Source organism: Scyliorhinus canicula, chromosome 1 (assembly GCF_902713615.1).
Source record: "Scyliorhinus canicula chromosome 1, sScyCan1.1, whole genome shotgun sequence".
Lineage (NCBI taxonomy): Eukaryota > Metazoa > Chordata > Chondrichthyes > Carcharhiniformes > Scyliorhinidae > Scyliorhinus > Scyliorhinus canicula.
This window is the reverse complement of record NC_052146.1, coordinates 84,645,125-84,717,213: the sequence shown is the minus strand read 5'-3', so window position 1 is coordinate 84,717,213 and position 72,089 is coordinate 84,645,125.

Here is a 72,089-nt window from a genome sequence, read left to right as displayed (position 1 = left end):
GGACTGCAGTGATTCAAGAAGACTGCTCACCACTACCTTCTCAAGGGCAACTAGGGATGAGCAATAAACGTTGACCTAGCTCACATCTTGTGAACTAATAGGTGCTGGATTCTCTGATTTTGCTGTTAAGTGCAGGCGTGGGAACTGTGGTGTTTTACGACGGCAAAATCGGTGCCGAACCCTCACCAAGCCTGGGATCGGTGAGAGGCCAGCAGTGGCACCAAGTAAAATCCCCGACTCCCGCATCAAAAACGGGCAGAGAATTGCTGGGTCCATGACCGCACAGTGGTCGGACCTTACAACATGGCGTCGGTTGTGCGTGGAACCGACCTGCCAAATACCGCACCACAGGACAACCCCTGGCCACTTCCTGGCCACCCCCCACTAGATCCCCCAGCCCTCGTGGAATCTCCCCCCGGCCAGCAGCATGGCTCCCTGACGACTGTGGTGGCGCTGGACACAGTCCGTGGCCGCCATGCTGGGTTTCCCACCGCTCAGACCACACGCCAGCAACACAGTCGGGAACTCGGTCCATCGGGTGCGGAGCATCGGGGGTGGGCCTCCCGATGACGTGCCAACACCGTTATAGACTAGAAAACCGGCGTCAAACCAGCGTCACCCCTGTTTTGGGCATCGGAAGGGATTCTCTGCCCGATCGGCGATTACAATATCAGCGTCGGGCAACGGAGAATCCTACCCTCGATGTTTTAAAAGTTTACAAGCGACATCGGCAATTTGGTATTTTGAGAAGAGGTTTTTGTGATAATTGGTATTGTTCTTATACAGTTGCATGATTTTAAAGTTGTCCGTGAGAGGTACGTTCCATCCCATGCAGGTCATTGCCGTCAAGCAGAAAGGGCTGGAACAGATCATAGTTCAGTGAAAACCAATGATTAATTTAGGTCCCAATTTTGAATTTGACCTCAACCTCACTGAAAGGAAAAATCAAATCCCTTTTAAAAACTAATCTAAATCCAAGCTACACAGCAGAGCACACCAGAATGCAGCTTATTCAGAAGTTGTACGACTAGACAAGACACAATAAGGTGAGGAGTAAGTAGACTTGCAACGAGGTACTAAAGCTCCGTTGCAGCCTGGAAGCAGACATAAAAACAATGGAGGATTAGAGATGGAAAGATAAACACGCTGATGTAATCTGCAAGCTGGCTGCGTTGCTTTGTTTTCCAGTTCATATTGAGCTGGAAAGGAAGTTCCTCAGCGATTTGGGGAATAGAATTTTCCAATGATGCAGGTGGATCCAACTGCGAGTCAATCAGCTTGGGATTTGAGCCTATGACCATCTGGATATGAAGCACATTGTTATATATCACAGGCAGCTTTATGGTTGTGCTGTTTTTATATGTAAGTAGCACCAGTGACTTTCAGCTGGTGCAGAGGACTGGGTATACCATGTGTGGGAAGGTAATTCTGTATTTTGAATGTATGATACATAATGTAGCATGAAAATTGCTTTATTCAATCAACTAAAATTCCGGTGTTTTTGAGAAATGTCAGTGCAGGCAGCACACCGTACGGCTGAGGGAAACGGAAACCCAAGGTATGGCTTTTCCATCATGTACACAAGTCCCACAATTCTACTGAATGGGTGAATTAACATTAAATATTAATTCCAAACTGCAATTGGCATGATGTCTTGTATTTTCAGAGCTGATTATTATTCAAAGTACTATTTTACAGTTTGCTTCCTTGAGATGACAAGTCTGTGGTTCATTTTAGAAATTTTCTTACAAGCCACAATCAAGCTGGCATTTTGGACAGCACTGGTTAGCTCTGCTGCCTCATGGTACCGAGGACCCGGGTTTGATCCCGGCCCCGGGTCACTGTCCGTGTGGAGCTTGCACATTCTCCCCGTGTTTGTATGGGTCCCACCCTCACAACCCAAAGATGTGCAGAGTAGGTGGATTGGCTCTGTTAAATTGCCCCTTAATTGGAAAAATGTAAAATTAATAAATTACATTAAAAAATCAATCTGTCATTTTATCCCATGAAGGGGCCAATCGAACCCAACTCTACACGGCCTGTCTGCTTCTAAGGATGGCGGGTGGGCTGATTGGACTGACGGCTTTTACATTTTAGTTGCACCCTCGGTCTAAGTCAGGATGTCTGGGCTCAAATAAAATCAAAAAGGTATCTGGGGACTGTGGTTTAAACATTCTGCCTAGACATTTTTTGCAACGTTTCTCCATCAGAATTTATTTTCTGCAGGTCCACAGCTGCCTGAGACAGCTTCACAGTGGCTGACCCCAAGGGAGCATATTAAACCTCTTCCCAGTGCCCGGAATCTTTCTCCCCTCTCTGGCAGGGTTGCGCCTTTCCCAGCGCACGTTTCATGCTGACCGCTTGTTAGTTGGCCAGCCAGTATGAAATTGCCATCTGAGGCTGAATGCGGCAGGAATCATGTTTCGTGCCCACTTCTGGTCCTATCGAGCGCGCCCGCCCAACAGGTAAAATAGTCAAGCCTTTGTTGTGGGCTGTTGCTTTTGGCATTGAGGCTTGTTGTCAAACTGCTGTAATCACTGGTTGTCATGGTGATGCAAGCAACCATTTTCCTCTTTCGTTGGCAAGTGACTCCCCGGTGCAATAGTTGATGTTTCGGGTTTTCATATTACACTTTGCAAACATGATTGAAACAGAGCTTTGAGCATCCTATTGTTAGTCTGGCTCCGACTACCACCCCATTCAGAAAGTCCTCACTATTGTGGTTGTCTTTCATCCTGCGAATGTTCCTGCACCAGTGAACTCACAATGCCAACACACTGAGCCATAACAACCAGCAGTATCCCAGGTTTTTGTGGAGTTATTTGGGGAGGCAGGATGATTATTATAATTGGTTCCAGCATCCTTTAGGCTAGAGAAAAAACAAGGTTCCCATTCCCCATCTCTATCGTCGAACCTCTGTTGTAAAGTGCACTGATGGGTATTTCCTCAGAAGTGTTCCCACTCCGACATCATCAGCTTAAACTGTCGATATGCAGGGTTTCTGCAACATTCCAGTGAATGTTGGAGGGACAGAAGCAGCTGTGAGGAATTTCCTGGACTATCTGTAAATGCTGGGTAGGTCAGTCGGGATTAGACTCCAGTGAGATGCCCCTGCTGTTGAACAGCTTGGCTCTGTGGCTTACCCATGGCTGTGGCTACTTGGCTAAAGTATCAAAGAAGAACTGGATAAAAGCAAATTACTGCGGATGCTGGAATCTGAAACCAAAAAGAAAATGCTGGAAAATCTCAGCAGGTCTGGCAGCATCTGTAGGGAGAGAAAAGAGTTAACGTTTCGAGTCTAGCTTTGACTCGAAACGTTAGCTCTTTTCTCTCCCTACAGATGCTGCCAGACCTGCTGAGATTTTCCAGCATTTTCTCTTTGGTATCAAAGAAAAACTGACGCCTACACTTCAGCATACATCAGGATTTCAAAAAATCCCAAACACTAAAATATTGGTCTTAGAAGAATCTTCATTCATAATGCACAAAAATGCTAATTTCAGGAATTGGTATTTTGATGCTTCCCTTTCAGGTGCTTTCATACTCAACTTTCCTACTGATAAAAACACTGACGTGTGCAGACATATATTGTAGCTGCCAATCATCAGTTCTAAGTGTGCATCATTGTACTTCCAACATCACCCATACAAGAAAAGCTTGAAACAAATATCTCCTCAAGAGGACCTTTCACACCCTCAGAATGTCAAAAAATGCCTCACAATCACTGAAGCACTTTTTGAAGTGCAGTCTTTGCTATGATGTAGGAAACAGAGCAGCTAATTTAACCATAACAAAGTCCTACAAACAGCAATCTGATGATGAGCAGATGTTAGTGAATGTTGATTGAGAATTAATATTGGCCCCAGGACTCACCTGCTCATAGAACATAGAACATACAGAGCAGAAGGATGCCATTCGGCCCATCGAGTCTGCACCGACCCAATTAAGCCCTCACTTCCACCCTATCCCCGTAACCCAATAACCCCTCCTAACCTTTTTGGTCACTAAGGGCAAATTATCATGACCAATCCACATAACCTGCATGTCTTTGGACTTTGGGAGGAAACCGGAGCACCCGGAGGAAACCCACACAGACATGGGGAGAACGTGCAGACTCGGTACACACAGTGACCCAGTGGGGAATCGAACCTGGGACCCTGGCATTGTGAAGCAACAGTGCTATCCACTTGTGCTACCGTGCTGCCCGTAGATGCAGTACATCCTGCAGACCTCATTTTCTAGATATGGCCATGGGATTTTTTACACCCACTTGAAAGGGCAAACAGGGTCTTTGCTTAAAATCTCATGCTAAAGATGGCACCTTTGATGGTGCAGCACTCCCTCAGTATTGCACTGAAGTGTCAGTCTTCATTATGTGCTTGCATCTCAGGTGCAGGGTTTGAACGTACAGCCATTGGACACAGACATGTGAAAGTTACCTCCCGCCACAGAAGTGTAAATGTGACACCATGAAGTAAAAGAAAATCATAAACGGATAAATAATTTGTGTGTTGTGGAATCTTTGCGAAGTCTGAGTATATGCTGAATTTGGGAACTATGATTTGATGTAAGAAAACCAGATTAAGATTGTTGTGGTTCTCAGGATTGCTATTCCAAACTGAACTCCTGGAAATGTGGACTATTAAAGGTTGAAATTTGAAAATCAGTACAGGGTAATCCCACTCTCAGCCTTAACTCTCACACATTCCTCTGTAATGTATTGCCCTAAATGCACTTTTAATCAGATCCTAGACTGTTTATAGAAGAAGGGTTCAGCAGCAATAGTAAGTGTTTCTTAGCACGATATTATCTAGTGAAAATACAAACACTGACAGACAATGAACGCAAAGCACAGGATAAGGGATTGAAGGGATGTAAAAACTCATGTGAAGGAAGCACAGCAGGACCACTTGTTGCTGTACATGCTTCATGATGTGAATAATTATGCCCAAATAGTTCTGTGCAGGAAACAGGAGGCCTATTGACACACCAGACCCAGCTTGAGCCTGTTAAAGCCATGAATTATTCTCAGAAAGAAAGTCAGCAGCATTTCCCTCTGTAACATATCCCAAAGCACATCTAATCTCAGCGATTTATACAAATTGAACTGAAGACAGTTCTCAATCTCAATGTACAACAATTAACTGTACATGAATTAATTGTAAATTGCTTTTCAGTACTCTTTATTATGAAATAACTTAAATTTGTCAATGCAGCTGATTGCTGGGGTAAAAGGAACAAAGTGGGATTTGCCTGTCTCGGCTCAGTCTCTTGATAGTCTCTCCTTCTCTCTGAGGGTCTGATTTCCACTCACTATCTTCTCCAGGTAACCTGTCTCAGATTGGGGAATCCATCATTAAAAAAATTATTGGAAACTCGTCAGCTTGTAAAAGAGAAATGATGATAATAATACAATGGAATGATGCAAAACATAGAAAGCTCTCCTTTCAGAATACACAGTGATGCACCACCAATTGGACTCGAGTCGTAGTGAAGTTCCAAACAACAGGCTTTAATACGCTAGATGTGAGCCCGGCAGTGGTCATACAGAGAAAGGCCGACTGTCAGCCAGTACGAGCTCTTATACCCTGCCTTGTAGGCGGAGCTACCAATCTCTCAGCCAATCGGCGGGGAGTCACATGACCAGCCACAACCAATTGGCAGAGAGGCACATGACTTGCGTAGTCCAATGGGCAGCGAGGCTGCTGTACCAATGGCAGCTTGGTTCTTTGGTAATATGATCTCTCTAGCCATACTACCACACACAGATTGAAAATCTGAGCATGGCCAATAAGATCACTTTAAGTTTTGAGCAATGTTATTTTCACATTTAGGCAGCTAGCCAGTACATCCTGTAGACCTCATTGCGATGCCAAAAATACTTTTCAAATGCAGAAGGGAATCCCTCATCAGCCAATTTTCCATTCCTCCCTGAATAGAAGTACCTTGGGGCTCCAGGTTGAATTTTGACATTTTGTGGGCTGACTGCTTGTTTCATTTGATCCGACACAGTTAGGATGTTGCATATAAACACACCATAATTAAACACTTCTTAACCAATTGCAAATTTATTTGCAAAGCTGGGGTTAAGCATGTGCCGCCTGCTTCACACACCCGCCCACTGAAGTAAATGTTCTGTTTGAGTGCTCCCACAGAACATCTCACAATGGAAATTCCCCAGGGTCTGCTGTGGTCAGGCATGATGGGGCCGCACCAAGAGGCTGACATTTCCCCTATCTTCCAACTCAGAATCTTTTTGCCATGCACGTTTCTGAAAGTTTGAGCTAGTAATGTCAAGGTGAGGGCAACTGGGCAACTGGCATCTCAGTGGACAATGAAACCAACCGTTTATCAGCTTATAGTCAATCAGATTTAAGCTTAGGGAAAGAAATTGAGGTGATTGAGAGGTAAATAGGAATGGATTAGACTCAAATCAGGTACAGAATGAAAAATAAAGAGGGAAAGAAAGATTGGAATAAAAGAGGAAGGAAAAAAGAGACAACTTTAAGAAAAAACTTTGAAATTTTTCGAATGGAAGATGAGGCTACCTCCAAGAATGAGACTCCCCAATTTCAATTGTTCTCCTCTGGGCAGGAGCAGTTGAGCAACATATCAGGAACATAAATCTCCTCCTTAAGAAAAAGTTATTTTGCTGTTAGGTACCAGCTCTAACTTTCTGCAGTGAGGTTATTGAGTAATTAATGTGCAAATGCAGCACATTCATACAACTCATAGACAGACTGCTGTTGTTGTGACGTTAACAGTGAAATGATGCCATCATCGGTGGATTAGCCACGCTAAATTGTCCCTTAGCATCCAACGATGCGGGAACAGGGCGGGGTGTGGGCCTAGGTAGGATGCTTTTTTGGGGGGGGGGGGCTGTGCATGCGCTAATTCATGCTGATTTGTAATTCAGGGGGCATCTCTTCCTCGCCACAAGTTGTTGAACAATGTGCTCATTACTATTGGTGATCACCATTACCTCACAATTCCTTTAGCAGTAAAACCTGGGTCATAGGCTACAGATCCACATTCTCTCAATGTACAGTCCCTGGGAACTGTGGTGGTCAGACCAAAGCTGCACATTTACTATAATACTTATAAAGGAAAATTCAAATCTATATCAAACTGCAAGTAATCAGAATTATTTCATTCAGTCAACATCCTCACCCTGACACCCATCTGGAATTCAAGCAAGTTTAGAACCAGGGCTTGTCCTGGGACTGAATAAGTGAATAGAAAAATCTTACATATTTATCAAAATTTTCTGGTCTTCAGGAATGGTACCTTTGAATTACCATTGAAGAGCAATTACTATTATTATGTCAGAAATCTCTGCTGCCAATTCTGCGCAGCGGACTCCGATATATTGAATGAATAACCAGTTATTCTGCTTTTATGCTGTTGAACGAAGGCAGGACTGGGCAAATTTGAGTTAGTGCTATGGGTTCTTTTACATCCACCTGGACAGGCAGACATGCTTCAGTTTAAAGTACGACCTGAAAGACAGAGTTAGCAGCAGTATGATAATTCCTCAGCACTGCTCCAAAGGGGTAACCTGGATTGTGTCCACAGGTCTGAGGAGTGGGTGAGCTCTTGACACAAGAGGTAAGATATATAGGTAAGTTACCACTCTACCATTAATATCAAGCCAGGGAATCAACCTTGGTTCAATGAAGGGTGCAGGAGAGCATGCCAGGAGCAGCACCAGACAATGAGGTGTCAACCTGGTGAAGCTACAACACAGGACTACTTGTGTGCCAAACTGCATAAACAACAAGTAATATCCCGAACTAAGCAATTCCATAACCAACAGGTCAGATCAAAGCTCTGCAGTCCTGCCGCATCCAGCTGTGAATGGTCGTAGGTAATTAAACAATGCGCTGGTAATTATTGTAATCCTTACAGTGCAGAAGAAGACCATTCAGGCCTTCGAGTCTTCAACAGCCTTGGAAAGAGCACCCTACTTAAGCCCAAGTCCCCACCTATCCATATAACCCAACCTAACCTTTGGATACTAAGGGACAATTTAGCATGGCCAATCCACCTAACCTGTGCATCTTTGGACTGTGGGAGGAAACCGGAGTACCCAGAAGAAACCCACGCAGTCACCCTAGACGGGAATTGAACCTGGGTACTTCGAACTGTGAGGCAGCAGTGCTAACCACGGTGCCACCATGCCGCCCACTGGAGGAGGAGGCTCCACAAATATCCCCATTTTCATGGAGGAGCCCAGCAAATCTATGCAAAAGATAAGACTGAAGCGTTTGCAACAACCTTCAGCCAAAAGTGGATGATCCATCTTGACCTCCTCCGGAGGTCTCAGCATCACAGGTGCCAGTCTTAGATCAATTTGATGCACTCCATGTGATATCAAGAAACAGCTGAAGGCATTGGATACTGCAAAGGCTATGGGCCATGATAATATTCTAGCAATTTTCCTGAAGACATGTGCTCCAGAATTTGTCATGCCTCCCATTGCCAATCCCGTTTGAGTGATTTTCTTACTTTTTATCTGTGATCATGCTTCAAAATGATTTCATTCACTGTAAAGCACTTTGGAAGGTCCTGCGATTGTGGAAGGTGCTATATAAATATCCCGGCAATAGTACTGAAGACTTGCTATACCCTTAGCCAAGCTGTTCCAGTACAGCTACAACACTGGCATCTACCCGGCAATGTGGGAAATTGCCCAGGTGTATCCTGTACATAAGAAACAGGACAAATCCAATGCCACCAATTAGCACCCTATCAGTCTACTCTCCATTATCAGCAAAGTGATGGAAGGAGTCATCAACAGTGCTATCAGGCAGCACTTACTCAGCAATAACCTGCACACGGATGCTCAGTTTGAACTCTGCCAGGGTCACTCAGCTCCTGACCTCATTACAGCATTGGCTTAAACAAAAGCAAAAGAGCTGAACTCCAGACGTGAGGTAAGAGTGACTGCCCTTGACATCAAGGCAGAATTTGACCAAATATGGCAGCAGGGAGCCGGAGCAAAACTGGGATCAATGGGAATCAGGGGGGAAACTCTCCACGGATTGGAATAATTCCTGGCACAAAGGAAGATGGTATGAAATGAAATGAAATGAAAATCGCTTATTGTCACGTGTAGGCTTCAATGAAGTTAGAACATAGAACATAGAACAGTACAGCACAGAACAGGCCCTTCGGCCCTCGATGTTGTGCCGAACAATGATCACCCCACTTAAACCCACGTAAACCGTATAACCGTAACCCAACAATCCCCCCATTAACCTTACACTACGGGCAATTTAGCATGGTCAATCCACCTAACCCGCACATCTTTGGACTGTGGGAGGAAACCGGTGCACCCGGAGGAAACCCACGCGCACACGGGGAGGACGTGCAGACTCCACACAGACAGTGACCCAGCCGGGAATCGAACCTGGGACCCTGGAGCTGTGAAGCATTGATGCTAACCACCATGCTACCGTGAGGCCCCAACCCCAAGTTACTGTGAAAAGCCCCTAGTCGCCACATTCCGGCGCCTGTCCGGGGAGGCTGGTACGGGAATGGTATGGTAGTTGGAGGTGAAACATCTCGGGCGAAATTCTCCGACCCCCACGACGGGTCGGAGAATAGCGGGAGGGCCTTCCCGACATTTTTCCCGCCCTCCCGCTATTCTCCCCCACCCCCCGCCCAACTCCCGACCCGAATCGCTGCCGCCGTTTTTTTACGGCCGGCAGCGATTCACAGCTGTTCGATGGGCCGAAGTCCCAGCCCTTTCCGCCGTTTTTACGAACGGCAAACACACCTGGTCTGGCCGTTCGTAAAAACGGCGTCACAAACTCGCTTTTTATAACCATGGCACCGATTGGCACGGCAGTACCACGGCCGTGCCAAGGGTGCCATGGGCCCGATGCCCGCGCACTCTTTCTCCTTCCGCCGCCCCGCAGTATCCATTCGCGGGGCGGCTGAGGGGCAACCCGGCCCGCGCATGCGCGGGTTTCGCGCAAATACGCGATGACGTCATCCGCGCATGCGCGGGTTGGAGTCTTCCAATCCGCGCATGCGCGGCTGACGTCATATGACGCGTCAGCCGGCGCTAACTCCGGCAAGCGGGCTTAACGATATTCATTAAGCCCGTCATGCCGGAGCCTACGGCGTCGGGCTGCTAGCCCCGACCGGGGACCAGAATCGGTTCCCGGTCGGGAAGGGGCGCGCTGGCGTCAAACCCGCCCGGGTTTGACGCCAGCCTTACGATTTCTCCCATTTTGGGAGAATCTCGCCCCTCAGCTCCAGGACATCACAGTAGGAGTTCCTCAGGGTAGTGTCGTGGGCCCAATCATCTTCAGCTGCTTCATCAATGACCTTCCTTCCATCCTAAGGTCAGGTGGGGATGTTCGCGATGATGCACAATGTTCACCATTCACAACTACTCAGATAATGAAACAGTCCATGTCCAAACGCAGCAAGACCTGGACAATATCCAGACTTTGGCTGATAGGTGGCAAGTAACGTTCATGTCACACAAGCGGCAGGCAATGACCATCTCGAACAAGAAAGGATCATACAGTTTATTATGAAAGCAAAAAACTGCAGGTTTTGGAAATCTCAAATAAAACAGGAAATACTGGATAATCTCAACTGGTCTGGCAGCATCAGTGGAAAGAAAACAGAGTTAATATATTGAGTCCATGTGACTCTGGATGAGAGCTGAAGAGTTCTTTAGTCTGAACTACAATTTATCATATTGTCACTACCTTGGTGAGCGAAAGGTGGAGGAATCAGCCAAGAACTTCACTGTTAATCACTACCCAACGATGCTTTGCTGATAAATACTTTTGTGTAGACTGATGCAAACAGGATAGCAATTGTCTGCAACATCCTGTGACCAATAGTCTGCAAGTTACCATCTGATCCCCAATGGCAAATAGCCACTGGAATATGGATATTTTCCAGATTAAAGAGTCCAGTCACAAGCATGCACCTTTTAACAGGTTTATCATGTATCATAGAACATTTTCAATCCTAGTCAAGCTAAACTTAGAGAATAAAAATTTGCCTTATTCATTAACGATTATATGTAATAATATGGTTAAACAGTGTTTCTCAAGATAATTTATGATTTCCGTATTGTGGGAGCTTTGGTGAGGAATTTTTGTGACATTAGGCTTCCAGAGCAATTCAAGTTTCTGCAACCTTTTGCTTAACTTTAAACGGTGTTGTGCTAAAAGAAAGCCGCACCCCACACAAAACTGATCACACTTCCAGCTCCAATGAATCACCTGGCAATTTTCCATTCGCGAGCCTTAAAGAAGGTTCCAAAAATGAAGGTTCTTTTGAGGCACAAACAGGAATATCCACGTTTTAAAAGCTCTAATTGTTTTCTAACTTGCTAAGAAATTGTCAACTGTATCCTAATGTCACCAATAAATTGTTCTTTTTAAAGTTGTTTTGAGTTAAACTCAGTGGCTGCTGCGATAGTAAATTCCGTAGTTTTCCAAAATTTCCTAGGTTCTGGAAAGGTCCCAGTGAATTCAAAAGTGCAAATGTAGCATCTCTATCCAAGAATGGAGGATGACAGAAAGAGGGAAACTATAGGCCTGTTAGCCAAACATCTGTCATTGAAAAAATAATAGAATGTACCATGCATAATCAAGGTAATTACTGCTTTATACAGGCTCCAAACTGCCAAGTGGGCTGACGTTTGTTGAGAGAATTGAATTTTTGCACTCTTTGGGGAAAATTAAGATTAGAAAATGAAACTGGGATGAAATAAAATAAAAAGGGGAATTGATAATTGCAGCAGTCTAAAGGGATGTTTCGATATGTGAATTAGCAAACCAGTGTACAAAGCTTACATTTTTACCTATGTGTAGGGACAACAATGGGGTGACTTCAAAGTGTAGAGATAAGGGAATTGGCACTCTCTGCTAAAAGCTGGGTCCACAGAGTGGGTAGCATTTTTTAAAATAGAAGTTTAAAGTACCCAATTCGGTTTTTTATCCAATTAAGGGGCAATTTTTTAGCGTGGCCAATCCACCTACCCCGCACATCTTTGGGTTGTGGGGGTGAGACCCATGCAGGCATGGGGAGAATGTGCAAACTCCACATGGACTGTGACCAGGGGCAGGGATCGAACCCAGGTCCGCGGCGCTGTGAGGCAACAGTGCCAACAACTGTGCCATCGTGCCAGCCCTTGGGTGGGGGGTGGGGGTTCAGTCTCCCGGAGGGGGTCTCCACAACAGCCAGGCCTGCGATCGGGGGCCACCGATCGGCAGGTGCGCGCAATCTGGGAGGGGGGGCCCTACCTTCTGCTGCGCCGGCCCGCTGTGTGGGTTCACCATGTTTCACGGGGCCAGCACCACAGGCGGCCGGCGCGCGCATTCGTGGACCCGCAGCCAGAAGTGCAGGGCCTGTATCGGCAGCAGGAACTGTGCACTGCACGCTGGGGCCCTGCAAACCCCCTTAAAAATGGAGTATCACCCTGGACTTTTTAGAAAAAAGTCCAGAGTGAAGCTCGCCCATTTTCTGACGGGGGTGGGGACATAGCCCCATTATTGGAGAATCCCGGCTATGGCCTCTTGTTCTAGAATGCTCAACAAGGGGAATCATCTTCTCTGCGTCTACTCTGTCAGTCCTCTTCAGCATTTTACATGCTTCAATTAGATCTCCTCTCATTCTTCTAAATCCAGCAAGTATAGGCCTTAACTGCTCAATCTCTGTTCATAAGACAAGTCGTTCATTCCTGGAATCAATCAATCAAGTGAACATCCTCTGAACAGCCTCTAATGCAGTTACATCCTTCCTCAAGTAAGGGGACCAAAACTGTGAGCAATACTCCAGATGCGGACTCAGCATTGCCTTATACAGTTCCAACAGCTCTTCCCTACTTTAATAATCTATTCCAGGAGCAATGCATGCCAAAATTCTATTTGCCTTCCTTATTACCTGCTGCATCTGCATACTAACTTTCTGCAATTCATGCACCCAAATCCGCCTGTACCATAGCATTTTGAGGTTTCTCCCCATTGAGGTAATAAATTGCCTCTTTATTCCTCTGACCTCACACTTATCCACATTAAATTCTATGTCAGATTTTGGCGCACTCACTTAACCTGTCTATAGCCATTTGTAAATTTATTTCTTCATTGCAACTTACGATCCCACCTATTTTAGCGTTGTCTGTCTTCCATCCCTGCATCCTGTGATGAATGTCAGAATTTCAGATGTATTATACTATGGGTATTTAGTGCAGTAAGGGTTAAAAGCCTTGGGTTAATGTTTGCGTGACTGCTACAGTCATGTTTAAAAAGAATCTTGATTTGAAAGGTTTGGAACGAGGGGTACAATTAAAGCATTGTGAAATGCTTGGGCTAATTGAATGTTGCTTTCATTAACAGATTTGCAGAAAGCAGTTCAGTTGTAAGTTGAATGAAGCTGTGACGAGAAGTGAAGCAGTTTTCTGTCACTGAAGTTCAGTTAAAATGGATTAACAGCCTTTAAAGCAGTGCAGACTAGTGTGAGAACAAGGGGAGCTGAAACCAGCTGAAATAGCTTCTGAAGAAGTACAGCCAAAGTATCTGCTTAGTTCTGACAGGAGTCAGATTTTTTCTTTAAAGTAGTGTCAAAAGATATTTCTTTCACAAAGAACATCTCTGTAGAAACAGAGAAAATAGCAGACCATCCGGTCCTTCAAGCCTGCTCTGCGATTCCTTATAGGGAGGCAGTGGTGTAAGGGTATTGTGGCTGGACTAGTAATCCAGAGACCCAGAGTCATGTTCTGGGGACCTGGTTTCGAATCCCACCATGGCAGATTGTGAAATTTGAATTCAATTTTAAAAATCTGGATTTAGAAGTCTAAAGATGAGGTAGCACTGTTGCTTCACGGCGCCAGGGTCCCGGGTTCGATTCCCGCTTGGGTCACTGTCTGTGCAGAGTCTGCACGTTCTCCCCGTTTCTGTGTGGGTTTCCTCCGGGTGCTCCAGTTTCCTCCCGAAAGACTTTTAGCTGAATTGAACATTCTGAATTCTCCCTCTGTGTACCCGAACTGGTGCCGGAATGCGGCGACTAGGGGATTTTCACGGTAATTTAATTGCAGGGTTAATGTGAGCCTACTTGTGACAATAAAGATTATTATTATTATGATATCCTTTGATCCTCCTTCGCCCCAAGTGCAATATCTAACAGCTTTTTGAAAACATACAAAGCAAAGTTCTCCGTTTGAGAGATTAAGTGCTGACACTGGGACTGAATCCTGAGTGTTCTACATTGATAAAGGTGGGGCCGGTCCCAGCGCCATTTAAGACCCTTTAATGGGCTAGCACCAGTGCCACGTGGAACGAGTGCAATTCTAGTGCATGACAGCATCTGATTCATCAGGATTGGGAACAGCATGCCTGACAAGCTGCAGCTGCATATAAACACTCCACTCCCCACACACACACTCATTCCAGCCAACAAGATGGCACCCCAAAGAATGGCACCCCGTTTCGCCGAAGCTGAGCTTGAGATCCTGCTGGATGCCATGGAGGAGAGGTGGGGCACCTTGTTCCCGGGGTGAGAAGGCGGCTGCCACCCACAGACGTGAATCCGGTCTGGACGCAGGTGGTAGAGGCCGTCAGTGCCGTGGGCCCCACCACCAGGACCGGCCAGCAGTGTCAACCTCCTCAGGGCGGCCAGGGTGAGTAACCAGCCACCACCCTTATCCCACACCGCCACACCCGTAGTCCCCCCTCACTCCAATGCGGCCCCCACCAGGCAGACTGGTAGGCAGCACTGAGCGTGGGTGGACAACATTCCCAGGCCGGCAAGGATGGGCAGCCACCACCACCATACCCCTAGCACCAAGCCCCTTCCCACATACCCATAGCCTCCCCCGCTCCATGCACAGAGATCTCACACTGTGCATGATCTGTCCCCCAGGAAAAGGGGGCCCACAACCTCAGAGCGAGAGAGCAGACTAGATGGAGGCCCACCGGACGTGCAGCACTTCACCACCGCTGAGCGGATGGGATCGGAAATGGTCGGTGGGGTGGAAGAGAGCAGACAGTCACCAAGGCGGTAGTCGGCATAGCAAAAGCAAGAGAGCCTCCGATGGACTGTAATGTCCCTATGGCACATGTGGCACACCGTCTCACCCCCACCAACCCTCCCACCCACAATCCCCTCCACTACCCATGCAAGCAGTATGATCTGCCGCCCCCATCCTGCACCCTATGCTACTATGGGTCTGGCCCTTGTGTGGGCTGCGTGTTGCCCTGCTGGCGGGTGGCGGGCAGTTGGGGGCGGTTGGGGGGTTGATGGGATGGAGGTTGAGGGCTGGGTTGCGGAGATGGTGGGGTAGGGAACCCCATGCAGCCAGTGTCATTCTACGCAACCATGGGCCACGGAGGACGGTCAATGGGGTGCACAGCAAGACGGTTGCCTTGCAGGCTGCAGTAATGGCGGGCCCTGCCTGGGTGTCACCCCAACCCCACAGCCGATCCCCTGGTCATGCCATCACCGCTTGTTGCCCTCCCCGGGCCTGATTGACGCCCCCTATCCGTTCCCTGCCTTCAGGAACGGACCATACTGGACCTGGTCTTGGGGAATGATTCCGGCCAGGTGGTTGAAGTTTCAGTCGGTGATTACTTTGGGAATAGCGATCACAATTCCATAAGTTGTAGAATACTCATGGACAAAGACGAGAGTGGTCCTAATGGAAGAGTGCTAAATTGGGGAAAGGTCAAATATTTTTTAAAAAATTTAGTGTACCCAATTCATTTTTTTCCAATTAAGGGGCAATTTAGCATGGCGAATCCACCTACCCTGCACATCTTTGGGTTGTGGGGGCGAAACCCACGCAAACACGGGGAGAATGTGCAAACTCCACAGGGACAGTGACCCAGAGCCGGGATCGAATCTGGGACTTCGGCGCCGTGAGGCAGCAGGGCTAGCCACCATGCTGCCCTGGGAAAGAACAAATATAACAAAATTCGGCAGGAGCTAGGGAATGTGGATTGGGAGCAGCTGTTTAAGGGTAAATCCACATTTGAAATGTGGGAGTCTTTTAAGGAAAGGTTGATTAGAGTGCAGGATAGACATGTCCCTGTGAAAATGAGAGATAGAAATGGCAAGATTGGGGAACCATGGATGACGGGTGGAATTGTGAGACTAGCTAAGATGAAAAAGGAAGCATACATAAGATCTAGGCGACTTAAAACTGATGAAGCTTTGGAGGAATATCGGGAAAGTAGGACAAATCTCAAAAACCCGCAATAAACAGGGCTAAAAGGGGTCATGAAATATATTTGGCTAACAGGGTTAAGAAAAATCCCAAAGCCTTTTATTCGTATAGAAGGAGCAAGAGGGTAACTAGAGAAAGGATTGGCCCATTCAAAGACAAAAGAGGGAATTTATGCGGGGAGTCAGAGGAAATGGGTCAGATTCTTAATGAGTACTTTGCATCGGTATTCACCAAGGAGAGGGACATGACGGATGTTGAGGTTAGGGATGGATGTTTAAATACTCTAGGTCAAGTCGACATAAGGAAGGGGAATGTTTTGGGTATTCTAAAAGACATTAAGGTGGACAAGTCCCCAGGTCCGGATGGGATCTATCCCAGTTTACTGAGGGAAGCGAGGGTTGAAATAGCTGGGGCTTTAACGGATATCTTTGCAGCATCCTTGAGCACGGATGAGGTCCCGGACGACTGGAGAATTGCTAATGTTGTCCATTTGTTTAAGAAGGGTAGCAGGGATAATCCAGGGAATTATAGACCTGTGAGCTTGAAGTCAGTGGTAGGCAAACTGTTGGAGAAGATACTGAGGTAGAGGATCTATTCACATTTGGAAGAAAATAGACTTGTCAGTGATAGGCAGCATGGTTTTGTGCAGGGAAGGTCATGTCTTCCAAACCTAATATAATTATTTGAGGAAGTGACAAAGTTAATTGATGAGGGAAGGGCTGTAGATGTCATATACATGGACTTCAGTAAGGCGTTTGATAAAGTTTTCCATGGCAGTTGATGGAAAAAGTGAAGTCGCATGGAGTTCAGGGTGTACTAGCTAGATGGATAAAGAACTGGCTGGGAAACAGGAGACAGAGAGTAGTGGTGGAAGGGAGTGTCTCAAAATGGAGAAAGGTGACTAGTGGTGTTCCACAGGGATCCGTGCTCGGACCACTGTTGTTTGTGACATACATAAATGATCTGGACGAAGGTATAGGTGGTCTGATTAGCAAGTTTGCAGATGATAATAAGATTGGTGGAGTTGCAGATAGCAAGAGGGACTGTCAGAGAATACAGCAAAATATAGATAGATTGGAGAGTTGGGCAGAGAAATGGCAGATGGAGTTCAATCCAGGCAAATGCAAGGTGATACAGTTTGGAAGATCCAATTCAAGAGCGGACTATACGGTCAATGGAAGAGTCCTGGGAAAATTAATGTACAGAGAGATCTGGAAGTTCAGGTCCATTGTACCCTGAAGGTGGCAACGCAGATCGATAGAGTGGTCAAGAAGGCATACAGCATGCTTGCCTTCATCGAACGGGGTATTGAGTACAAAAGTCGGCAGGTTATGTTACAGTTGTATAGGACTTTGGTTAGGCCACATTTGGAATACTGCATGCAGTTCTGGTTGCCACATTACCAGAAGGATGTGGATGCTTTAGAGAGGGTGCAGAGGAGGTTCACCAGGATGTTGCCTGGTATGGAGGGTGCTAGCTATGAAGAAAGGTTGAGTAGATTAGGATTGTTTTCGGTGGAAAGACGAAGGTTGAGGGGGGACCTGAGTGAGGTCTACAAAATTATGAGAGGTATGGACAGGGTGGATCGCAACAAGCTTTTTCCAAGAGTGGGGGTGTCAATTACAAGGGTCACGATTTCAAGGTGAGAGGGGGAAAGTTTAAGGGAGATGTGCGTGGAAAGTTTTTTACGCAGAGGGTGGTGGGTGCCTGGAACGCTTTTCCAGTGGAGGTGGTAGAGGCGGGCACGATAGCATCATTTAAGATGCATCTAGACAGATATATGAACGGGCGGGAACAGAGGGAAGTAGATCCTTGGAAAATAAGTGACAGGTTTAGATAAAGGATCTGGATCGGCGCAGGCTGGGAGGGCCGAAGGGCCTGTTCCTGTGCTGTAATTTTCTTTGTTTTTTTTTTGTTTCCATATCAGCGGCAGGACCAGCAGCCCATGGTCGTGCCTCTGCATGTCCTATCTTCTCTCTCTCTCCCTCATTGGCCACGGCGCCTGTTTCCCGATTTCTGAAACCACAAGTGAAACATACCATCGGCAATTTCCCCCAGTGGAGGCGGAGACTGAGGAGGCCCCGGAGAATACCAGGCCATGCCCACCAATGACATGCAAAGGGCGTTTACCGTACGTGCAGAGTAGAATACTTTGATACCGCTGTCGAGGTACTGGAGCATGGCATTCTGTGGACGCCGCCATGCTTTTGGCTTTGCAACCGATTATCTGCCCAATTGCCTTTCCCGATTTCGGTATCGGCCAATGGGGAATCGTGTTCTTGTATGTTTTCAAAAAGGAGTTAATATTGCACTTGGGGCTAAAGGGATCAAAGGATATGGGGAGGAAAGTGGAACCAGGTTATTGAGTTGGATGATCATCCATGATCATATTGAATGGTGGAGCAGGCTCAAAGGACCAAATAATCTCATTCTGCTCCTATTTTCTATGTTTCTCTTTTTGGGTCAGGCGTGTTCCTCAGGCCAGGGGCCGATTGAGTTGAAAGGACATCGACGCGGGAACATTCGGGTCAGGGATAGCGTCGGGTGTATGGATTCCCCTGGGGGGAAAGGGTCAAGGCTGTGGGGGTTACCTGTCTGGGGCTCAGTTTGGGTATTTAAAATAGTCACTCTGAAGTTAGAACTCTTTCAGAGTAACTATTGGTATAAAAGTGGCAGGACCACCCGAAGTTAGCGATTTAAATCACTTTGTCAGATGATGCCTGTTATATTACTCTTTGGTAATATAGCGTCACTCTTTGCTTCATAATCCAGAATGATCTGATGGTGTGATTGTAAAGAAACCACCAATCTCTAATTTAAAGCAAAAGTGATTTATTGAATAATGATTCAATAATATTGAGTTCACAAACTCCACAGAACTATAACTATTAATAAAGTAATCTATGTTTAAGTAATAACTAGTTACCCACACATGCTGCTTCTATCTAATCTTAACTATGTTAGGATCTATCTCTCTCTGCTGACACTCAACTAACTAGTACCCAAGATTTCCTGAGTTTTTATATTTATACTGGGAACTAGTGGTGCCCTCTAGTGTTTGTATTACACTGAGATGTAATAATTAACCCTTTACTTGTCGACATATATATATCAGTACCCAGCACAGCGTAATTGTCCAGGTGAAGCTAGTGCTTCTGTACAATTGCCATGTAAGCCCTTACCTGGGAACTTCCAGGAGGGATTCCTCAAAGGCATTTATGGAGTCTCTCCAAACGCAGCACTAAGGAGCCCGGAGGTTATGTCCCCTTGTTTAACGTGTAGTTATATCTTCCAGTTGTAGAAGTTTCTTTATCCATCAGGATTAGGAGGGCTCCTGCCAACTCTTCCAAGGGCTGTGATAACCACCTTACCCCCATGCACATTGCCGTTCCCACTTGGGAACTCGGCTAATATTTGTAGCCTGCAAGGCAAGTGGCACAAAATTGATTCTGCCCCTTGAGGCATAACAGCTCACGCAGATTATTGAGATGAGGCCCAATTTCAGGGGAGCCTTGAGTCTCCTGAGCACTCTGTCTGCTGATCATGCATCTGACAAGGAAACATTTGCTCAGCCAGCTCCTCCATTCCAGGCAGGAGAGGGAAAGGAAACCAAGGAGGCAGAATTTACCGGCTGTTCATGCCGGCGGGAAATTCCGGACGCTCCGATGGCGCACCCCCGGCGGAGAGGGGTGCAGTCAACAGGAAATCCCATTGACAACAGTGGGACCAGAAGATCCTGCTGGCGGGTGACCCCAATACCAAACCACACGCGGCAGGTTGCGTAGAAAATCACAGAGTCATTCTGAAGCTGTTTAATTAGCTTCTAATGATGCCATTTGATATCAGACAGAGCTGGTTAGATTCTGGCCTGGGGAATTGGTGAAATGAAAATGTTCAAACTCTATTACGAGTGAATTAATAAATACACACTTCACGACTCAATGTTCCCTCTCCTGCACTTTGGATTGCAGGAGATTATTTTTAAAATCTTTTCTTTGACATAATTTTCTCCTCTTTCTACTCCTGATATTTGCCAAAGGTATGTGGCAAGCAAATTTAAAGAGGTATCACCATCCTGGCTTAATTAGTTGCACTTTGCCAAGTTTGAAAATCAAAATGTAACTCTGACAGCAGCCAATTGCGGATTTTTGAAATAGTGTCTGAATTAGGCTGTTGCAGACTTCAGCTTGTGGTAAATCTCATCAAAACCATCACGCTGTCCCTGTATCTAATATAAACACAGCATGAAATTCATGAAAACTGACCCCCTTTAAACTTACGATTGTGAAAGTTTTTCACAAAAACTTATATATAACACAGCTTTATCGAATTAACTTCCATGGTAACATGATTCTTCACCTCGATCTATCTGTTAGTTTTGTCTGTCCCACTTGTGTTTAGAAAGAAATCAGTGATTTTTGCTTGAACTTAATTTTACTCAATTCAAATAAATCTCACTACAGTAAAAACAAACAGTTTCTGCATCGAGTAAAGCTCTCAGTGTTTTAGATGTCTGCACACACTCGATCTGTTTACCCTCTGCCCAAGCAAAGCTCAATATCAGAGGTCACTCGCTTGCAACATTCTTTTGTCTCACTAAAAAGTAACAAAGACTTATGTGAATAGAATTAATGCATATGAATCACTTTTCTCACCAAATGAGTGATGAAAGGACTCAACTTGGTGTCTTGTAAAGTTTAATAGTTGAATTTTGAACACAACGGGCTAAATTCACTGATCCTCAAGGGGAAGAACAAGGATTGGAAAGTTGGTGATGCAGTATTAAACTCCAACCTGTACTCTCTTCAAATGTGACTCTGCAATGAGAGTTGAGATCTGTGAATTTACCTTATGGATTTTCATTGCATTCATTAATTTCCTTTAAAATATCAAGCACTTTATATAAGGTGGCACGGTGGTTAGCGCTGCTGCCTCATAGCGCCCAGGGACCCCGGTTTAATTCCGACCTTGGGTGACTGTGTTGAGTTTTCACGTTCTTCCCATGTCCAACTTAGCAGGCAGTGGCTAGTGGGCACTGGGGGGATCAGTGCTGGGACCCCACCAATCAGAATATATTGAATAACTACAGTGCATGAGGAGTCCATTTGGCCCATTGAGTCAGCACCAACCGTCTGAAAGAGCACCCTCCCTAGGCACATGCCCCACCTTATCCCCGTAACCCAGTAACCCCAGCTAATATTTTTGGACACTCAGGGGCAATTTAGCATGGCCAATCTACCTACCCTGCACATCCTTGGACTGTGGGAGAAAACCGGAGGAAACCCACACAGACACGGGGAGATCCTACAAATTCCACACAGACAGTCACCAAGGCTGGAATTGAACCTGGATCCCTGGCGCTGTGAGTCAGCAGTACAAAGCACTGAGTCACCATGTCGATGATTTAGACAAGGGAACTAAATGTAATGGGCGGAATTCTCCGCAAGGCCCGACGCCGTTGTGAAACCCGGAGAGGTTCACGACGGCGTCGGAGGCCGCTCCTGGCCCCCTATTCTCCCCCCCCCCCGGGGGGCTAGGAGGGCCGTGCCGTAAATCTCGGCCGCCGGGTCTTGTCGCCGAGAATGACGTGGCCAGCGCGCCTAATGACATCAGCCGCGCATGCGCAGGTTGGCCGGTGCCAACCCGCGCATGCGCGGTTGCCGTCTTCCCCTCCGCTGCCCTGCAAGACGTGGCGGCTTGATCTTGCGGGGCGGCGGATGGGAAAGAGTGTGTCCCTTTGAGACGCCGGCCCGACGATCGGTGGGCACCGATCGCGGGCCAGTCCCCTGCCGAGCACGGTCGTGGTGCTCACTCCCCTCTCCGCCCCCCCCACAAGCCACAAGCCAGGTATTGGTGCCATGTTCACGCCGGCAGCGACCAGGTGTGGTTGCTGCCGGCGTGAACCGGTCGGGAACGGCAGGCCGCTCGGCCCATCCGGGGGGGTGGGAGAATCGCGGGGGGTGCCAGAGCAGCCCTCCCGCGATTTTCCCACCCGGCGTGGAAGCGGAGAATCGCGCCCAATATCTCCAAATTTTCAGATGACACAAAGTTGGGTGGAAGGGTGAACTGTGAGGAGGACGCAGAGATCCATAAGTCTGATTTGGACAAGTTGAGTGAGTGGGTAAATGAATGGCAGATGCTGTATAATTTGGATAAATGTGAGGTTATCTATTTAGCAAAACTGAGCAGGCAGGTTATTATCTGAATGGCCATAAATTAAGAGAGGGGAATGCTCAACGAGACTTGTGTGTCCTCATACATCAGCAACTGAAGGTAAGCATGCAGGTACAGCAGGCGGAAAAGAAGACAAATGGTATGTGGACCTTTATAGTGAGAAGAATCGAATACAGGAGCAGGGATGTCTTGCTGAAATTATACAGGGCCTTGGAGAGGCCACAGCTTGAATACTGTGTACAGTTTTGGCTTCCATATCTGAGGAAGGATGTTCTTGTTCCAGAGGGAGTGCAGCAAAGGTTTGCCAGGCTTACTCCTGGGATGGTGGAAGTATGAAGAGAAATTGAGTCAGTTATGATTGTATTCGCTGGAGTTCAGAAGATTGAGGGGGAATCTCATTGAAAAATTCTAACAGGACCAGACATGGCAGATGCAAGATGGATGTTCCCCGTAGTGGGGTGTCCAGAACTAGTGATCACAATCTGAGGATACAGGGAAGACCATTTACGACTGAGATAAAGAGAAATGTATTCACCCGGAGAGTGGTAAACCTGTGGTGTTCATTACCACAGGAAGTAAATGATGTCAAAACTTTGTGGGCGGGTTTCTCTGTCAGCCGCCATCGGAATCGGGAGACATGATTGGGCAGACAATCGCGCGTCAAACGAAAATCGCAGCTGGGCACCAAACGGAATGCCATGTTCTGGCCCCTCGACAGCGGCGTGAAGGCATTCTACGGCGGACATTGTTGTGACCTTGCAAATTGAACAGGAAATTATCGATGCTGTGATTCATTTGTGGGTATAAATTCTGGAAGCAGGCGCTGAGGCTGCTGAGGGAGAGGAGGAGGTAGGACACGTTCCCAAAGGCGCAACTGTGGGCTGCCAGTGCTACCGTTGCCTGGAGCGGCATCTGCCAGGGCGGGGGGGGGGGGGGGGGAGTAGGGAAGGATTACATGGCCGTGGGGCCAGGGTGATCCCCCGGGTTCTGGGTGTCCAGGCACAGGCCGCCATTGCCACAGCCCGCAAAGCAGCCATCTTGATTTGCACCCTACTGCCCGTCCTCCTTGACCCGTAGTTGTGCAGAGCGACACCAGCAGTATGAATGCCCCATAACCCCCCACACCTGGACACCACCCTGATGGCGGGGCAACAACCCACCCAACAAGGATGCCCACAGCAGATCCCACAGGAGGGCAACTGATATGGGCCACGGAGCTGTGGGAGGGAGACAGAGAGGCAGATTTATCCGATTTCAGCAGCTGGCTGGAGATTTGTTTGCTGCCTTCTCTTTTGCTTCTGTACCCTGGAAAGGGGAAGATGTAAGATGACCTGCTGCCTGCACTGGAGGAGAGGGGTGGTCTTTCTCTCTTCTGGCATGGTCTGCATTGGCTTGCTTTCCATTGTTGAAAGTCTACTGCTGGGAGCTACAGGAGGGGGGAGAGGAGGTGGATTCATCTGAATAAGCAGCTTGATGAAGGTGTTGAAGAAATGCATTTACAGATTGATGGTGACTTTATTGTACTGTTGACTGTTCAATGTCTGGAGGCTGTGTGTTTGTTTGTTGCCACCTCTTTTGCTACTGTGGCCTGGAGCGAGGAAAGTGAGAATGTAGATAACCTGCTATCAGTGCTAGAGAAGGGGAAGGTGTGTTCTTGCTCTCTTCTGGCGTGCTCTGCGTCGGTGTGACTTTCCAATGTTGAGTGTCTACTGCTGGGAGCTGCAGGAGGGGGAGAGAGAGACATATTAATCTGAATGAGAAACTTGATGAAGGTGTTGAAGAAATGCTTTTGCAGTTTGCTGGTTTATTGTATTGTTGACTGTTTAATGTTTAATGCTTGGAGGCCATGGCCGGGATTCTTCCGAGCCTCCACGTTGCAATCGCGCTCGGCGTGGGGGCGGAAAATGGGCGTCAGACCCGCGATCGGGTCCAATGCCACTCCTGCGATTCTCTGAGGACCGGAGAATCGCCGCCAATCGTGCGCTCACAGTCGAGGCTCCGCTGTTTGGGAGCCATTGAAAGAGGCCCCAGCGGCAATTGTCCCCAGGCAACTGGCCAAGTCGCGGCTGCCCTGGTGGGGGGCAGGGGATCCGTCACCGGGGGTGGCCTCCAGGACGGCCAGGCTCGCGATTGGGGGACACCGATCAGTGGGCACGCGCGATCTGGGGGGGGATCTATATTATCGGGGCCAGCCCATGGTGTGGGTCCGCCATGTTGCGCGGGACCACCGCCGCAGGCCACCGCCATGGACCACCACCGCGGGCCACTGCCACGTGCATGCGCGGACCCCCGGCCGGAAGTTCAGAGCCATGTATCGGCAGCCGGAGCTGCGAGGAGCACTTCGGGGCCTTGCTAGACCCCCTCAGGTAAGAGAATCACTCTGGACTTCTCCAGGTAAGTCCAAAGTGATTTGCGCCCGTTTTCCCACTGGCGTGGGGACATGACCTCATTATCAGAGAATTTAGCCCCATATGTTTGTTTGCTGCCGCCTCTTTTGTTTCTGTGAGGAAAGGGAAGGTACTACCAGGGCTGGAGAAGGGGAAGGGCTGCTCTTTTTCTGGTATGCTCTGCATTGGTGTAACTTTCCGGTGTGACTTTTCACTGTTAAGAGTCTACAGATGGGAGCTGCTAGAGCGGCGGACAGTGGCAGACTGTTCCAAACGAGCAACTTGATGAAGGTGTCAAAGAAATGCTTTTGTAGGTTGGGGTGCCCACATTGGCATGCGACGTAGAATGCATTCACGCCGCTTTCGAGGCACGGGAGCATGGCATTCCCTTGGGCGTCCGCATCGGGCTCAATTTTAGGCTGATGCGCGATTCTCCATCCGATTTCGGCCTCACTGGACGGAGAATCCAACCCATAGTCTCCCAAATGGAGACTCTCCCCCAACAATGATCTAGTTATTGCTAAATATGACTAGCTACTCAGCATCACCAAAATCAATAACATGGAAATAAATGTTATTAAATTGAAAGATAGCTATGAATAGGGGCTCACCTTAAAGTATTCCCACATCAGCAATATGTTTCCAGTTTTATTCACTGAGGCTCAACTGAAAAATTTAAAATGAACTATTTTATCTTCCACTTTAAGCTGTGCTAAGCAATGCTAAATATTTATGGGTTATTCAGTGGGTAAAATATTTCCTGTCAAGTTATCATAAAACATTCAGTTTATGGCAGCCCCTTTGGAAACGCTAGCAGCTCCCTGAGGACAAAAAGATGTTTTAGTTTCTGACAGACGGCCATTTTTTCCCCATTAATCATTGTTTTTTTGTAAATTGATATTCTGATAAAGCATGTAATCAAAACCCAGACAACTCAACTCATGAGTATCTGAGAATTGAATAGAAATTAAAACACAAAGTGATTTTCTTTCAGTACATATTACAATTCCTGCAGTGACATTTACTTTGTTTTAACCACAAAACACATTCTTCCAAATTTAAAACCCGACTCAAACACGGGCCTCTTTCTGAGCTAAGAACAGTATTTCCACATTCCAATAGAATTCTAATAGCTGAAAGTTATTCTAACAGGAATTAGCTTCCAGTTTTGGAAAGTTGCCACAACAATTAACAGTTTGTAAGAAATTGTAGCTCTGTACATTCTGACAAATATTCTGCTGTGAATTTCCCACAGCAAAATGTCTAAGTAATTGTTGTGCAAAATGGGTTATTCATTAAACAGGACCTGGGAACAATGGACAGAAGATACATGACATGTCCTTTGAAAAAAAATCCAGTTTGAATTGAATTCCATTAGATTTGACTTTTATCCAGCGTGCTGACATTCTGCTACAGTTCTCAAAGAATGGAATAACTTTAGCCCGAAAGTATCTTTCGAGAATCGAGATCAAGTGCCCCCAAGGAGTGTTTGCATGTTTCTAATTGCAACGGATGATATCACAAAAAGTCCATTTATACATATAACTTTGTAATGGTTCTTCAGGAAATGTACAGAAAGTGCTTCAGAATGACTTGCCCCGATCAGATTTCTGATTTAGCCATAAGGAATGCATGTTATATCAGAGACATATTCAGACTGAAGGGCTACCAATTTCATTCCAGGGTGTAATCAGAATAATTCCTGATTCAGAATCAATTTGTAAACTAAGTAGAATTCTGCGTGAGTCCTTCCAACGACTACACTGAAAAATTATTTAATTGGCTGCCAAGTGCTTGAGGAATTCTGAGGTTGTGAAAAGTGTTGCATAAAATACAAGTTTTTTTTTTTACTAACAGATCTAAACTGGGTGAAATAATAATGGGAGATACATTCAGTCCAGAAAAGCTGCCAGGACGGTGGGCTGTGTACACATCCCAGCTTCCACAAACATTCAAATGCAGTTTATCTCTTTTCACCCAACTGAATGACTGATGATAGAACACGGAAGCACTGCTGTTTTGTGAATAAAACCTGCCTGTTGTCCCAAAGGATGCTAAAATTGGGATTGAAAGGATGAGATCAAAAGGTGAGCTACAATTACCCTCATCCTTTTAGACTGACTTGGCCCACATACTCTCGGCACCAGTGGTGGCTCCCTCACAGCAGTGTTAAAGTTAAAGAGAATTTGGAATCAATATAAAAGCCCATTTATGCATCAGACAGACACCCATTCCCCCATTGGCAGGAACACTTCTCCTGGTTGCAGTCAGTAGCAGCCTCCAGCCCATTGACAGAGTGACACAGCGAAGGCTCTGTACTCCCTCAAATCGACACTGTATTCTAAACTTCTCAAAAGATTGTGGATAAGCAGATGGCAGGGTCGTACATCTGCAGTACCAGTTTGGCCTCCTCTCACGGAGCTTGTTTGGCTGTAGGCCGGGTTACCACATGATCAGGAAAAATGTTGCCGACTTTCGCCATAGCTGCTTCGTCTCCCTGACCTCGCTTTGCTTCTCCAGAACCACTAGGGGTACTGCCACCTATGATCTCCACAGGTAATCGCAGATCGGCCCCATTCACAGATAAACTGGGGATGACTCCCACAGTCACCAGTCTTGAAATAATGTGAACTGTATATAAAGGGCCTCCCTTGATACCCTTTACCTCCACTTTGGCCTGTATTTCACTCTCTGAGGAAATGTCATGGCTCTACCCAGCAATAGAGTTTACTTGGCTCCAGAAGCTGTGAGTATGATTATGAGCTTACTACCCTCGCTCTGGGGAATTGAGGACATCTTTCCTTCTGTCTCAAAATCCTTATAACTCTCAGCGGTTTTGCTGGTCTCATGGGTGTGCTTACAGGGACTTGCTGTTGTAGTCAGAGTCACAGTCTGGTCTCCTGCGTTCTCTACCTGATTCTCTTTTTCTGCACAAGACCTATGTGCCCCAATAAATCCCATAGGATTTCTCCATAATCTCCAATATTCAGCACAAAGCCTTATCCAATTGAAATACATAGGCAGCCAGATCTCACTCCCTTTTCTCAGCCCATCCTTTCTGGCCTGAGGAGGGACCCTGTGCTTCCAACCTTCGCTTACACCCATGAGTGCCTGGCTGCCTTTCACTCATCCACCTCCTATCCTTTCCTGGTTGCTGTGGTGATTAGGGAAGGGTTTCCTTTAGGATCAGGGCTTGTGGGCAAGCTTATAATCATCAATCAGATGTGCTGCCTGCCTGGCCCCTGCCACTTTCTGTTCCTTGATGTGCATTTTTATTGGAAGTAATTAATTTTTGAACTCTTCGAGGAGTATTATTTCTCAAAGGTTTTCGTACATGGCCTCAACCTTAAGCACTCAAAACCACTGATCAAATACGAGCTGTTCAAATTTGATTTACGTCTGGCCCTGCTGTTTTTGGAGGGTATGGAAATTCTGACTGTACCCGTTTGGCACAGGTTCATACAAATTAAAATAACATCCTTTGTCACCTCATAGTTTGTCGAACTCTCCTCAGGCAACAGGGAATAAACCACTTGAGCCTTCCATGATAGCTTACTTTGCAGTTCCCGGGTCCAGCTTTCTTCTGGCTATTTCACTTACTGAGCTACTCTCTCAAAAGAAATGAAGAAAGCTTCCACCTCTTCCTCATCAAACTTAAAGATTCAATGGGCAAACTCAGACCTGAGATAGGTCGGCACAGGAGTCCTGTCACTTTGCAGTTTAAGCATTTTCATCTCCCTTTGGAAACTTTGCTCCCTCTCTCTTTGCTCTCTCTCTCTCTTTTTCTATTTCCTCTCTCCCTTTCTTCACCCCCTCTCTCATCTTCTCTTTTCTCTCTCTCTTTTTCTTTTTCTTGGCATTCTAGCTCTAGTCACCCCTCTTTTAGATAGAAATTCACTAAAGCTAGGCTGTCTGTTGCAACTTCTCCAGGTTTGCAACCCAATTGTCTGGCCGTTGGTTTTAAAGATTCCGGTTTCCTAGTTTTTTGAGCAAATCTCTAACCCCAACTCTTCAGCCATACTTTTTAATTCCTCAAGGAACTGCACCTTTAAATTATCTGAAGTAATTTCCAACTGTACTAGAAGGGTAAATATGGACATTTTTGTTCTTAATATTGCAAAGTGAAGAATGTCAGGAGCTTAAATTGCTTTAATTTACTTTCCACATTCCAACTCTCTCCTTATCTGTGGGATAAGCCAACAAATTTCAGTATTGGCACATGGAGGGAGGGGTGTGTGGGGAAAGGGTTTGCAAGAGGAACCTTCCTTATGTCTGAATGATAAGCTCCAAAGTGTTCCAGATATTGAGCCTCAGACCTCATTTCCATTGAACTGTGGATAGGAGACATGAGGAAGTCTTAACAATCCACTTGGAAAAGCATACTATGCTCATAACTAGCCAACATAATTTTACTCAAGGCAAACCCTGTTTAACAAATTTATTAGAGCTTTTTGAGGATGGACCGTGTAGAATAGAATGGGGACCAGTAGATGTAGTACATTTGGATGTCCAAAAGACATTCAATAAGATAAGCAAGATAAGGGCTCATGGAATTGAGGGTAATATTTTAGTACGAATGGAGGATTTTTTAACACTTAGAAAGCACAGAGTGGGCATAAATGGGACATTTTCAAGTTGGCAGGAAATGAATAGTGGAATGCCACACGGAATCAGTGCTGGGACCTCTGCTATTTACAATCTATATTAATGACTTAGATGAAGAGACAGAGAGCAATGTAGCAATGTTTGCTGATGATACCGGGCGGGATTCTCCGACCCCTCGCCAGGTCGGAGAATCGCCGGGGGGCGGCGTGAATCCCGCCCCCACTGTCCGGTGAATTCTCCGGCACCAGAGATTCCATTGGGGTGGGATTCGCGCCGCGCCGGTCGGCGGCAATTCTCTGGCACGCGATGGACTGAAGTCTCGCTGGTTCTTTGCTAGTCCCGCCGGCGAAGATCAGACTAGGTCCCTTACCGGTGGGACCTGGCGGTGTGGGCGGCCTCCGGGGTCCTGGGGGTGGCGCAGAGTGATCTGGCCCCGGGGGGTGCCCACACAGTGGCCTGGCCCACGATCGGGGCGCACCGATCCGCGGGCAGGCCTGTGCCGTGGGGGCATTCTTTTCCTATGTGTCGGCCGTGTCAGCCTCCGCCATGGCCGACACATAGGTGAACCCCCACCCCCCCCCCCCCGCGCATGCGCGGGGATGACATCAGCAGCTGCTGACACTCCTGTGCATGCGTGGACTCTCGCCAGCTGGCGGAGTCCCTTCGGCCCCGGCTGGCATGGCACCAAAGGCTTTCCACGCCAGCCGGCGGGGCACAAACCACTCTGGCGCCGGCCTAGCCTCTGAAGGTGCGGAGGATTCTGCACATTTGGGGCGGGCCGACGCCGGAGTGGTTCACGCTACTCCGTCCCGCCGGGACCCCCCCCCTCCCCCCGCCCCTGCCGGGTACGGGTGAATCCCGTCCACCGTGTTAGATGGAAAGGTAAACGGTTGGGAATACATAGAGACTGCAAAGAGTTAGAATCATAGAATCATAGAATTTACAGTGCAGTAGGAGGCCATTCGGCCCATCGAGTCTGCACTGGCCTTTGGAAAGAGCACCCTACTCAAGCCCACGCCTCCACCCTATCCCCGTAACCCAGTAATCCCACTTAACCTTTTTGGACATTAAGGGCAATTTAGCATGGCTAATCCACCTACCCCGCACATCTTTGGACTGTGGGAGGAAACATGAGCACCCGGAGGAAACCATCGCACACGGGGCAAACGTGCAAACTCCACACAGACAATGACCCAAGCCAGGAATCTAACCTGGGACCCTGGAGCTGAGAAGCAACTGTGCTAACCCCTGCCCAAAGTGCCCCCTAACCCACGTACTGATCCTGCCCTCTGCCCGCAAAAGTTATTTTTAAGTGTATGTTGGCGGGATACAGAAATGGCAGGTTGCAGAATTGTGCTGTGCAAGTATTGATGACATCAAGTCAGTGACAGGATGGGTCAGAATTTGTGCCACAGCGAAGGAGAGATTATTGAAGACTAAAGAGAATTGTGTTGCAGAACAAGTGCAATCCTCATGATCTCATAAAGAAACTTTAAACCGTCATACCCTCCATGCCAACCTATCCTCTCCATCCAAGCCTCATTACCCCTCATAGACCCTATGCTAATTTATTTCCAACTGATGCCAACCCGCACTCCTTTGCCCTTACACCCTGCATGCCAACTCACCCAGTTTCCACCAAGAGTAGACCTCAGGATCCAGGCTGAGATTAAGTAAAGATCTTAAATGCCTATTCATCAATTCAATATTTTGTTAAAACCTTCCATTCACTACATTTAACTTCCTTTATAAGGGGCTGATTTAGCTCAGTAAGCTAAATCACTGGCTTTTAAAGCAGGCCAGCAGCACGGTTCGATTCCTGTACCAGCCTCCCCGGACAGGTGCCGGAATGTGGTGACTAGGGTTTTTTCACAGTAACTTCATTGAAGCCTTATCGTGACAATAAGCAATTTTCAATTTCAATTTCAATTCAATTTCAATTCAATAAGCATTCATATTCATAGTCCCATTTCAAAGGCTCTCTAAGCACTTGGAGCTGCCAATCAAACTATAAATGACAGGCACCCCACAGTGCTAATTATAGGATATGACATCATTCATGCAGCCCTAGTCCTGTAATATCAGTGGATGAGTAATTCTGAGGCCCAGACTAACGCTCTAGGAGCATAGGTTCAAATCCTACCACGGCATTCGGTGGAATTTAAATTCTGTTATATAAATCAGGAATTGAACGCTAGTCTCAGTAATTGTGTCCAGGAAACTATAATTGTTTGTCGTAAAAACCCATCTAATTCACTAATATCCCTTCAAGAAGGAAATCTGTCATTCTTACCTGGTCTGGCCTACATGCAACACCCAAACTTTTGCAATGTGGTTGACTCTGAGCTGCCCTCTGAAATGACAAAGCCTGCCACTCAGTTCAAGGAATAGGCAAGAAATACTGGCCTCACCAGCAAGGCACACAGCCCATGAATAAATTAAAAAAGAGTGAAATGGCAAGCAGTGATTTTTTTCAACAATGCAGATGTTTTTTTTTTACAAATATTTAAAGGTTTCTAGATTTAAATGCCTTGAGAATTTGACAGCTCGCATTGACAGTTCCAAGTAGCTTTTTCACTGTTTACATATATTCATGTCGACCTCGCCAAAGAATTTTAAGTTTAGACCGTCTCCTAGCTGGCCTAATGTGCAAAAAGTCCTATTTCCGACTCCCCTTTGCAAAAATCAGATTAAATTGAAGGCAGATGCACTTTAACATGTGTAACTACCTCTGTGAACAATGGATGCCCAAAGCTCAACCACCCCTACCCCGCTATTCTCATGCAAAAATAATGGCAGTCGGACTCGGGAGTTGGACTTCCGGATTCGGGCTTCCTGCACAATTTTCACAAAAACATAGAAACCTCTCCATCTGCATGAAACTTCAGGACCATCTGTCTGATAAGCAAGATGGAATGCTGCTGCAGCAGGTGGATGTTAGGAGGGCGACATATCCCAGAAGATACATTACTCCATTCCTGGAAAAGCTGGCTTCTACATTCAAGACTGTCTTCAATATCTTCAGGGTGGAAGGACAGGTTAAGGAACCCAATGAGATATGTCTAATGATGGTAGCAGATAGAAGGCTCAAAATTCCTTATCACAATGTGTCACCTGTCAATCTGTTCCAGTGAGATAATGCTTTGTCTTTAAATCATAAAGTTTAAGCATCTTTAATCATTCCTCACAGGTAAAAATATTACTTTTGCATCTTTGTTGGGCTTATTTCTGCCCACATGAGTAAAAATAAAATTCTGACAATTGCTCTTCGTCCTGAAGGCAATGATGAGGATATGGAGTTCACCCTGAGTCAGAGCACACACACAATTTTTGCACAGAAGGATAATGCTTGCAAAATCCTGGCTTCTAAAGTTGAACAACACTTTCAATGAGCCAGAACCACTCAAAATGGCTTTTCACCTCCGCGTCAATTATAATTAGGGCAAAGTTTTCCATCACAGTCTTCTTCCTCCAAACTGTTATTCTACCTTTCTCTAACCCTAGAACCATGGAGTGGAAACTGAACTTTGCCTGCAGATGAAACTATAAAATATCTAAGTCCAAACAATGAAAAGTTTAAACAAATTTGTCATCTCAACACATTCTCTACAAATTATATTTCATCAGCTTTCAACTTTCTGTATGCCAGAGGTTACGAAGCTGAATGCTTGAACATCAGAAAATGCCAAAACTAATAAGATCGCAGAATTTACAGATGTATCATTTCTAAACACAGAATGAGATGAGGGGAAATCAAATTTTCCACTGTTAAACCCAACTTCAGCAAGAGGACATTTTCTGATTTTATAAAGTGCAATTGATGTGTCTGTATTTTAATGTTTGCACCAACACCCACAGTGTTGTTGGAAGACTGCACAAACTTTTTAGACCAGATAAATAACCCACAGTCCTACTTGATCTTCCTGTTCAATTCATTGTGTTTAAAGTTAATGTGTGTAGGAGCATAGAATAACAACACTACAGAGTATTTGCAGTCACTGAAACAGACCATTCAGCCCAATTGATCCAACCCATTGTTTATGCTCCACATAGCCTCCTCATATCCCTCAGTTTATCAACATAGCCCTCTATTCCTTGCTCCCTTTTTGTTTATCCAGCTTCCTTCTCTGGTCCCGCCAGCAGCACACCGCCGCCTGGGGATTTGGCAGTGGAATGGCGTGGCTCCAATGGGAATTCCCATTGACAGTGTCGGGAGCGGAGAACCCACCACTGGCGAATTGTATGCCCCTCCCGCCACTGAGAAACACATGGCTGGGAGACCAGAGAATCAAGCCCATAATCTTTCAGTTCCAATATCAGTCATGTGAATCTTTTTGCAGCTTGTCAGCCTCCCGCGTGTCAATCACGGACCCGGCAAATCCCGCACCATTTTTCATTGGAATCGATTGTGTTCCATGTGGCACCAGTGCTAGCCCTTCCGCAGGAGCGGAATCGATCCAGGTCCGGCAGCAGTTTTGCTGTTGTGAAAGTCCATGAACTTTCGGCCAGCGTCAACACTAAATTTTAGGAACGGAGAATCCAGCCCAGAATGTTTCTCAAGCGTTCCGTCAGTACACTTGGGAGGTCAAAAGGATTCCCCGGCTGTAAAAGCTTGCAAAACCCTGCGATATTGATTTAGGCAATTATGTTGTAGAGATAATAGATTCTCCTTAATCTTCTCATCAGAATTGCTGTTTCCAGTATTATAATCTCCAACTTCCCCCACAACTCACATCTGCACACCATAAAAACCTTTTGTCATAAAAAGCACATTCTAAACAGCTCATAAAGCTGTCACCAGCATATTTCCCTCTCCTCCGTGTTACGTTCTGGTGCTTGGCTGGTTGGAATAAATGCACTAAAGAATGTTTAGTTCTTGGACAAATTAAAGTTTTATTGTGTAACAATTGCATGGTGAAGGTAACTATAAGAACACTATCAAAAACTACTAACTATAATAAATTAATTGCGATCTACTACAATTTCTGACTATCCACTACGAAGACCCTTTATCAACTCCCTGACGTAACAGTGCCACGTGGTTGTTCTCTACGGTCACCTGCTGGTCGGAGGTCTTATCTACCACTATATACATGACTGGTTATGCGTATCATCACACCCTATAGGAGAAGGTTGCACACAAAGACCCGTAACGCTCTCTCCGATCCCGGACTTAAGTGGATGGGCCGGCGCACATGCGCAGCGCGATGACCTGGAAATGCACACACACGGATATGCCTGCTGAAAATGTACGCTGAATGAACTCCCTGTCCATTTTTTTTATCGGCTTGACTTCATGCATTGCGCTGAACCACGCGTATTAAAAATCCAGAGATGGCGCTAACTGGGTTGATTGCCCCGATGTTAGGTACGTTTTTACACTTTTTTGCTTTTGTTTCTTGGTCCAGGATCATCGAACAGAGGCAAGAAGCATCAGAGAGCATTTTTTTGGTAGATTAATGCCATATATTATTAGTGTTCAGCATTTATAAATATGTTTAAAATGCAAATACAGTGAAAGGAAGATGTTTTTATTATTTTTTTTTACTTTGATTTATCATGAGGCTGTTAATTCCACTAAAAAGGTACTTTACTGGGTCAAGTGAGTTTGGAGTCACAGAAAGGGAAAGAAAGGTGTTTTTAAACTTTGGTTTGTCATGAGGATGTTATTCCATTAAAGGAACTATAATGGATAGAATGGGTTTGCAGTGTATGTAATCTTCAGCAATCACTCACTAATGAGTATGCTTGTCCACCTAAAATACTCCGTGTTACTGGTCACGGGGCTGCTGTGCACGATCCTAGAGGTACATCTTCAATCACTCACTTGGATCGGTCCTTGGACTCCAGGTCGCCGGTATTCCTTTCTCACACTCCTTTTCCAGACCTCCTCTTGTCGTCGATTGTCCTCGAAGAATTGTGTCCCTTCAATCAGGAGCAAGGGTCTCCCAAGCATTGACATCTATATTCCATTTCTTGAGGTCAGCCTTCAAGGTGTCCTTGAAGAGCTTTCTTTGCCTTCCGCTTGCCCGGCATCCTTCCTTGAGCTGGGTGAAGAAGTCGGGACTCTGATATCCTAAGCACATGACCGGCCCAGCGGAGTAGGTTTTGGGTTATCATGGCCTCAGTACTGGTGCTATTGACTTCTTCAAGGACACTAATGTTAGCACACTTGTCCTCCCAGCTGATTCATAGCTAAAGTACATTGGGATTTTGCAATGTATTTTAAGCTGAGTTGTTCAACAGTCTCCCTGTGTAATGTTCATCCTCACAAGCCTCAATGATTGCTTCAAACGCTTTAACAAAGTTTAATACCTTAGTTGATGTGTGCAAGCCTTCTTTAAGCTGAAATGAACTATCTCTCTGTTGGGTATTGCAGAATCCAGTATAGATTCCAAATCTGTAGTCATGCTTCACCTCACTCGGGTATCACACTCATAGCTTGGCTTGTTAAAAACCTTGAACTTCTTTTGAGGCTTCAACATCGGCTTAAACAGGGATCATGAGAGAAGTCAGGCATCATCTACACCTGGTGAGGAAGCAAATCAATTACCCACCCCTAAGAGTGTACAGACAAAGGACATCATACAAAATGATGTCAGAGGAGGTGTGTGCCTGAAGACTGTGCTTCAGCAATGGGACTCCTTTGTAAAATGTGGAAGGAAGACGGGAAGCCAAACTCCAACTGCCGTGGAAATGAAACTCACGCCAGCGTTGAATTGTTTTGCGACTGGGTCCTTTCAACATGGCATTCGTGACATATATAACATTTCACTAAATGCTGCTCGGACCTGCATTCACCAGGTTATTAATGAAATTTATCGTAAGGCTTTAGAGCTTATTATCTTTGACACATTCCCTGAGAAGATGAAGGAGAGGTCCACCTCATTCTACAGGATTGCTGGTTTCCCAAAAATCATAGCATCATAGAATTTACAGTGCAGAAGGAGGCCATTCAGCCCATCGAGTCTGCATCGGCTCTTGGAAAGAGCACCCTACCCAAGGTCAACAACTCCACCCTATCCCCATAACCCAGTAACCCCACCCAACACTAAGGGCAATTTTGGACACTAAGGGCAATTTAGCATGGCCAATCCACCTAATCTGCACATCTTTGGACTGTGGGAGGAAACCGGAGCACCCGGAGGAAACCCACACACACACGGGGAGGATGTGCAGACTCCGCACAGACAGTGAGCCAAGCCGGAATCGAACCTGGGACCCTGGAGCTGTGAAGCGATTGTGCTATACACAATGCTACCGTGCTGCCCCTAAAAAGTAATCAGGGTTGTCGATGGTACACATATTGCATTGAAGGCACCTAGAAAGGACATTGTTTCATTCATCAACGGGAAGGGGTTCCATTCTTTAAATGTGATGATAATGTGTGATGCACAAATTAGGATTCTCACTGTAAATGCAAATAACCGGGTAAGTAACTCATTTGTCCTTGAAAGCTCAATGTTACATTGGTCCAAGAATTAACACCGTCAGGAATTAAAGGATGGTCACTGGGGGATAAGGGATACCCATTGAGAACATGCCTTATGACACCATTCCAGAGGACCAACAGAGAAGCACAGGAACGATACAACTGTGCGCAGGTAGCAACTGGTCAGGTAGTGGAGAGGGTATTTGGTGTTTTGAAGTCCCGTTTTCGATATCTGGACAGAACAGGGGACATGTTATAGTCTGCACCGGAGATAATCTCAAAGATTGTGTTGTGCATTGCACAACTGTGCCATTCAGCATGGACTGGGCACTCACTCGGAAGATATCTTGTGAACAGAAATGAATGAGCTGGAGGAAGGTAATATGGAGCCTGATGCAGCCATACCTCCTGGTGCAGTTGTGCAAACCCAGGCTCCAGGTGATACAAGGGCCATTCGAAGTTGCCTGGCAGCTTCTGTTTTGGGACATTGAGCTTGTAAAATTTACAATTGATATGTCAAAACCCTCCCTTCCCCCCTCTTCCCACCTCTCCTTGCAATAGATAGAACCGTTGTGTTTATGTGGAAAATATATTTTATTGACCCTTGTGTTTAAGTGAGAAAAAGTTGAGGTAGTTTTATATCATTGTTCAGCTGATAAAGTTCATCATTAAGTTAAATGTTAAAGTTTGGTATTTATAAAATTATTTTTGTTAATAAATGTTTCCATTAAACTTTACAAGCTGCTACAAATGTCTTACTGAAATATCAAAACACAACATTTAACTATGAGCTAATTAAAAATGAACAAGATAATTGAAGTAAACAAGTTGGATACATATTTAACATGAGTAACATGGTGGCACATTAGTTAGCTCTGCTGCCACACAACACCAGGGACCCATGTTCAATTCAGACGTTGAGTGACTGTGTGATGTTTGCACATTCTCCCCGAGTTTGTATGGGTTTCCTAGAACCATATAATAGAACCATAGAAATTCTACAGTGCAGAAGGAGGCCATTAGGCCCTTCGAGTCTACACTGACCCTCTGAAACCTCAGCCCACCTAGATCCCCAGAACCTAACCTGTGCATCCCTGGACAGTAAGGGGCAATTTAGCATTGCCAATTTACGTAACCTGCACATCTTTGGACAGTGGGAGGAAACCAGAGCACCCGGAGAAAACCCATGATGAAACGGGAGAACGTGAAAACTCTACACACCTCTACTCACCCAATGCCGGAATTGAACCTGGATCCCTGGTGCTGAGAGGTAGTAATGCTAACCACTGTGCCATCGTGTTGCTGCTGTTTTCTCCAGGTATTTTGGTTTCCTCCCACAGTTAGAACATAGGCATAGAACATACAGTGCAGAAGGAAGTCATTCGGCCCATCGAGTCGCACAAACCCACTTAAGCCCTCACTTCCACCCTATCCCCATAACCTAATAACCCCTCCTAACCTTTTTGACACTAAGGGCAATTTAGCATGACCAATCCACCTAACCTGCATGTCTTTGGACTGTGGGAGGAAACCGGAGTACCTGGAGAAAACCCACGCAGACATAGGGAGAACGTGCAGACTCCGCAGAGACAGTGACTGTGGTGAATTGTATTGTACAACATGTGTTGAGCCTGTACCTTGTACTAGATCATGTGTAGTTGCGCGGCTCTACCCATAGGAGGAGATGAGGAGCTTGTACTGGGCTCCACCCTTGGCTCCGCCCTGGGCTCCTCCCCCTAACCGGAAGTATAAAGGTTGCTGTTGTGAGCCTGCCTGCCAGTTCATCTAGAGTTCATCTCATCACAGGCAGGCTCTGTTGTAAGACGATTAAAACCACGCTTCTAACCACGTGTCGCGTGAATTGATGGTCTCATCAGTGACCCAGTGGGGAATCGAACCTGGGACCCTGGCGCTGCGAAGCCACAGTGCTATCGACATGTGCTGCCCTAGTTCAAAGGGGACTACATCCCCTTTCCGGACACTAGCCATTAAGGACTATTGTCCCTTGCCTCTGGACACTGCTGCCACCTCCTCCTGCCCCATTCCAACCCCTTCCCTCCAACTACAACTCTACCAAAGCCCACTGCCCTCAGACACTGTAAATCCCCCCTGACAGTATAACCTCAGACTTGGTCGGCCTTTCCGAACTTCCCCTCTTCCCAGTCTGCAGTAACCTGACCTTCAATCGCACTTCAGCAGATGCCTCTGACAGCACTCAGGTCATTACTCACATACACCCAGATATGGTGTACCGCAATTTCCAGTACCGTTTTCAATAAAAGAATTGAATTGCTTCAATTAGGAAAATCAATACCGCAGAAAAGTGAGAATCTGCTGGAGCAGATCATTAGAATTTTTAGGGAAGGAAAGATTATTGTGCTGAAATTACTAGAGGAGTTAAAACAAGTAACAGATCTGGATAAGATGTGAGTAATGGACCTGACAGAATTTCAAAACTTGCTTTTGTGTTGTTTAGAAAAAGGAAACCAGGCGTTACAGCAAGGAAATCATTCTGCACAGTTATTTGAATTGAGAACAAATCAATGTGAGTACGTCCTCATTTCTACAGATCTGTAAGGTATCTGCCGAGAGTCTATTTAACGAGCACTCTGTCCAATTTATCATCAGTTTGAATTACACTGCTCAGTATGAAGAGCAGGCAGGCATGCCTAATTCTGCTGTGTTCAAACAAACCCAGCCTTAGTTTGTTCATGATAGTGTAATTATGTTATGTTAATAACAGAAGATTAACAAAGACATTTTTTGAATGTAAACCAGAAACAGAAAATGAGACACATAAGGTTTCACGGCAATATAACACTTCAGTATAAGGGGACAATTAAATGTATTTCTGGTACTTGCATGAATGATATGCGAATCCAGTTCAATCCTGTCTTGTGTTGAGTATGACATGTTGTTTCATTCTCCAGACTGGACTGGGCTAGAGTGGTGCGTTTTGGTATTGACCATCTCTCAATGGAAATAACAACAGTTGAATTATTTAATGCCTTTAACATACCAAAACATTACTACTACCTTCGTAGTTGAAAGTAAGACTTGGAAAGGGGCAGAGGGAAATTAAGCAGGGTGGGCTGTAATTTCCGCAGCGTGACAATCTCTGTCAGATTTGGGGGGCAGCAGGGTAGCATGGTGGTTAGCATAAATGCTTCACAGCTCCAGGGTCCCAGGTTCAATTCCCGGCTGGGTCACTGTCTGTGCGGAGTCTGCACGTCCTCCCCGTGTGTGCGTGGGTTTCCTCCGGGTGCTCCAGTTTCCTCCCACAGTCCAAAGATGTGCGGGTTAGGTGGATTGGCCATGCTAAATTGCCCTTAGTGTCAAAGTAAGGTTAATGGGGAGGGGGAGGGGGAGGGGGAGGGGGGTGGGGGTACTGGTATAGGGTGGATACTTTAGGCTTGGGTAGGGTGATCATTGCTCGGCACAACATCGAGGGCCGAAGGGCCTGTTCTGTGCTGTACTGTTCTATGTTCTAGATTGCTATGCTTGCCAGATTTACCTTTGCTGGGATTCCAAATCCCCTGTCTCACCAAACATTCCTCACTCAGGCTGGGTGAGGCAGGAGCAGCGATGCACCCAAGGCAACATTAGCTATAGGGAGCAGGTAAGTTATAAGGTAGGTTTAGTGAATTGGAGGGTGGGGTCAAGTCGGACCGGTTTGGGAGCATTGGGGGGGGGGGGGGGGGGGGGGGGGGGGGGGGAGGTTCGGACTGGAGGGGTTTTCACGTCAGAGGGGAGAGGTTCGAGGGGGGAGGGTCGGGTGTGGGGATAGTGCAGTGGGTTTCCTGGGGGGTCATGTGTGTGTGTGTGTATGTGCGTGTGGTTGTCCCATGTGAGGCTGGGTCTGGTTTAAATAGATACTCTGGAGGTTGAACAGATTTCTTCTTTCCTTCTAACTCTTTCAGAGTAACTATCAGGATGAAACTGGCAGAACCGTCCAAAGTCAGTGGTTTAAATTGCTTCTATCAGATGGTTCCCAGGCCACGCAATTGTCCAGAGGGACTTCCAAAAGAGATTCCTCAGTGCAAATGTGACACTGGGGAATCTCTACACTTGCTTCCTTACCTCTTTCTTCCTTTAAGACATTGGAGCAGAGTTAGGCCATTCGGCCCATCGAGTCTGCTCCACCATTCAATCATGGATGATATTTTTCTCATCCCCATTCTCCTGCCTTCTCCCCATAACCCCGATCCCCTTATTAATCACAGAGAATCACAAAATCATGGAAAAATACAGTGCGGAAAAGTCCCTTTGGCCCATCGAGTCTGCACCGCTGGATGAAAGGCGCCTGATCTGCCAATCCTAATCCCATTTGCTAGCACTTGGCTCATAGCCTCGAATGTTAAGACATGGCAAGTGCTCATCCAGGTACTTTTTAATGGATGTGAGGCAACCCACCTCTACCGCCCTCCCAGGCAGAGCGTACCAGACCGTCACCATCTCTGTTTTCCTCAAAACCCCCCGGAAACTCCCGCCCCTCACCTTTACCTTGTGTCCCCTCGTAACTGTTACATTAGTGACTGTAATACATCGTTACTCTTTTGCTTACTTCCAGAATGGTCTGATGGTTGTAGTTCAATTAAACTATCAGTCATCAATTTAAACCAAATAACATTTAATGAGTAACGAATATGCTGATGAGTTTGTTCACTCTTCACAACTATAACTGAAGATAAAGTCAATCAGACAATGTATAAATAATGTTTTACACGTGCCAACTAAGCTATATCTCTCTAACACTCCGCTGTCTAGTCACTCCTGGTTCGAAGGACCCAAGATCCTCTGAGTTCAGTTTATATACCTGAATCTAGCGCTGCCATCTAGTGGTTGTCTAACACTATAATGCAGTTGTTAACCCTTTACATACCAGCAGATATACAAATCACTACAGTAACCAATCCTTCAACTAAGGGGAATAGCTGTTCCCTGTCCACCCTGTCCATGTCCCTCATAATCTTCTACACTCGATCAGGTCACCCCTCAGTCTTCTCTTCCCCAGTGAAAGCTACCCAATCCTATCCAACCTCTCTTCATAACTTAAATGTTCCATCCCAGGCAACATCCTGGTGAAATGCCTCTGCACCCCCTCCAGTGCAATCACATCCTTCCTATAATGTGGTGACCAGAACTGCACACAGTACTCCAGCTGGTTTAGGGGCTGGTTTAGCTCACCAGGCTAAATCGCTGGCTTTTAAAGCAGGCCAGCAGCACGGTTCGATTCCCGTACCAGCCTCCCCGGACAGGCGCCGGAATGTGGCGACTAGGGGCTTTTCACAGTAACTTCATTGAAGCCTACTCGTGACAATAAGCGATTTTCATTTCATTTCATTTCAGCTGTGGCCTCACCTATGTTCTATTTAACTCCAACATGACCTCCCGGCTTTTGTAATCTATGACACAATTGATAAAGCAACTGTACCATATTCTTTTTTCACCAACTTATCAACCTGCCCTTCTACCTTCAGAGATCTATTTACAAACTTGCCAAGGTCTCTTTGCTCCTCAGGACATCCCAGTGATGTGCCATTCATTGAATATTTACTTGCCAAATTGTTCCTTCCAAAGTGTAACACCTCACACTTTTCAGGATTAAATTCGATCTGCCACCTTTCTGCTCATTTAACCATCCTGTCTAAATAGTCCTGTAACCCAGGATTCTCAGACTCACTGTTAACTACCCAGCCTATCTTTGTGTCATCTGCAAGCTTAGTAATCCCCACATAGTATCTACGTCATTTATATAAATGACAAATAATAGGGGACACAGCACAGATCCCTGTGATACACCACTGGACACTGGTTTCCAGTCTGTCATCACCCTCTGTCTTCTAAAGCTAAGCCAATTTTGAATCCACCTTATCAAGTTCCCCTGTATCCCATCTGCATTTGCTTTCTTTATAAGTCTCCCCTGTGGTACCTTGTCAAATGCTTTGCTGAAATCCATGTAAACTACATCAACTGCACAATCCTCATCTACACACATAGTCACATGCTCAAAATATTCAATCAAATTTGTTCGGCATGGCCTAGCTGACTATTCCTGATCAAACCTTGCCTCTCCAAGTGGAGATAGATTCTCTCCTGCAGAGTTTTCTCCGTAAATTTCCCCTCCATTGATGTGAGACTCACTGGCCTGCAGTTCCCTGGCTTATCCCTACAGCCTTTCTTAAATAGTGGGATCACATTCGCGGTTCCCCCTCTGGCACCTCTCCAGTGGCCAGAGAGGAATTAAAAATTTGGATCAGGGCCCCTGTAATCTCCATCCTCACCTCTCACAGCAACCTGAGGCACAATTCATCTGGAACTGGAGATTTCTCCACTTTTAAGCCTGCCAACACCTCCAATATCTTGTCCCTCCCTTTGACAACTTGCTCAATAACCTCACAGTCTCTCTCTTCCCGAGTTCCATATCTGCATCTTCATTCTCTTGGGTGAAGACAGATGAGAAGTATTCATTTAACACCCTACCAATATCCTTTGGTTCACCCACAGATATCCCCCTTGGTCCCTAATGGACCCTACTTTTTCCCTAGTTATGCTCTTCCCAGTGATATTCTTAGAGAATATCTTGGAATTTTCCCTACTTTTACCAGCTGGAGATTTCTCATCTCCCTTCGTTGCTCTCCTAATTGCTTTCTTAATCTCCATCCTGCACTTTCTGTACTCCATTAATACCTCTGTTGATTTGCTCTCTTTGTACTTATTAAAAGCCTCTCTCTCCCTTCTCATTGATCCTGAATATCTCTGGTTATCCATGGTTCTCTGGGCTTGTTACTCCTTCCTATTACCTTAGAGGGAACATGCTGTACCCTCCCCATTTCTTCTTTGAACATACCCTCCTCCCTGCTCTTCTGTAGATCTCCCCACCAGTAACGTGTTCCACTCTACCTTGGGCAGATCCTGCCTTATTTTACTAAAGTCTGCTCTCCCCCAATCTAAGACTCTTTTCTGCAATTTGTCTATTTCCTTGTCCATAACAAACTTAAATTGCACCATGTCACGGTCGCTATCACAAAAATGCTCCCCCACCATCACATCAACCACTTTTCCGGCTTCATTCCCCAGAATTAGGTCCAGCACTGCACCATCCCTTGTTGGACCTTCCACAGTTGAGCTAAAACATTCTCTTATATACATTTTATGAACTCTGCTCCATCTAAGCCCTTAATGCGATGACTATCCCAGTTAATGTTGGTAAAGTTGAAATCGACCATTATAATTACCCTATTATTATTTTTACACACCTCTGCGAATTGCGCACGTATTTGCTCCTCAATTTCCCATTGACTATCTGGGGTCTGTAATAAACAAGTAGCGACATAGCTGTCCCTTTTTTATTCCTAAGCTCCACCCACAAAGCTTCATTTAATGCCACACCCAAGATATCCTCTCTCCTTGCTGCAGTGATTGACTCCTTAACTAATAATGCAATGCCTCCCCCTTTTTCCCCCTCCCCTGTCCCTACTGAAGATTTTATATCCTGGGATGTTAAGCTGCCAATCCTGCCCCTCCCTCAACCACGTCTCCATGATGGCTACCATATCGTAATTCCACATGTCAATAAACGCCATTAACTCATTTGTTTTACCTGTAATACTTCAGGCATTAAAGTAGAGGCCATCCAGCCTTGTCTTACTCTCCTGAAACTTACTACCGCTGTATTCCCTCTGATTTGATTACTTTTCTTTCTATCTATCTGTAGTGATCTCTATATGTGCATGTACACAAGGGGTTAATGTGTAATCAGTAGCACCACATGATCACTAGAGGGCCGAACCAACAGGGGTATAAAAGGCAACCACAGTGGGTCTCTGGGCATCTCTTGGGTGCACTGTGACCAGGCAATAGCAGACTAGTTCAGATGGCTAGTGGAGTTACGTATAGTTACCGTAGTTAGATCTTGTTAACCTTATCACTAGTATCAAAGTTAAAGTAAAGAACTCATGCAATTATTGTTATAGTTACTCAATAAACCTTTTGTTACTACTGGACGAATTCGAGTCTTCTTCATCGAGATTCAGAAGACCTCATCACTAACCAAGGTTAGTACCTACCACACAGGTAACAAAACATGGTACCAGGCGTGTTGGCTTTAACATAACTAGTTAGATTAGGTTGGACAAAAATTCAGACTGGATCTTCGACTGTGGAAGACTTCGCAGCAAATGGATCCTCGACAACTAACTATGGGACACATTGGACCTTTAGGGCTGCTGGAAACAACCGGTAATTTAAGTTCTGACTGGAAAAGATTTGAACATAGAACATAGAACATTACAGCGCAGTATAGCCCTTCGGCTCTCAATGTTGCGCCGACCTGTGAACCACTCTAAAGCCCATCTACACTATTGTCTTTTGAACAGATATTCCAAATATTTATCGCAGCTAATGATTTAAGCATGGTCTCTGATGCAACGGAAATAGCACTACTACTGTCAATAGGAGGGCATGAAGCAAGAGTAATCTATAATTGCTTTAATTACTTGGAAGGTGAAGACAACACCAAATTAGAAGTAATACTCAAAAAATTTGATGAACACTGTAAGAGTCAGTCTGGTGAGATGCTGGAAAGATTTAACTCTTGTCATAAGTGCCAGAGAAACGGTGGGCCCATCACTGATTTTATTACAAATCTCAAGTTAATACCACAAGGCTGTGATTATGCTGATTTCAGAGGCATTATGATAATGGATCAATTAATTTATGGACTATCTGACAAAAACTTGAACCATTCGAACACCTCATGAGATCTATCTATCCATCTATCCATCTATCCATCTATCTATCTATCTATATATCTATTTACCTATCTATCTACCTATCTATCTATCTATCTATCTATCTATCATCTCTCCACAGCCTTCTGCAGCAAGGAGTTCCACAGATTTACCACCCTCTGGCTGAAGAAATGCCATCTCATGTCAGTTTTAAAGAATTGTCCCTTCAGTCTGAGACTGTGGCCTCAGGTTTTTTTTTCCTACTGGTGAAAACATCCTCTCCGACTCCACTCTATCCAGGCCTCTCAGTACCCTGCCAGTTTCAACAAGATCCCCCTCACCCTTCCAAACGCACACAACAAGCACTTCATTCCAGGGATCATGCTTGTGAACCTCCTCTGGATCTTTTCCAAGGCCAGCACATCCTTCCTTAGATATGGGGCCCAAAACTGTTCACAATGCTCCAAATAGGTTCTTATACAGCCTCAGAAGTACATCCCTGCTTTTTTATTCCAACTCTCTCAACATGAATGTTCACATTACATTTGTCTTCCTAACTGCCGACTGAACCTGCACGTTAACCTTAAGAAAATCTTGAACTAGGACTCCTAAGTCCCCTTCTGCTTCTCATTTCCTAAGCATTTCCCCATTTAGAAAATAGTCTGTGCTTCCATTCTTTCCACCAAAGTTCATAACCTCACACTTTTCCACATTGTATTCCATCTGCCTCTTCTTTGAATTTGAATTTAATTTATTGTCACGTGTACCGAGGTGCAGTGAAAAATATTGTTCTGCATACAGTCCGGACAGATAGTTCCATACATGAAAAAACATAGGTCATATATAAATACACAATGTAAATACATAGACACAGGCATCGAGGGAAGTATACAGGGTGTAGTACTACTCAGTGGAGAAGATGAGTAAAGAGATCAATTCAGTCCATAAGAGGATCATTCGGGAGTCTGGTAACAGTGGGGAAGAAGCGTTTTGAACCTGTTGTCAGACAGGTGTTGTCAGACTTTTGTATCTCCTGCCCGATGAAAGAGAGAATAACCCGAGTGGGAGGGGTCTTTGATGATGCTGCCCGATTTCCCAGGGCAGCAGGAGGTGTAAACAGAGTCAATGGATGGGAAGCAGGTTCGAGTGATGCACTGGGCCGTGTTCATGACTCTCTGTAGTTTCTTACAATCTTGGGCTGAGTAGTTGCCCATACCAGGCTGTGATGCGGCCAGATAGGATGCTTTCTATGGTGTATCTGTCAAAATTGGTAAGAGTCAATGTGGATATGCTGAATTTCCTTACTTTCCACAGGAAGAATAGGTGCTGTTGTGCTTTCTTGGTCGTACAGTCAACATGGGTGGACCAGGACAGATTGTTGGTGATGTGCACCCCTAGGAATTTGAAGCAGTCAACCATCTCCACCTTGGCACCATTGATGCTGACAGGGGTGTGTACATTACTTCGCTTCTTGAAGTCATGGACTCCTAACTAACTTAACAGCCTCCTGTATGGCACCTTGTCAAAGGCCTTCTTGAAATCTAAATAGATCACGTCCACTGGTTCTCATTTTCCAACTTCCTTGTTACCTCCTCAAAGAACTCTTACAGACATGACCTCCCCATGTTGAAGCCGTGCTGACTGAGTCCTATTTTGCTATGCACTTCCAAGTACTCTGCAATCTCATTTTTAATAATGGACTCTAAATCTTACTAAGGACCCAAGTCAGGCTAACCGGCCTATAATTTCCTGTCTTCTGCCTCCCTCCTTTCTTCAACAGTGGTGTTACATGAGCCACTTTCCAGTCCTCTGGAACCCTCCCTGACCACAGTGATTCCTGAAAGATCACCACCAATGCCTCCACAATCTCCTCAGCTATCTCCTTTAGATCCCTGGGGTACAGTCCATCCAGTCCAGGTGATTTATCCACCTTCAGACCTTTCAGTTTCCCCCAGAACCTTCTCCTTAGTGATGGCCACTACACTCACCTCTGCCCCCTGGTTCTCTTGGAGCACTGGGCCTGGATTCTCCAATCATGCGGCCAAGTTCTGACGCCGGCGTGAAAAGTGGCGCGAGACACTCCAGTGTCAATGGGCCTCACCTGGAAGCTATCCACCCCTTCCCAGGGGCTAGCACGGTACCAGAGTGGTCTCTGCAATTCCTCAAATCTACTCACACAGATCCTATGCCTTCCGATCCTTAAAATCTACCTTATTGACCAAGCTTTTGGTCATCTGACCTAATGTCTCCTTGGGTGGAATTCTCCGATTTTGAAACGAATTGCAGTGGTGGTTGGCTCCAGCAATGCCTTTCCCGCTGATCAGAATTGTGGGATCTCACACCAGAATCAGAGCTTGGAACCTCATTAATTATGCACAGGCAGGTTCACCTCTGTCTCTCCTGGCGGGCTGGCAGCTGATTCATTCACCTGCCCTCAGCTGGTGGGTTCAAAGGTCCTGGCACCATATTTAAATACAAGACCAGCACACTCACACCACTCTCTCCAGCCCACCTGCCTTCACCAGACGATGCAGAATGGCAGCAACCCAGAGGGAAAAGCCTCAAGAAGATGCCTGTTCTTCGATTCCCTCGATCCACCAACCGCCCCCCCCGAGCCCACCACCTGCAAGACGGCAATGCCCCACTTGGACTTCTACCCACCACACCTGGAGTCTTTTTGCATTCTCTTCCAGGAAGCAATGTGGTATCCCTTTGACCCCTCCCCCCAGTTTGTGAGTTTGTCATGCAGTCTGTCGGGCTCCAGCTTCCTGCCCCTCAATCTTCCCTCTGCCACCCATTGTTCATCTTCTCCTTCCACCTACTTATCCCTCTGCCTCCCATCGTGAGCCCTCGCGCCTCCTCCTCCCCTCTTTGCTCAGCCCACTTTTCACATTGCCCCTCTTGTATTTTTAAAGTACGACTGCACTCCCCAACACCGGCTCGGTGGTACAGGTGGGTCCAGCAGCAGGGTGCTGTCCATGGAGACCAGCTTGCCGTGGTGAGCAGTGCAGCACTATGGCAGAAAGATTTTGTTACCTCAAAGTCTCTAGTGAACTGAGGGCCACCTTGTACACACCACCTCATTAGCAATGGGGCAGCTGCTGCAGGCCGCCGCCGTGTGCTTGCGCGGACTCCTGATCGGAGGTGCGGGGCCCCGTATCTGCAGCCAGAGCTGCGAGAAGCACTCCAGGGCCCTGCAAGCCTTGTGCAGATGGGAGAATCACTCAGGACTTTCTTAAGGAAAGTCCAGAGTGAAACGCCAGCATTTTTACACTAGCGTGGGGACATAGCCCCATTACTGGAGAATCCAGCCCCAGAGCTGTGCCACTAGACTGTATTTGTAATGGTGCCATGTCTGCAAGTACTGTGTATTTTATTTCCTTTAAATTCCAAACTCTATTCCATTTACACTGAAGTAGAACTTAGACATCAGGCAAAACAGCAAAGGTGGCAAATCCGCATCAATCGTTTACCCCTTGATGGATATTTCAATGAGTTCGAGGTGAATGGGATGCTTTTACATTTGTACCAAAATTAAACCAGCTACAAGTCAACAACCACTCAGATGTGAGAATTTTATTGTGAATAGAGATTATGAAGTAGACTAACTGAACTCACATCAGTGAGTCACACTTTCTTTTTATTTTGCTACTTGTTCAAAAATAATCTGACTTCGAAAAATCAAACTGCTCTTCTCACTCCGACTGACATGGTGTGAATTATGTCTGATCACAATGTCTGGGAAAAGCCAAAATAAATACTCGGCTTACAGCAGAGTTAGTAAACTCAGACTAAAAACAGATTTTTAACACAAAGTCTGTTAACATTTTTACGACAAAATAATACACAGATATCTGACTCAGAGACAAGGATGATACTGACTGCCCCATAAGATGTCCACATACACAGCTATACAGAGATCCAAATTCATCTTGGGTGGTGTAAAGGAAATATGTTACAGAATAAATTTTAAAAATCCACAGAAATTTTAATTTTTGTCCTAAAGAAGCCTCCTCACTTATTCATTGGGATGGTGCAACTTCCAAATGGCCTTTCTCTTAATTAGTGCCAAATCCCAACTCTGGCAACACACCAAACCAATTGAGATTGGAGGCCCAGAGACACATATATCAACAACTCTGCCAAGAATCAGAAGAAATGGATGCAGGTCACAAATGGTTCCGAGGTCAAACTATGAGCATCACTTGCTAATTGTACAATAAATTCATTTACAGATTCTAACATATCAGTGACACTTGTCTGATCCAAACGAATTAGAACAAAACTTTAAAAAGTTTTTATTAATTTCTATATTTTTATTAGTTTTTTCCATTTTTAGAAATAATGCAACAAACCCTCAAAACCAGTACAGCACTGTCTAAACGCATCAGCGTCCATGAATGTGGAGAGAAACAGAAGGACACCAACACAGTTGGTTCCGCTTAATCATTAAACTTGGTGTCTCTGTTTATATAAAGGTAAACAGTGAGCAATTAAGCTAGAGAATGGGGAAAAGAGGATACAAAATGGTGCACATCTTCACGTGTATTGATTGCTCATAAAGCCATTGAAAATACAGGATAATATTTTCACACCCCATTTGGGCGTACACCAAAACATGTCTCCCCCTCCTCCAACTATACCAGAGGCATCAATGACACATTCTAACATCTTTTTCGCAGATATGAGACCTTCCCATACCTTTGCAGGAGCCAGCCAATGATTATCTAACCCCAAAACAAAGAAAATTAAATACATTTTTAAAAATTTGCAGACATTAGTTCTAAGGGGGTATTTTACATTTAACCACAAGATGCAACCAATCCCCAAAAGCTGTTACATTACAGAATGATCATTATTCTACATAAACATACAGAGAAAACCCGCAAATACTCATACAATTTGTTTAGATTGTCAATCAGTTTGATAAAGTCCTGCATAAGAGATTGTCATGCAAGATTAAAATGCATGAGATTGGGGGAAGTGTATTGAGATGGATAGAAAACTGGTTGGCAGAATGGAAACAAAGAGCAGGAATTAACGGGTCCTTTTCAAATTGGCAGGGAGTAACTAGTGGGGTACCGCAGGAGTCTGTGCTGGGACCCCAGCTATTCACAATATATATTAATGATTTAGATGAGGGAAAATAATGTAACACCTCAAAGTATGCAGATGATACCAAGTTTATGTGGGAGGGTGAACTGTGACGAGGATGCAGGGATCCCAGGACCTTCATTGGAATTATAACAAGGGGACAGGCAGGAAAGTGGATTAAGGCCACAATCAGATCAGCCGCGACTTTATTGAATGGTGGAACAGACTCAATGGGCCAAATGGCCTTCCTCTACTCTTATTTTTTTTAATCTTATTTGGATGGGGCCTACCACTTCCTTGATAAGAGAGTCGGCAACTCCTCCAAGCCAGTACCATTAACTGGCCATGCAGCCACCAAAAAGAAGATCAGGCTGACGGGATAAAGCAAAATGAGCACATAGCACTATGGTTCCTGCCCTCCTCCATAGGACAACAAAGACAGAACGACACAACATATGTGATGCCTCATGGGGTAAAATACAAACAATTGGGACCTAACTCAGCATCCCAAAGCCTCCAAGTTATGAAAGGATACTCCAGTGTGGCCTTGGAGGAGGGTGCTGGATCTCCATCCAGCCTAATCTCTCACTGAAGAAAGGGCGCAATTCTCCTAAAAGGGAACAAGACCCTAGCGCGTGCATTTAGCCACGTGTTTCCTGGCACTCACGGTGCGGAGAAACACACGGCTATTTAATGTGACTCATACTGAATAAGGAGCCTGAACGGGGAATGCACAGCCGAGGCCACACATAGCCCCGTTTTGTACAGTGGGGAGCTTCACTTGTCGGAACCCCCCATTGTAGTGAGAGATCAGGACGCCACTCTCTGACTTCCCCCACCCACCCCCCCCCCCCCCCCCCCACAGCTTGAACGCAATATGGGAGGGTCCCCGGATCACCCCACACCCCTCCAACACCCATGCCAGGCAACCCTGGAACGATCGTGTGTGTGCAAAAAATGCCAGCTTGGCACCTTGTCAGTGCCAACCTGGCACCCTGGCAGTGACCATGCCATCTAGCAGCATCACCTGGACACCTTGGAAGTGCCAACCTGGCACCCAGCTGCCACTGCCAGGATGCCATCTGGCACTGCCAGGGTGCCAGGCTGCCACTTCCAGAGTGCCCAGGTGGCAGCAGCAGTGCCAGGGCCCCACCCTTCCCAAAGGGCATGCAGCTGGAGGCCTCTGATCCCCTGGGAGACCAGTTTGTGGGGGATAGTGCTGAATGACGCTCACCCAAGGTCATAGAACTTACAGTGCAGAAGAAGGCCATTCGGTCCATCGAGTCTGCTTCGCTCTTGGAAAGAGGACCCTACTTAAGCCCACGCTTTCACCCTAACCCCATAACCCGGTAACCCCACCGAACCCATTTGGACACTAAGGGGCAATTTAGCGTGACCAATCCACCTAACCTGCACTTCTTTGGACTGTAGGAGCACCCTGAGGAAACCCACGCAGACACGGGGAAAAAGTGCAAACTTCACACAGATAATCAACCGAAGCCAGAATTGAACCCGGGGTCCCTGAAGCTGTGAGGCAGTAGCGCTAACCACTGTGCCACTGTGCTGAGGTAATGGGTTAAATCCCAAATCCTCAGGTACCTCGGGAATCTGCTCATTAGAGTGAGGCTTACTGCCTGGCTCTAATATGCAGAGTTTCAGGATTCACATCGCAACGTCCCATGAGATTGCATTGCATCTCTTGAGGCTTTGTGACTCGGGTAGATCGCGGGAGCAGGGTTTCCCGGCTTTCAACGGTCATGCTGCACCGCAGACAAGCTTCTTTTCCGCCACAGCGTGGCCATTGCAACACACCCAGACTCCAACAGTGCTGAACCGATAGCACTCAGACCCCGCAGCCAACAAGACACAACATCCCCAGGGGAACCAAATCTCAAGGAGAGTAGTCCAGAAGACCTGAAAAGGGGACATCTTGGGGGAAGGTCATCTACTACCCCGCCCAATATGGTCTCCACCTGAGCTAGATAAATTTAGTCACTACTACCCGAATGTACTCAATCGAGCTATTTTAGAATCAACGCCACACTAAACTAGGGGCCGACAGGCCAAGGATACTCACATCACTCTTATCAATGACCACGCCCTGCCGTGCACCAGTACATATCCCCCGACTCCTACGACATCAGAGGCACCAACAACAGAAACAAAAAAAAACGCAATCTTTTCCAAGATATCAGTCTGTACCTTCAAAGGAAACGAGCAAAGATTCCTTAACCCGAAAATAACAAAAGCACAAAAGAAAAACCCACCACCAATAGACCTAACAGGGAATTTTCTTCACTCACATATGGACTGAGACAGCCTTACCAACCACCTCTACACCAACGCCATACCAACCATCTCCATACCAACCATCTCCAAACCAACCACGTTCATACCAACCAACTCCATACCAACCATCTCCATACCAACAATTTCCATACCAACCACCTCCATACCAACCACCTCCATATCAACCACCTCCATACCAACCACCTCCATACCAACCACCTCCATACCAACTACCTGAATACCAACCACCTCCACATTAACTCCATAACAACCACCTCTGTACCAACCACCTCCAAACCAACCACCCCTATACAACCTCCATACAAACCACCTCCATCCAACCACCTCTATACAACCTCCATACCAACCGCCTCCATACCAACCATCTCCATACCAGCCACCTCCATACAAACCACCTCCATATCAATCACCTCCAAACCAACCATCCCCATACCAACCACCTCCATACCAACCGCCTCCATACCAACCATCTCCATACCAGCCACCTCCATACAAACCACCTCCATATCAATCACCTCCAAACCAACCATCCCCATACCAACCACCTCCATACCAACCATCTCCATACCAGCCACCTCCATACCCCCTCCATACAAACCACCTCCATATCAATCACCTCCAAACCAACCACCTCCATACCAATCACCTCCATACCAATCATTTCCACAGCAACCACTTCCATACCAACCACCACCATACCAACCACCTCCACACCAACCATCTCCATACCAACCACCTCCATGTTACCTACCTCCATACCAACCATCTCCATACCAACCAGATCCATTTAACCACCTCCATACCAACCATCTCCATACCAACCACCCCCATACCAACCACCTCCATACCAACCACCTCCATAACAACCATCTCCATACCAACCATCTCCACACCAACCATCACTATACCACCTCCAAACCAACCACCTCCAAACCAACCACCTCTATACAACCTCCATACCAACCACCTCCATCCAACCACCTCCATACCACCTCCATACCAACCGCCTCCATACCAACCATCTCCATACCAGCCACCTCCATACAAACCACCTCCATATCAATCACCTCCAAACCAACCATCCCCATACCAACCACCTCCATACCAACCGCCTCCATACCAACCATCTCCATACCAGCCACCTCCATACCTCCTCCATACAAACCACCTCCATACCAACCACCTCCATACCAATCATTTCCACAGCAACAACTTCCATACCAACCACCACCATACCAACCACCTCCACACCAACCATCTCCATACCAACCACCTCCATGTTACCTACCTCCATACCAACCATCTCCATACCAACCAGATCCATTTAACCACCTCCACACCAACCATCTCCATACCAACCATCTCCATACCAACCACCTCCATACCAACCACCTCCATACCAACCACCTCCATACCAACCACCTCCATACCAACCAGATCCATTTAACCACCTCCACAGCAACTATCGCCATATCAACCATCTCCATACCAACCACATCCATACCAACCACATCCATACCAACCACCTCCATACCAACCACCTCAATACCAACCACCTCCATACCAACCACCTCCATACCAACCATCTCCATATAAATCAGCTCCATACCAACCATCTCCATATAAATCAGCTCCATACCAACTATCTCCAAATCAACCACCTACCCACAATCCTGCTGTGGCGTTACTTATCTATAAATAAAGTGAAACATACCAAAGAAATGTACTCGATCAGTGTAAAGGCATGGATTACAGCTCATGCTGTAAATACTGCACAACGTTCATGTCATACAATCAACTCAGTATGATTTTCACAGTATAACAGGAGACAAACACCTCAGAGCTCATATATCACACACCACTTGTCAGGATAAAAGGCAATAACACAAAATCAAGGGTAAGATCACAAGGGAATGAAGTTTAGGATTAGTGATGAAATGGAGGATAATAGAACCATCCACAGAGCTCAGCCAAAGCCATGACAGATCGCCCAACAACATCCAGGATCCATATATGGTTTCACCAAAGCCCCTGTGGCACTGCCATGTCATCATCCCGGAGCCCTGGTAAAGAGAAAACAGATAGTGTAGACCCGTCGTATCAAACCATCCCCATCCCTTCTTGAAGTACACCGAGGACAAGACAAAATAAGACCAGTGGTCGGGTGTCCAAATGACTCCAGGCCTCGAAAACCAGATACAATGGGCTCCGTCAAAATCAAAATAATCAACCTTCAAATCGAGACTGTGAAAGCATGGCAGCCAGGAACTCATCCTCAGTTCCCCTTGGGAAACCGGATCCTTCTTCTCCAGCCCCATCTCCCTCAATCAACCAGGATGTTCGACACACCATGCAGCAGGAATTCCAAGGATTGAAAGTGAGCCCCAGTAAGGAGACTACCCTATCGACTGACAGGATTGTCTTCTCCACTTCATCCATTCGCTTTAGCATACCTCGTAGTTCATCAATGTGAGCACCAATAATCTGTAACAGGGAGTCAACAATTCACTCACACTGGCAGCCATCATCTCCATGTTAACGGCATTGCCGGAGCGTAGGCCTGCTCACCAGCGAAACCGGCCCTATGAACTGGGCCCCACCCTGGCCGCCTCCGACCATCTCAAGCAAACATGGATTTTCCTGATTTAACTCGGTTCCCTATTGCTAAAATTTAACCAGGATCTTCCAGGAACGTAGCACAGATTATACACACAATGGTAAAATAATTATGGGCTGTCCATCAAGATAAAAAAAAGGATTTAAAGATGAGTGTCGCCAGAGCTCGAGGAAACGTAGCCACTACCGCACTGACATGACGTGACCTCCCCCCCCTTTAAAAGTTTTTAACGCTTCAACAATAACTATTTTTGTTCAAAACTTTGAATTCAAGCTGATGGGATGAATATTAGAACCTCTGTCTGAACTATAGTTTCAGAGCGTAGTTTTTTTCCAGGTTAAGCATTGACAAACTGCTGAATTCTGAATGGTGCATTGAGCAGACTTTAATATTCACAGCATATGGGCGTGATCTTCCGGCCTCGTTACGCTCTTGCTCAAGCCAAGACAGGCCAAAATCAAGAACTGCGCCAGGCGGCAAATAGTTTGCGATGCAACCGGCCCGCTCCCGTATGCAAAATCGGGATCTCACCACAGCATGGCAAGAAACCAATTATCACCACTTAAGCCCAATTTCCATACAATTAACGGAGCCACCCCATATCCAACGGCCTCCTGTTATTCAGCGGCCTCCCCAGCAAGTGCTCACGCTGGCACCGATTAGTAAGCCTTTTGAAAAATGTGAACCTGGTGGAAGGGCTTCTGTGGGGAGTTGAGGAGGTAAGTAGCCATCTTAGCTTACAGGGAAAGAGCCCAGTAGTGCTGAGCTTACCACCCTAGTGTTCTGTGGGGGACCCTCAGCTGGGGGTGGGGAACCCACCACAGGGGTGGGCTGCCATAGCTGGGGGCGGGACAACTGGGGGGCAACCGCTCGTGGCATCACCATGCCAACCCCTGGATTGTTTACCAGTTCCAGAGGCAACCCTTGTCCCTGCTCGTCTGCCCCAATGACCACCTATAACCCCCACTGACTGCTGGGGCCTCTGGCCCTACGGCTGAAGGCTATTGCTGATAGGGAATTGGCAATCGTAGTTAAGGGAGCACTTCACACAACCCAAGTGGATTCCTGTGGTTGGGTGGGCCATGCAGCATGTGGGAGTCATTGCCTAGGAGATCAAACACACCTTGATGCCTGGACACTGTGCCTGAACACTGCGGGAGGCAACACCACACACGCAACAGCCAACATCCGAACACCCAGGGGATGGGATACAGCTCCGGGGGCATTTTCACAGCCGGTGGGTGGGTGGATGCCTGGAGGGATGGGCCAAGGGATCGGAGATCAGCTGCATTGCGGAAGGAGTTGACATAATGGTTATCCACAAGGTGTTTAATGTGTTTTACAATTCCCCATGCTCCCAATGGTGGAATTCACATGATAGGAATATGCGGATTAAAGGTCAGTGTAAAGAATAAAATGCATAAAGTGGAGTTTTCCATTGTAGAGGCTGAGCGTGAATCACTACTGGGAGTGGAGCCTGTGAAGCACTCAAATTGGTAAAGAGAGTATATAGTGCTGACTGTATTTTAACCACGCAAAGTACATCAGTAGATTTGATCCTTAAAGCTTTTCCAGAAATATTTCAAGGATTTGGAGTTTCGCCATTCACGTATTGGATCCAACTGAAAGAGAATGCGCAACCAGTCATACATGCACCAAGGCGAGTACCAGCTCCATTAAACATCGACTGAAAAATGAACTGGACAGGATAACAAATCTAGGGAGATAAAACGAATTGAAGAACCAATGGCGGGGCCAGGGGTGCAGGGATTGGGGGGGTGGGGGGGTGGGGGGCGGGACATGCAGGGGCAGAGCGCGCAGTCCTAACCAGGGCCATCATGTAGCCCATTGGACCTGGTTGAGCATGGGGATATGCACCATGCTAACATGTCGGTCTTTCACTCCCTGCAATCAATGGATGTTGGAATTCAACCAGCAATGGTGGCCTTCCTCCTAGTCCCCTCAGCCCTCCGGGATGACCTGCGGCTGTACGAGCTGGCACTGCTCGGGGAGGAGGAAGCTGCAGCAGCAGAGCTTGTCCCAGACGAACAGGAGGCAGCTGCCCAGGATGGAGAGGAGGAGACGGTGCCAAAGGCATGAAGCCTTGCATGTACTGGCAGCATCTGCCATTTGAGGACCCTCCAGACCGGACATACTGTCGAAGACTCTGGCTGAGCAGGGAGACAGCGGGGTTGCTGTGTTGGTCTATTACAGGGATCCTTGGGTAGGTCTCCCGATTATAGGGCCTCTGGGGGGGTCTCCCTATTACAGGAGACCCGGGGGGTCCTCCTATTACAGGGACTCTGGGGGGGTCCCTCATTATAGGTATCCCTGGGGGTGGGGGTGGGGTTGTGGTAGAGGAGGGGTGGGGAGGCAGTGCATTGTTGGGAGGGGGAATGACCCTCAAAATGGCTCGGATTGTCTCTCCCAGCGTGACCCTGATATGGTGAACCTCGCGGTGGGCCAAGGGGGCAACCGTTCCCTCTGCCAGTGGGGGGTCGAACAATTACGATCGGGTTGGAGCTCAGCGTCAATCACGATTTTGCCCTTACGCCCGATTCTCCATTCCATCGGGGAACATGATCCAGATGTCCCAGGATGGAGGATACTACCCGATATTCTTCCTTAAATAAGGGGTCCAAATCTGCTCACTGTACTCCAGATGTGATCTCACCAGTACCATGAATAGTTGCAGCAAGACTTCCCCACTCTTATACTCCAACACCCTTGAAATAAAGGCCAACATTCCATTAGCCTTCCTGATTACCTGCTGCACCTATGTGCTAGCTTTGTGTATTTTGTGCACAAGTGCCCCAAGTCCCTTTGTGTTGCAGCTTTCTGCAGTTTTCCCCATTTAAATAATTCTCCGTTCTTTTGTTTTCCTTTCCAAAATCAACAACTTCACATTTTCCCAAAAGATACTCCATTTGCCAAAATCTTTCCCACTTACTTAACCTATCAATATCTCTTTGCAAACTATCTGTATCCCTCTCGCAACTTGTTTTTCCATCTATTTTTGTGTTGTCTGAAAGTTTGGCTTCAGTGCATTCACTTCCACCCTCAAGGTCATTAATGTAAATTGCAAACAGTTGTGGTCCCAGCACTGAACCCTGTGGAATCCCATTGGTTACATTTCGCCAACCTGAAATAGAGCCTCTTATCCCATTTGCTATTTCCTGTCCTTTAGCCAATTCACTGCCCATACCAATATACATAATAATAATAGCTTATTGTCACAAATAGGCTTCAATGAAGTTACTGTGAAAAGTCCCAAGTCACCACGTTCCGGTGCCTGTTCGGCGAGGGTGGTATGGGAATTGAACCTGTGCTGCTGGCCTTGCTCTGCATTACAATTCAGCTATTTAGCCCACTGTGCTAAACCACCCTCTCCAACACTACCTCCAATACCATGGGCTCTTATCTTATAAATTTACATTTTGTGTGGTACCTTGTTGAACACCTTCTGGAAGTCCAAATACAGCACATCCACTGGTTCCCCTCTATCCACTCTGATTGAGACTTCCTCAAAAAACACAAATAAATTAGTCAGACACAATCTTACCTTTCATGAAGCCATGCTGACTCTGCTTGATTAGACTATGATTTTCCAAACATGCTGCTATTACTTTCTTAGTAACTGATTCCAACATTTTTCCAACAATAGAAGTGAGACTAATCGACCTATAGTTACCCGCTTTTTCCCTCCCTCTCTTTTTGAATAGGGGTGTCACATTGGTGGTTTTGCTCTGTGTTTGCCTCATTTGTGTCTTCCACAAATCCTCTTTGTCTAACAATATCAGTTGTACCATTTTAGACAACGAATAAATGAATGGGAAACCATGGGCGGAATTCTCTGACCCCCCCGCAGGGTCGGGGAATTGCCCGGGGCTGGCGTAAATCCCGCCCCGGCCGTGGCCGGAATCCTCTGCCACCCGGGAATCGGTGGGAGCGGGAATCATGCCACGCCAATCGGCTTGCCCCCCGCGCCGATTCACCGGCCCGCGATGGGCCGAAGTCCCGCCGCTGACAGGCCAATCCCGCCGACGTGGTTTAAACCACCTCTGGTGCCGGCGGGATTGGCGGCACGAGCAGGCCCCCGGGGTCCTGGGCGGGGCGCGGGGCGATCGGACCCCGGGGGGTGCCCCCACGGTGGCCTGGACCGCGATCGGGGCCCACCGATCGGCGGGCGGGCCTGTGCCATGGGGGCACTCTTTTTCTTCCGCCGCCACCACGGCCTCCACCATGGCGGAGGCGGAAGAGACCCCCCCTACTGCGCATGCGCCGGTGGTGACGCCAGCGGCCGCTGACGCACCGACGCATGCGCGGACTGGCGAAGGCCATTGGCGCCGGTTTTGGCACCATCGGCGGAGCAGAAACCACTCCGATGCGGGCCTAGCCCCTAAAGTGGACACCAATGCAAAGATGGCGCCGGGGCGAGGCGACTCTCTGCAAGCTCTCCCCAACAGATCCACTTTTAACTTAACTTATACTCGTTCTAACCTTTTAAAAATTAATTCTAAAGCTAACATTATTACTAACCTCTCTCTTTTATCTTTAGTTACATTGTATACCTTGTGTTGCCCTATTATGTATTCTCATGTATTTTCTTAAATTTTCTTGAATTTTGTTTAATTCCCTTTTCTTCCATGTACTGAATGATCTGTTGAGCTGCTTGCAGAAAAATACTTTTCACTGTTACACGTGACAATAAACAAATCCAATCCAATCCAATCCAATAAAGGTGCGGAGAATTCCGGACCTTTGGGGAGGCCCGACGCCGGAGTGGTTGGCGCCACTCCGCTATGCCGGGAACCCCCACCCCACCGGGTAGGGGAGATACCCGGCCCATCTTTTTTAACAAATCTACAATACCATATGATTTGAAGATCATTATTAGCCTTGAGCTTTATTAATCCACAGAGATTAAAATTGAAGCGCTTGCTTCATAAAGGACTTGACCTGCTGATGCAAACAATAATGCCATCATCAACTCCAGATGCACAAAACATACAATAGTAGCATATCTTGCTTTAGAAATCTATTTCTCTCATTCAAGATTCAAAGGCCTTCCCAGCATATTGTAACCAGCTTGCAAATTGTTTTGGATTTGCTCACAGGATGGAGGTGACACTGGCTAGGCCGGCATTTATTGCCCATCCCTAATTGCCCTCGAGAGGTGGTGATGCGTTGCTTCCTTTAACTGCTGCAGTCTGTGTGGTGTAGGTACACCCAGGGTGCTGTTAGAGAGGGAGTGCCAGGAATTGGACCCATCGACAGTGAAGGAACAGTGGTATCTTTCCAAATAGGGATAGTGAGTGACTTGGAGAGGAACCTCCAGGTGGCGGTGTTCCCATGTATCTGCTGCCCTTCTCCTTCTAGATGGTAGAGGTAGTGGGTTTGGAAGGTGCTGTCTAAGCATTCGCTATATCGGAGAGAATCAAACGCAGTCTGGGTGATCGCTTTGCTGAGCATCTTCGGTCTGTGCGCATTCAGAACCCTGACCTTCCCGTTGCTCGCCATTTTAACACAAGATCCTGCTCCCATGCCCACAAGTCTCTCCTTGGCCTGCTGCAATGTTCGAGTGAAGCTCAACGCAAACTGGAGGAACAGCATCTCATCTTCCGATTAGGCACACTATTGCCTTCTGGTCTCAACATCCAATTCAACAACTTCAGATGATTAGCTCTACCCTACCTCGACCCATTTGTTTTCATCCCTTTTAATTTTAACTGTCTTTTACCATTTCTTTCTTTCTTGTCTTTCTTATTATATATTTAGTCCCCCCCATCTTATCAACCTTTCCTTACCCTTTCTCCTCTTTACTTCTTCCTTCCCCTCCCCCCACATCTACATCTGTCACAGTTTACCCTCTGATGTTAGTTTCTCTGCTGTTTGGCCTTTCATACCTTTTGTTCTCTCTGGGGACTGCCATTAACACTCTTTCCCCGTGGTTTCTGTGTCCATTAGCATCCCCTTTCCCTGGGTTTCTGTGGCTGTGACTCATCTTTCATTCTCACTCCACAGTATAAATATTTCCCACTTTCTCTGTCTGCTAGCTTTGACAAAGAGTCATCGGGCTCGAAACGTTAGCTCTTTTCTCTCCCTACAGATGCTGCCAGACCTGCTGAGATTTTCCAGCATTTTCTCTTTGATCTTCTCCATGCTGTCTAAGGAGCCTTGGTGAGTTCCTGCAGTGTATCTTGTATGTGGTATACACTGCTGCTACTGTGAATTGGTGATGGGGGGAGTGAACACTTAAGGTTGGGGGTGGGGTGCCAATGAAGCACAATGCTTTGCTCTGGATGGCTTCTTGCATTTCGTTCAAGCTGCACGCATCCCAGACAAGTGAGGAGAATTCCATCTCACTCCTGACTTGTGCCTTTGAGATAGTGGTCAGGCTTTGGGGGCGGGGAGCGTCAGGAGGCGAATTACTCGCCGCAGAATTCCCAGCCTCCTGGCATCACAATATTTATATTGTCAGTTTATGGTCAATGATAACCCCTAGGAATTCAGTGATTGTAATGCCAATTTACACCAGCCGTCTCTTTGCTAACAACTGTAACTTTAGGGGAAATTGGTGAATTTTTCGCTCTTTCTGGAAGTGCGCAAAATCACATGAAAAGATGTTTGGCGCATGTCCTGACGTCATCGCACACGTGCACAACATTTCAGTTGATAGGTGTGCTCAAAAGTTGGAAGCATGCCCACCGACATTAAAGCAGGCAATTTAGCACAATAAGAAGCCAATGGAAACCAATTTTATGTTATCTGCCTGCTTTTATGGTTGGCAGACGGGATCATTGGCCAGGCAGCCCTTACTTTTTATCTTTAACCCCATTCAGAGTGTGATGAACTGTCCGGACTGAAATAAAATTTTATAAGGTGCATGGGCTGAGGTTTATGTTTGAATGTGCCGCCTGGACACTGCATGGTTTTCCAATCGCAATTTATTTTCTACATGTCAACAGCTGCCTGAGACAGCTGTGCAGCGCCTGTCCCCACCCAAGGGAGCAGATAATAATAATCTTTATTCGTGTCACAAGTAGGTTTACAGTAACACTGCAATGAAGTTCCTGTGAGCCTCTTGTCTCCACACTCCGGCGCCTGTTCAGGTACACAGAGGCAGAATTCAGAATGTCCAATTCACCTAGCAGCACATCTTTCGGGACCTGTGGGAGGAAACCGGAGCACCCGGAGGAAACCCACGCAGACACGGGGAGAAAGTGCAGATTCTGCACAGACAGTGTCCCAAGCCGGGAATCGAACCCGGGTCTCTGGCGCTGTGCTGCAACAGTGCTAACCACTGTCCTACCATGCTGTCGCTGCTGAGGTTAGAAGCCCCTGCCTAAACCTTCCCTGTTTACATGCCCACCCTCTTCCCGCCCTCCTTGGCAGCGCTCAGCATTTCTCAGTGCATGTTTCATACTGACTGTCCATGAATTGGCACTGTTGGTGCCTATTTGTAAGAATCTTTTGAACAGCAATGGGCTGGATTCTCCGCTTTGCGACGCTGGCAGGTCGATATGCGATCGGGTGGAGAATCCAGCATCGGGCAAAAAACGGGATTGGCACTAATGCTCCAGTCCCCAGCTGGAGCCGGGATTGATCCCGACACCCGGGCCTGGCACTATATTCTCTGGGTCAAAGAACATAGAAAAGTACAGCACAGAAACAGGCCCTTCGGCCCTCCAAGCCTGCACTGACCATGCTGCGCTTCTAAACTAAAATCTTCTACATTTCCGGAGTCTATATCCCTCTATTCCCATCCTATTCCTGTATTTGTCAAGATGCCCCTTAAACATCACTATCGTCCCTGCTTCCACCACCTCCTCCGGCAGCGAGTTCCAGGCACCCACTACCCTCTGTGTAAAAAACTTGCCATGTACATCTCCTCTAAACCTTGCCCCTCGCACCTTAAACCCATGCCCCCTAGTAATTGACCCCTCTACCCTGCAGTGGGGAGCTGAATTGCATTGCCTCTGACTCTGACTATACACTCTGTCTATGCCCCTCATAATTTTGTAGACTTCTGTCAGGTCGCCCCTCAACCTCCGTCGTTCCAGTGAGAACAAACCAAGTTTATTCAACCTGTGATTTTCCGGAACAGAGATGTGGATGAGAATTGTTGCAGTCTTGACAAGCATGGGCCTGAAGCAGCGGACCTCGGGGTTAACCAAGGGGGTCACTCTTTAATAGAGTTGTCCCCAAAGTCCATCAGCGGGCCACCCTCCCCTCCACAATGCAAGACCTTCCCACCCCACCTCCACCGAACACCACCCCTATTCTCCCCCGCTGAGACCTCCTAATTAAAGAGACACCCCCCAGAGACTCCCCAGAAGAGAAACCCCTCTGATCTTTGATCTGCAAGCCAGCCATTCATTCCTCTTTGATATTTTCTTTGCGGGAGAGCAAACCAGGAGTCCCAATCTTCAGCCATGTAAATATTTGCATGGCGAGGATTGTGAGGGGATTGTGAAGGGAATTCTGCTATTGGGCCGCCATTTTCCAGGCTGGGCCCAGGTCCCTCCTCGCAATGCAATTCAGCTCCCCACTGCACCATAACCCCCCCCCCCTCCCGCCCCCTGCAGCGTAATTCAGAGCCACCTCTCCCCCAGATCTTCTGGGTCACAAACCCCTCCCCACCACCTACCAACCCCCTACCCCCACTGCCCAGCACCAATCACTCCAGTGCCGGCCTAGCCCCTGAAGGTACAGAGGATTCTGCACCTTCTGGGCGGCCCGACGTCGGAGTGGTTCGCGCCACTCTTTGGCGCCGATTCGGTCCTCCCGCCGGATACCGGAGAAACCCGCCCATGTCTTTCTGTCATGTGTGTTTGTAGAGGGTGGGGGGAGGCAAGTTACAGTAGGAGTTAGGTACTTACTAATCATAGAATTTACGGTGCAGAAGGAGGCCAATCTGCCCATCGAGTCTGCACCACCCCTAGGAAAGAGCACCCTATCTTAACCTTCACCCTATCCCTGTAAGCCAGTAACCCCACCCAACCTTTCCTTTGGACACAAAGGGCAATTTATCATGGCCAATTCACCTAACAGCACATCTTTGGACTGTGGGAGGAAACCGGGGCACCTGAAGGAAACCCACGCAGACACGGGGAGAACATGCAGACTCCGCACAGACAGTGACCCAAGCCGGGAATCGAACCTGGGACGCTGGAGGTGTGAAGCAACTGTGCTAACCACTGTGCTATTGTGCCGTCCTTATATATTAACCAACTGTAACTGCTGTGTATTTCATCATTAATCTTGTTATAAATTAACAGTAATTGAGTTTCAACTTACAAACCTGGTGACTGTAATCATTGTCAGCCAATGGCCAAAGACTTTGGGAATTTTTCTGCGACTGTTTGGATAATTCATCAGTGTTGTGTCTCTGGGCCAGTGGGACTGGAACTTACTGCACACTTGCCCTGACTGTCATAACACCCCTGAATAAAGAGACTCCCCACAGAGACTCCCTAAACAAGAAGAACTCCCCACAGACTCCCCAGAAGAAAGGCCCCTTCCTGACAGGTGGGAAGTTCTTGCATGGTGGGGGGAGGGTGGCCCTCCAATGGACTTTGCGGCAAGTCCCTTAAAGGATTACCCCCATGGCCCATTGTGAGGTCCAGGCACATGCTTGTCAAGATCTGCACCAATTCTCGCCGGGCCCAGAGGCCTGGAGAATATGGTGCTTTGTCCGGTAATTTGCGGGGCACAAATCTCCATCCTAACGCCAGTGGTGTAGGGAGGATTGGAAACAATTCGGCGCCTAGCACCGATCCCATTTGTTCCATGCGCTGGATTCTCTGCTGCATCGGGAACTCCGACAGCGTGAGGCAGAGAAACCAGCCTATATTCTCCCAAACGGAATATCCTATCCAATGTTTCCATTTAGTCTCAGTGATATTGCATGTCAGTGGTATGATCACCAAAAAACACTCAGAACAGTTTGCAATTAACATTGCACCGGCAAAGTCCATGTGACCTGCTCCCTGAAGAGCAAAATAGTTTACTTTCTAATTGAAACTACAATACAACATCTGGCTGGGGAATTACAAAACATAAACTAAGACCATATCAAGGATTTTCAGGAGTCAATTCTTCCCTCTAAAAGTCAATAATTCAGTTAACTGTTTGTAAGGGCATGTAATTAATTCACACATGACAGCATTAATCTGTCTCAAGTAAGCGGTTGGAGGACTTAGTTACTGTTCTCGGAATCAATCCACAATTTAGCCTTTGCCAAGAGGACTGGAAGACAATTATCAATTCATAAACACTTCTTTCTTTTTTTTAAATTTAGAGTACCCAATTCATTTTTTCCAATTAAGGGGCAATTTAGCGTGGCCAATCCACCTACCCTGCACATCTTTGGGTTGTGGGGGCGAAACCCACGCAAACACGGGGAGAATGTGCAAACTCCACACGGACAGTGACCCAGGGCCGGGATCGAACCTGGGACCTCGGCGTCGTGAGGCAGCAGGGCTAACCCACTGTGCCACCGTGCTGCCCACATAAACACTTCTTACAAATTTGGAAGATGTGTTCTATTTACATTACCTCTGTGAATGGACTTGGTATTCCAGGAACATTGGCAACTCATTCCCATGCTGTCCATAGGAACTATTTCATTTCAGTGCAATCAGTCACTTAATATAGTTTAAAAAATGAAGCACACAGGTATGACACCCTTGGCTAGTGCGCGGTCAATATTGACACGAGATCCTAGACTAGTGTGCAGTCAATACTGGTATGACACCCTGGACTAGTGTGCATTCGATACTGGTATAAGACCCTGGACTAGTGTGTGGTCAATACTGGTACGAAATCCAAGACTAGTGTGCAGTCAATACTGGTATAAGACCCTGGACTAGTGTGCATTCAATACTGGTACGAGATCCTGGACTAGTGTGCGGTGAATACTGGTATGAGACCCTGGACTGGTTAGTGGGCAATACTGGTATAAGACCCTGGACTAGTGTGTGGCCAATACTGGTATGACACCCTGGACTAGTGTGCGGTAAATACTGGCACGAGATCCTGGGCTAGTGTGCGGGCAATACTGGTATGAGACCCTGGACTAGTGTGTGGGCAATACTGGTACGAGATCCTGGGCTAGTGTGCAGGCAATACTGGTATGAGACCCTGGACTAGTGTGCGGGCAATACTGGTACGAGATCCTGGGCTAGTGTGCAGGCAATACTGGTATGAGACCCTGGACTAGTGTGCGGTCAATACTGGTATGAGACCCTGGACTAGTGTGCGGTCAATACTGGTACGAGATCCTGGACTAGTGTGTGGGCAATACTAGTACGAGATCCTGGACTAGTGAGTGGGCACTACTAGTACGAGATCCTGGACTAGTGTGCAGTCAATACTGGTATGACACCCTGGACTAGTGTGCCGGCAATACTGGTACGAAATCCTAGATTAGTGTGCAGTCAATACTGGTATGGCACCTTGGACGAGTGTGCGGACAATACTAGTCTGAGATCCTGGACTAGTGTGCGGGCAATACTGGTATAAGACCCTGGACTAGTGTGTGGTCAATACTGGTACAACACCCTTGGCTAGTGTGCAGTCAGCACTGGTACGACATCCTTGGATAGTGTGCGGGCAATACTGGTACGAGATCTTGGACTAGTGCACGGTCAATACTGGTGCGAGATCCTGGACTACTGTCCAGTATAGAGGTATGAGACCCTGGGCTAATGCTCAGTCAATACTGGTACGACACTGGGCTAGTGAGCGGTCAATATTGGTACAACACCCTGGACTAGTTGCAGCCAATACTGGTACGACACCTGGACTAGTGTGCGGTCAATACTGGTACGAGATCCTGGACCAGTGTGTGGTCAATGCTGGTATGATATCCTGGACTAATGTGCGGTCGATACTGGTACAACACCTTGCACTAGTGTTCAGTCAATACTGGTACGAGATCCTGGACTAGTGTGCGGTGAATACTGGTACGACACCATGAACTAGTGTGCGGTCAATACTGGTACGACATTCTGGACTAGTGCACAGTCAATACTGGCATGACACCCTGGACTAATGTGCGGTCAATTCCAGCCCCGCTTGACCCGGAGTCACAACACAAGTTAATTAAACAAGAATTCTGAGAAAAATACCCAAAGTCTTTGGCCTTTGATTGCCCAATATTTACAATCACCAGGTTTGTAAATGTAAACACAATGACTGTTAATTTATAACAAGAACTCTAATGAAATATGCAGCAAATACAATTGGTTAACTAGTATCTAGTTCCTAATACCCCACTTTAACTTTCTAATTCCTAATATTCCACCCCACACTGTACATACACACACAAGACAGAAAAACACAGAGGGGAAGAAAGGGACATAAAATCACAAGTAAAAGGGAAGAGAGAAATAGAGACTTTGTTTCAGATGGTTGTTTCAAGCGCCTTGCTCCTCTTTGAACTCTACTTTCTCCAAGGCTTTTCTGTACATTCATTTGGACTCTATAGTTACAGAAATACAGAACTCACAGTCTTTCTGGAGAATGAGTCAGCATATTCTTGTCTTTGTTTGCAGCCTATAACGGTTCCCCTGTAGATTCATTCATTCAGGTTCTCTGCAGCTTCAGAAAAGCAGTACTAACAGCCTCTCTGGAGACGGAGAGAAAACAGGCCCTTGTCTTTCTGTGTCAGGGATTCAACTGCTCCCTCAGGTCTCTGAGAACCACCCCACTGGCATAGGATCTAATCACCACCAGTTACCGGGTAGACTACGGCCTTCTGACCAATTCATTGGCCAACAGCCAGTCAATCAAACCAAGTCCCACCCCATCTCTCTCTCTGGTGCCAATAAGTCTGTTGCTCCTGTTCAAAGCAGCAGAGACTGGCAGAGTGTTCCCTCCTGAACTTTTGAATTCCTCACTCCTCTCTGCTGCTTGACTTAAAGATACATGTCCCTTAATCATCCATGGATCAAAAATGAAAACAGCAAAACAACACCGATCAAAAAGAAAGGGGAAATAATGGAATAATCAGGAAGGACCCTCACAATATAATATTTTAAAATAAACGATAGAATCATATAAATGGTCAGCATGGTAAGAGACCATTTGGCCCATCATGTTGACACTGGCTAACAAGCAGCCATCCAGCGTAATCTCACTTTCCAGCTCTTGGCCCCGCGCCCTGCAAACCCTAGTGTTTTTAAAATGTTACCAGTGTTTCTGCCTCCATCAGCCTTTTAGGCTGTGAGTTCCAAATTCCCAGCATCCTCCGAGTGAAACTTTCCTGTTGAATCTTTCTGAACTTCCTATCTCTTGCATTAAATCTAAGTCCACTGGTTCAAGCAAGGGGAATAGAACCTCCCAATCCAGTCTATTCTGACCCCTCATAATTTTATACACTTCCAATAGATCTCCCCTCAGTCACTTCTGATCCAAAGAAAACCACAGGCTATCCAATCTTTACTCCTAACTAAAATTCTCCTGTACAGCATCCTCGTAAATCTCCTCTGTACCCTCTCTAGTGCAACCACAACTTTTCCTATAGTATGGTGACTGGATCTGCACACAGTGCTCCAGCTGTGACCTAACTAGTTTTTCACAACCAACGTGCCAGAGCCACAGAACGCCCACAGCGCCTGGCCCACCTTAAAAGGCATCACAGTCAGCACCTGCGAGGAGATGCTCGGGCTCTTGACCAGGAATAACCAAGGCTGGTTTGACAAGAACGATCAGGAGAGCCAAGGTGGATAAGTGGCAGATGGAGTTCAACCTAGTTAAATGTGAAGTGATTCATTTTGGAAGGTCGAATTTGAATGCTGAATACAAGGCTGGATTGTTGGAGGTGTGGAGGAACAGAGGGATCTTGGGGTCCCTCAAAGACCCCTCAAAGTTGCCACCCAGGTTGACAGAGGTGACAGAGAGGTAGTCAAGTGCTGGAGAGAGCACTTTGAGGACCTCCTCAACCAACAGAAGCATCCTCGACACCATCCCGCAACATGCTACCCACCACCATCTCAGCGCAACCCCAGCTCACTGTGATGTCGAAAAAGCCATTTGATACCTGAAGAACAACAACACCTTGAACAGAGAACATAGAACATAGAACAGTACAGCACAATACAGGCCCTTCAGCCCACGATGTTGTGCCGACCATTTATCCTAATCTAAGATCTACCTGACCTACACCCCTTCACTTTACTGCTGTCCATGTGCCTGTCTAAGGGTTGCTTAAATATTCCTGATGACTCTGATTCCGGATGCCTGATGATCTCAGCGATACCTTAATTTTGACCATCTTCAAGAAAGGAGACAGGTCCCGCTGCAGAAATTACAGAGGGATTTCCCTGCTCTCTGGCACAGAAAAGGTCATCAAGAAGCTCAGTGGACATGATCTTCAGTGTGTGACAAATCCAGGAAAAGTGCAGGGAGCAACATCAACCTCTGTACATAGCCTTCTTCGATCTCGCAAAGGCCTTCGACTCTGTCAACCGTAGAGCATGTTCCTCAAAAACTGCCCACAAAACATCAAGATCTACAGTGAGCTCTTGGACAATGTGGATCATTTCCCATACCTTGGTATCCTTCTCTTGGTGCGAGCAGACATTGACAATGAAATCCAACATCAACCCCAATGCGTCAGTGCAGTCGTAGGATGGCTGAGGGACAGAGTATTCGAAGACCAAGCCCTCCAGAGCGGTCCAGGCACCTAAAGCGCATCTTCAGCACCCCGAAGCACCTCTCCACCACACCCCTGGTTGCACAATGGGCATCATTGTATTGGGTCTCCACGTTGGTCTGTGGCCTCCGTTGAGGTGTCATCAGCCACGACCCCAATGAGTAACTCCTGTCACCCAGGAACGCAGCCGGGGGAGGGGGGGATCCCTCGAACATGCCGGGGATCACAGATTGGGCCAAAACAAATGAGTCATGCACACTGCCTCGGTATTGGGCGCAGTCTTGCAGGATCCTCATCTGGTAGTCACAGACCATCTGAATTTTCATGGCGTAGTACCCCTTTCGGTTGATGAACAGCGGCCTGTTACCTCCTCACCCTCCTCGTCTTGTTCCTCCTCCTCCTCGGCCTCTTGGGCGGGCGGCCCTCCAGCCTGAGAGGCTGCCACCTGCCCCTCTGCAGCCCACTCCTCTGCTGCAGCCTCCGCCTCCTCTCTGAGCCGCCTCTGCTGATGCTGCCACAAGGCTGCATGCAGGGCAGCGGCCCCCACCACGGCGGCCAATGTCGCTGGTTGGTTCCCAAACATTACGATCTGCAGCGGGTGAGGTGAGTAAATGTTATCCATGGCGCATGGACCTGTGCGCAACCAGGTGCCATTGGTTACAAGGTGGCCCCGGTTGGCACCGCATGCCCCAGCCACGTATGCCCCCCACCCCGTCTCATCAGTGCTTCCTCTCCTGGCACCCCTCCTTGCTGCCAGAGCCACCCTTTGTCCTGACTGTGGGCTACTGTCAGTGTGGCCCTCGGTGATCCCCCCGGTGGGTCACCGGGTGAATGGGGTGGCCGGGGAGAGGGGCAGCACTGACCCATACGGCCCTTAACCCTGTATTCACCCAGAGGCCAAGTAGGTGGCCAACAAGATGGCCACCATAATGGCGCTCGTTTGCGTGAGCACCAATCTGCCATGGCGGGGGCTCCCTGACTGCTCGGACTGTCCTCCCCCTTCCCCTCCGCTCCCCCAAACTGGCAGGCCAGCCCCCCCCAACAGAGAGGTGTCTGTTTCGGGAGCCCACGCCAACACCCCTACCTCCTCCTGCAGCTGCCTCAGTCAGCATGGCGGCTTCACAAATTTTTCTAGGTGGTTAGAACCACGCCGTTGGGAAATTGGCCCATTTGGGCCGCAGAATCGCTGAGGGTCTAGAGAATCGGTCATCGGATCACTTGAAGCAATTCTCCAGGCAGCGCAGCAGGCGCTGCGATTCTGTCGAGTTGGGGGGTCCAGAGAATTTGAAATCGGCACAAAACGGCGAGCAGCTCAAAGGCTCATTAAGTACATGAAAAGAAAAGGAAATAAAAGAAAATACATTATAGGACAACACAGGGTACACAATGTAACTACATAACACCAGCATTGGGTCAAGCATACAGGGTGTAGTGTTAATGAGGTCAGTCCATAAGAGGGTCATTTAGAAGTCTGGTACAGCGGGGAAGAAATTGTTTTTGAGTCTGATCGTGCGTGTTCTCAGACTTTTCTATCTCCTCCCCGATGTAAGAAGTCAGAAGAGTGAGTAAGCCGGGCAGGGGTGGTGGTGGTGGTGGGGGGGGGGGGGGGGGGGGGGGCTGTCATTGATTATGCTGCCCGTTTTCCCAAGGCAGCGGGAGGTGTAGATGGAGTCAATGGATGAGGGGCGGGTTTGTGTGATGGACTGGGCTGTATTCACGACTCTGAAGTTTCTTGCGGTCCTGGGCCGAGCAGTTGCCATTCCAGGCTGTGATGCAGCCCGATAGGATGCTTTCTATGGGGCATCTGTAAAAGTTGGTAAGAGTTAATGTGGACATGCCGAATTTCCCTAGTTTCCTGAGGAAGTATAGGCGCTGTTG